The sequence below is a fragment of the Pituophis catenifer genome, unplaced genomic scaffold, assembly GCF_029215685.1.
Source record: "Pituophis catenifer annectens isolate HBS135680 unplaced genomic scaffold, rPitCat1.0.hap2 SCAF_1, whole genome shotgun sequence".
Lineage (NCBI taxonomy): Eukaryota > Metazoa > Chordata > Lepidosauria > Squamata > Colubridae > Pituophis > Pituophis catenifer.
In genome coordinates, this window is record NW_027256881.1 from 261,329,428 (window position 1) to 261,392,060 (window position 62,633).

A 62,633-nucleotide genomic window follows, 5' to 3' on the forward strand; every position below is an offset into this window, starting at 1 on the left:
CTGTAAAACTGCTTCTTTTTAAAGGCACATTAGTGGCACTAAATCTTCCCTACCTCTGCCATGCTGCTGGTCCACATAGCATGCTCTCTTACACTTCTCCTATCTAAGCCCCCCCCCCTTTTAGAGAAAAATTTGGGTTCCAAGAGTAGAACTTTAATAGGCCAGATGTTTGATTGGCTATTCTTTGTGGTTATTACCCAACTCAAATCTCAACAATCTGAAGAGAATTGAACATACTATTAGCTATATTGAGGGTGGAAAAATTTCCGGATAATGTTTGTCTGATCTTAAAATAAAAGTTCGTTTTTCATGTAAGAGAACAATATGAACTGTGTTTTGCTCTTACCTTTGCCAACACATATTTAATTGAGATGAGGAAGGGGAAAATATTTTTAGTTTCTATTTTAAAATAGATGAACAAAATATATATGAACAAAATTAATATTCCTAAATGATACCATGTTTAACTGAGCCATGAATAGTATACATATAACTTGCAATCTTGTGCTGGATAATATTGTTGACAATGAGCAGATAGCTTCACAGCATATAAGTAAGGGCATTAATGCCCCCCAGTGGTGAAAAATATTCCTCTCATATTGCCCAGTGTGGATGTGTAGATGTTTAAAGGAGGATATCCTTAGGCTTTGACCAACCTAAGCAAGTAGTCATTAATAGAATAAAAGACATGGAGTTCCATTCAGAAATAAATAGGTTGCCTCTCCAAAGTAGGAACAGAATTAAACAGGGTGTGTGGGAACCAGGAAGATTTTTAAAGGACCTGATCTTCCTGAAACATAGAATAGTATTCTTCAGAGCTAGATTTAACATCCTCCCTTAAGCACTCCTCCAAGGCAGGTATAACAAGACCCCAATAGCAGAGCAAGTATGTATATGTGGTAAAGGAGAAGTCAAAGATATCACACGTTTTATTGCACACAGAGTTTTTAGGTCAGTGCATATTCTCCCCTTATTAGAGAGATTACCAGGGAGGGCAGACAATTTTTATGAAGACTATCTCCTCCGCTACTCAAATCCAGCTACCACACGTGCGGTAGCAAAATTCTGTGCAGCTGCAATGACCACAAGGAAAATTCAATTTCAGAATTAAAGATGTTTACTGCAACCATTTCTTGTAGATATCTCTAACAATTTTTAGAGAATCTATATTTACACACATATTTACCTGCTCTCCCATCATGTAACCAAGGGCAAGAGTCATACTGTTTGATACCATGTACCCTGTTTTCCCCAAAATAAGACATCCCCTGATAATAAGCCCAATCGGGCTTTTGAACACATGGCCATAAGGCCAAGCGCTTATTTCAGGTTTCAAAAAAAATCTAAGATAGGGTCTTATTTTGGAGGAAACATGGTATTTTATTATTATGGATGTTATTACTTACTATTATTATTAGTAATATCTTTTAACACTATTGCAAACAGTGATAATTCTTGTCTATTGCTGGTCTGTGACCACAATAAAGTTGTTTTTTATTATTATTATTATTATTATTATTATTATTATTATTATTATTATTATTATTATTATAGGACTAATTTTGCCCACCATGCAATCCAGGGGCATTTGTGTTTTGTGCAACTGAAGTGTCCATAGACTGAAGACAGTTTGGCTTGGTATAAGGAGAAATGCTAATGAGAAGTCAGGAAATGCAATTTTTTAAAAATTGAGAGCAAATTAATCTGGAAATAACAAAGAAACAGGAGCCATGGTGGCTCAGTGGTTAGAATGCAATATTGCAGGCTAACTCTGCTCACAGCCAGGAGTTCGATCCTGACTGGGCTGAAGGTGGACTCAGGCTTCCATCCTTTTGAAGTCAGTAAAATGAAGACTCAAATTATTGGTGGCAATATGCCAACTCTGTAAACTGCTCAGAGAATGCTGTAAAGCACTGTGAAGTGGTATACAAATCTAAGTGCTCTTGCTGTGTTTCAGTCTCAGAATTTATAGATACATTTTTTGTGGCTATTAAGTGACGTTTTATTGGCAGGTTATTACTCAGGATGATTAGCTGATGAAAGCTTTTTATTACTTTGGTGTACTAGAAAATGGTTCTGTACAAATAAAGTTCTATGCAGGTTATGCAAGATGCATCCAAGATACATGGGCATAGGATTGTAGTCTAAAATAGGCAGGCTACCTGGCCCACCAACAAATGTTTTTGACTGCAACTATCATTAATCCATGGCAGATGGTGACGGATGTTGAAAATTGTTGAATACAGAAATGGTACCGGACTTCTTTACTAATGGAATATGTGTTTGAAGGCAAAAAGGTCTGGCTCATAATAAAGATGAGTATCAGAACTTTCAGCCGTTGCTATAATGAAGCAATTATTTTTGAGTCTTACCAGTAATACTATTAGGAAAATTAAATTGCAGGCATGGTACATTTGAATTCTAGTTATAGTTGCCACTTACATTTTCAACACTCAAGGACCCTATCAGAGCTAACTGATTTTCAACCTCATACCAGACGAACAGGCAAAACTAAGCCTTAGTCAATTCCATGGTATTAGCACAGTCCAATTCCCAGTGGACTTAAATTACAGATTCTTAGGATAATTCTAATAACGATCTTGTTAAGAGTCCTCCGGCCGCTCCTTACATGGGAGGGATCAAGTCACCTGAAACAGGGTCACTGTTTCAGGTTTCTTATTGCATGGACAGGTGTTTATCTATCTGTGCATGCAATAAGAGTGGGGAAATAAGTAATTTGGCACAGCCTATATTGCGACAGTGATTGTTCTTGTTCTCAGATTCTTCATCTTCCTATTGCAGGCCTTGAGGCATCTCTTGTGCCACTTCATCTCCCAGAGTTCCTCTGAAAATCAGGGAGTTCTCCAGAATTCGCATGCACAGAGTCTTCCCTGGGACAATCCAATCCAGGGTTATCATCAGCTGCTCATTCACAGCAGTAATATAGGCCTTGAGACATGTCCTAAAATCCCTCTGGAAGTCCATCAGGTCTATCAGGCACCAAGAATGGACCACTCAAGCAGAGCCCTTATTTCTGTGGTCTCATCACTTAATTGGAGACAAATATCATACTACTCTGTTGCAAATAGCCCCTTTGTTCCCTGCAGTGTTGTGTTTTTGGGCTGGAACATCATAATACTGTAGCATAAGCTCATTCTTGTCTCAAAGAGTAGGAAGAGCCTGTAGTACAGTGGACTAAAGCACTGTTATCAATATCTGCTGCTTGCAATTACTGCAAGTTCAAATCTCACCAGGCTCAAGGTTGACTCAGCCTTCCATCCTTTCAAAGGTAGGTAAAATGAGGACCCAGATTGTGGGGGCAATAAGCTGACTTTGTATAAAATATACAAAAGAATGAAGGCTATTGCTTAACGCATTGTAAGCCGCCCTGAGTCTCCGGAGAAGGGCGGCATATAAATTAAAGCAAAAAAAAAAAAAGTACATAATGAATAGCTCTTGATTTAATTAGAATTGAAAACATGGACTCTGGATATAAACAAGCTGCTTTTTTTTCCTAGTTATACATGCAATCAGCAAGTAAACAAACTTGCAGATGAATGGCTTACTCTGATTATTTTCATGCTGTCTTAACAGCAAATCATCTGGAGTTGGAGCCCCGGTCAATATATTCTGGCTTGGTAGAAAGCAGCGTTGAGATGAGTCCTTCCCTATTCATTTTTATTCCATGATAGACCCATATCATTCACATTTTGCACAGGAAGTCCACAAAGAAAGCCCAGTAGCACTTTTTAAGAAAAATTATGGAACATGCTCCTCATAGTAGTAAATTTTTGTCAGCTGGGTGTGATCATTTGTTCATATAAAAGATCTCTGGATGTAGAGCTTTCCTGGAAATCCCTGCTAGTTCATTTTTAACTCAGATGATAGCTTATTTACTCTATCTTGTCATGGCTGAGCTCACGAACAGGGCAAAGATTGCTGGAACACATAAACATGCTTTTCCAGTTGATACACACTTTGAAATTAAATACATTTCTTCAGTCAAGCAAATACAATCTGTGGGTGGAAGGAGATATTCTACCCAGAAATCCTCTTTCTAGATCGGATTCTGTCCTATGGCTGTAAATGTTGATATAGGGGAAACATCTAGCATAATCAGACCTGCACAATCTCTACACCTATGTGATGCATTTATGGCATCAACAAACTCTTTGGTGAAATACTAATGAACAACAGTTGTGGATTGAGCAAAAAGACCTCTGGGGTTCTACATACATTTCAGATTCCTTCACCCCAACTTAATTTATATTCTGCCATTCATATTGTTTCATATTCTTCAGAAAGGATTTTTATCATGGAATTTTGGACTCTTCTGTTGCTATATTTTCAGGATCAGACTCAATAAATCATTTAAGAATTAAGAGTTCAAATATATCTCTCTTTATTTACATGAGGCATTCTATATTCACTGAATATTCACAGATAGAAGCAAGGAATGGATGTGTGCAGCTCCTTATATATGTACAATGGGTGGAGCTGAATATGGGAGTGGTGAAGTATGAATACATTAAGAAGTGAAGGATAAATTAACCCCTGATATCCCGTTCATGTACTATTTACATAATGGAGAATAAGGCATTTACTTGTGACAAATCCCCCTCTAAATGCCGATTCGATATGCTACACCAATTACATTCAGATTCAGAACAATACAAAACATATAACTTAGAAGTCAGGTATTTATGTTGTTTAGATGGCAAAGGTTTTGTTAATATGTCAGCCAATTGTTCGGATGTTTCACAATGCACCGCTTTAATAAATCCGTCCTGAGATAACTGTCTCACATGTTTAAATTTTATATCTATATGCCTGGATCTTTGTCCAATGGCGTCAGATCTAGATATTTCGATAGCTGCTTTGTTGTCTTCATGCATGATGAAAGGCAAGGTGGTTTTTTTCCAAATATCAGAAATTAAGTCATTAAACCATACAAGGTTATTTGCTGCTTTGGATAGACGAACATATTCTGCTTCTGTTGTAGAAGTAGCCACTAAATCTTGTTTGCCAGTGTACCAGTAAACTGGACAACCGTTAAGAAGAAATACATAGCCAGATGTACTTTTTCTGCATGAAGTGTCTCCAGCCCAATCCGCATCTGCGTAGCATGTGAGGTTTGGCTCCTTGACATTATTAGGCTCTAATATCAAACAAAAATCTAAGGTATTCTTTAAATATCTTAAAATTCTTTTGACTGCTTCCCAATGGTACATTGTTGGTTTGCTGACATGTCTGGACAATAAATTGAGGGGCAAAGCGATATCAGGTCTGGTCCAATTGGAAATGTAAAGAAGGGAACCTATGACTGATCTATAGAATGTGTTATCTTTGAACTCAGGGGATGATTCATCTGCATTCCTTAAAAAATCAGTCTGCATAGGAGTGTCACAGGGTTTAGCATCGCTTAGATTACATTTGTTCAAGAGTTCTATGATCTTATCTCTCTGAGAAAGCTTGAATCCTCTTCTAGTTTTACTAATTTGAACGCCAAGATACTTGTTTACTTTGCCTAAAGATTTCAGTGAAAAATGTTCATTTAGCTTTGTTACAAATGTTTCTCTTTTTTCTTTATGTTTACCTATGTACAAAATGTCATCCACATAGATCAATACAAACTCTATGGAATCATCACCCTTTTTAACAAAGAAACAGTTATCAGCAGTAGTGGCACTGAAATCCATAGTTTTAAGTACTTTTACTAAACAATCATACCATCGTTTACCAGATTGTTTTAACCCGTATAAACTTTTGTTTAATAACCAAGTCTCATTTTTGTTTGTATATTGACTGTGAGGTGCTCTTACATATATTTCCTTGTCTAATTTTGCGTGTAAATACGCAGTCTGTATGTCGTATTGGAATACATCGAGATTGAGTGCTGATGCTACCACTAGAGCTGTTTTGACACTCTCAGTTCTCACAGTGGGAGAGTATGTGTCAGTGTAATCTTCGGGATATTTCTGTGCATAACCTTGTGCAACTAATCTGGCCTTATATAGAGTATTGCCTCCCTCTAGATTTTTTATTTTATATATCCACCTAGTGCCAATAATAGTTTTGTCTTTTGGCGCAATTGCAGGTGTAAATACATTTAGTCCTCGTAAACTATCCATCTCTTTAGTCATTGCTGATTCCCATTTTTCCTTTTCTTTAGGAGGAAGTTTTAACACTTCCTCATATGTATTAGGTGTTGTTGATTCTCCATTCATATGCATTATATAATCCTTGTACTTATTTGGCATTTGATTTCTGGTATTTCTAATTGTTTTTTCAGGTTGACTATTATTGTCATGCAAATATCTTGCTTCCTTTTTTGTTAATGTGTCTGTCTTTATTTTGTGTTGACTGTTTGTCCATGTTTTGGTTTTGTTTCTATGTTTGTTGTCATTTTGCTTTTCTATAGTCCTTTTCTCTTGGGTTTTTGTATCTGTGTTGTTGTTTGGGAATATTTCATTAAGATGTATTTTAGACCAGTTGGCCTGTTCATGGAACACAGCTGTTCTGGAAACTATAAATTTGTTATTATTATCAATGAATCTGTATCCTTTTGTACCTGTCTCATATCCCATAAATCTAAGTCTTCTAGACACATTTTCTCCTTTTCTTCTTAATTGTTTAGGTATGTGTACGTCTGCAGTGACTCCAAATATGTGCATGTGTGCTAATTTTGGTTTCCTATTATACATCACTTCATACGGTGTCTTATTTACAATGCTGGACCAAGTTCTATTTTGTGTGTAATTAGAATATTGTAGTGCTTCTGACCAGAATTGTTTGCCTAAGCCAGCATCTTCTAATGTGCATCTAATCATGGTTTGTAATGTTGAGTTCTTTCTCTCTGCCACTCCGTTCTGAAACGCGGAAAAAGGGCTAGATGTGTAATGTAACATTCCTCTGTCCTTTAGCCATTGGGAGAATTCTTTAGACATGAATTCACATCCCCTATCTGTCATGATTTGCTTTATTTTAATGTTGTGCTGTGTTTCTACACGTTTGTAGAACTCTTTGAATTTCTGAAATGTTTCATCTTTATGTTTTAATGTGTAAACAAATCCATAACGACTATAATCATCAACAATGGTTAGAAAGTAACGTTTTTTGTAGGTAATTGATGGTGTAAGCGGACCAACTAGGTCCATGTGTACCAAATCAAAAATTTTGTTGGTTGATCTTGTTGATTTTCTAGGTCTGGGACTAGTTTTTAGTTTTGTAGACTTACACACTGAGCATTCCAAATAGTTTTCACAATTTTTTATTTTTACACCTTCTGCGTGTTCAGTCATCTTTTGTACTACAGGGAAACTGGCATGTCCTAACTTCCTATGTAAAACATGAGCACACTCATCGTGAATTGGCTTACCTATTTTAGGTTTTTTTTCATTGTGTGTATCTTTGTGATTATGAGTTACTTCACACTCATCATTGTCACTGTTACTATTGTTTCCATTATCTATCTCAATGCTATCTTCCATATTTGAATCAATGTTGTGTAACCATTTTTCTTTTGTCATTAAATAAGGTAGGCCTCCTTTGATTATTACTGTACCTATATCTATTCCATTCTTTTTTAATGTTGCGTTCCCCTTTGAGAACACAATGTTAGTGTCTGAATCTCTGCTAAGTTTTATGGCACTCAGTATGTTATGAGGTATTTCAGGTATTAGTAATACCCCCTCTATTTTTCCTAAACCAGGTAGGGTTACATTCCCTCTACCTATCACTTGGACCTTCTCTTGATTAGCTACTTTGATTACAAACTTATCCTCTACAAAAGAAGACAATATATTTCTATTATTTGTGGTGTGATTGGTTGCTCCAGAATCAATAAGCCAATTATTGTTCTTTGTTTGTTGTATGTTAGTGTTGTCTTGTTTGTTTAGTCCGTTTAGTGAACCAGATTTCCTATCTTTCGAATTGTCTCTGCCCCCTCTATGTTCTTTATAATTTGGTGGGCTTCTATATCTATATCTATTGATGGAAGACTGTCTATAGTTGTATTTGTTTCTGTGTTCTGACCTATGTCTTTCTTTTGAAAATTTGGGGCAATCTCTCCCATTGTGTTCCTTGGATCCACAGTTGTGGCATCTAAATGTTTCATGATATCTTTCTTGGAAAGCTACCTTCCTATATGGTTTGTGTTCTACGTGACTGTTAGAGCGACTCCTCCTTGAATTGTCTTCAGCTATTAACTTATTGGATAGACTTTCTATGGATAAGTACCCTAGATTGATTGTGTCTAAATGTGACGTATAATTATCCCATGATGGGTCAAGTGAGTTGATGATAACACTTTTCATTGTTTGATCTGAAATCACCTCCCCCCTTAAATGCAGTTCAGCTCTAATTTTGTTTAAAGATATTAAATGTTCACTTATGGAAACCCCTGGTTTTATCCTAGAAGAAAAGAAATCTTTAGACATTCTTGTGGTAGTAGCTACACTATCACTGTGAAATAGGTTGAACATGCATTGAATAATTTCTGAGACAGTCATATTTTGCTTAATGCTGTGATACATTGCAGGAGATACACTAGAGATTAATAAGAAAAATGCTCTATGGTGTAAGCAGTCTAGCTTTAGAGTCCAAGGTCTTTTTGGGGGATTAGTGATAAAAAACAGTAAGTTTTCTTTCATAAAGACAACCTGGAGCTGCTGATACCACTCTTGTAAATTAATGCCATCTATTCTCAGCTTTGGGAAGTCACTGGGCAAGTTTCCGACATTATTGGGTCCATTACTTACAACCGGAGGTAGTCCGTGGTCTCGTAAATGCTGGAAATTACAAAATGGCGTGGGGATGCTCGCAACGAGTCTGCACGATCCTTTCAGCAACTCATGTCTTCCTGGGTCGTCTGCGTGGTCTTGCGCATGCGCGTTGCTCATTTCATTTCTGAAGTCGTCGTGAGAGGTTCTCGTCGCGGCTCGCTCGCTCTGCTCCTCCTCAGATGAATCGGTCTCCGGCTCGATCTTGGGAGTCCTGACGATGGCGGTAGTTCTTTTACTTCTCTTGAGAGCGTTGGTGCTTGCATCGATCTGCGGTGTGGGACGGTATCTGCAGGGCTCTCTGGGTTCAGGCGTCGGTGCCCTCGTCGCCAGGATGGGAGTGGGTAGATTTTGAGGCGTTGACTTGCTCGCTTGCTTTCTATTTGATTTTTTGTTAATCTTTAGTTTCGGTCCAAATGCAGCAAAAAGCGTTTTCATTGCTGACTCTATTTGTCTGTTTGTTGAATCATCTTCACTTTCCGATTCTGATTCTTCTGAGGCGTTTGGTTTTTCTTTTTCATTTTCATCATCAAGCAATGCCTTTCGCGCCAGAAATTTTGAATTAAGTCTTCTGATTGGCTCTGCTTCGCTTACCCTGGAGGTCTGTTGAAACCAAGATGGCTGCCATTCGAAAATTTGCGCGGGATCACCGTTTTTCTTCTTTACAGCGTTTTTGTTTGTGGCCGTATCACTCACTATTTTTAATTCTTCTGTCTTTTCAGTAGCGATGTGCTTCTCTCTCGCTGCTCCGCTGTTTTTCAGCATATCTTGGAGGTTCGCGATGAGGCTTTCATCATCCTTCTGGCTTTTTAGCAGTTTTAATATTTCTGACCTGAGTTCATTATTTTCTATTTTGTTTTCCTCTCGGTCATCATTCTCTTTTATTATTTCTTCTTCTTCAGTGGTGTATTCTTCAGATTCTCTCGAAATTGCATTTGTGGACTCATCGATTATTTCTTGATCCGTTTCTATTTCTTTGCTGTATGCCCTGGTGTTGGGCCTATTTCTCTTAGACATATTTAAGTTTTTATTGAGTCAATTTAACCATCCTCTGCTACCAGCTTGTTGCTATATTTTCAGGATCAGACTCAATAAATCATTTAAGAATTAAGAGTTCAAATATATCTCTCTTTATTTACATGAGGCATTCTATATTCACTGAATATTCACAGATAGAAGCAAGGAATGGATGTGTGCAGCTCCTTATATATGTACAATGGGTGGAGCTGAATATGGGAGTGGTGAAGTATGAATACATTAAGAAGTGAAGAATAAATTAACCCCTGATATCCCGTTCATGTACTATTTACATAATGGAGAATAAGGCATTTACTTGTGACATCTTCCTTATTGACATACTCTGCATTATCTTTGCAACATCCACTATTGCTATTTTTTAAAAAACTCTCTCTTCCTATTGTGTTCTTGTTTTGTAGTCTCCTTCAATGTATTTGACAATATCCTATAAAGTAGTTGGAGGCATAGACATCAGTTTGTAGAAAAAGTAATCAAGGCTATCAAATATAGTAATAATAATAATAACAACAGCAGCAATAATAATAATATATAATGAATATATTTCCATTAAAGAGATGTATTAAATCTAAAAAATGTGAGATTATAAGAAACAGATTAGTCTTTAATTTGGTCATTTATGGCACTCTTCCATATGAGAAGGAAAATGAGTTTTAAAACAGCCAAGAGATGGGGGATTTAATCCTTTTTATAGATTTCTTAATACAAAATTACCTTAATTATTTGGCAGAATGGTGAAAAAATGGCTAGCAATGCTCATTTGCTCATTACGGCTTGTGAAGATTAACTCCCGTCCGAAAGACCTCTTGATCTTCAGAAGGGGATGGTGACACTCCACCCTAGAAAGCAAAGCACCTGAATTCCTAACCTTAGGTCCTGTTAATTTGATAACATATTAATTTTGCAAGCCCATTCTGTAAACTAGATTGCATCATATCCCTTGATAGAAATAGAATCTCAGATCCCCAAGAGATTAAATTACTGATTCCCAGTCATGTGTCATATAAGAAGTCACATTCAGGATACAAAAGCAAGTTCATGCACAAGATCTCTTTCCTGAACATTTGTGGTAAGAATGATAGCATTGGTGCTAAAGATTAAACTCTTCTTAACCTGTTATTGCTGAACTGGGGAATCCCTGGGCTTTCTGTTACTGCTTACCTAACAATAATGGATGGTTCTAGTTATAGTTCAATGATATTTGGAGGGCCATAGTTTCCCTGTCTCTGAGTTAATGTGATGTTTAGCTGGAATTCTACCCCCAGAGTGAACAGTGTGGGAGTGATAACATCTGTCAATTGTACTATTGTTAAAGATGAGCTCTAAAAGCACAAAAAATTAGAAATATTTGACTCCAAGGCTTGTACAAATGCAGAAGTTTGGTATTTTACAAAAATGGTGAATTGTTTTGATTCATACTGAAAAATGCTACCTTGGCAATGGCAGCAAACAGGGTATCCTCCTTTCTGATACATCACATTTGGAGGCCACAGCAGCATTTAAATATTGACTTTTTAGACTTCAGTTTAACATCTTGTTCTTCTCACAAAGCTCAAATATTGTTAGCTAGGGTAAAAGGGTCATTTCTGTTGACCGTTTAGCTGAATACCCGTGTTTTTAAAGAGCAATGGTCAACACTTCTTCTGTGTGTGCAAACAATGTTGTTTGTTGACACAGTGTTAGCATTGGTATGAGAGGAGAGACTGGTGGCCAGTATTGACTTAGTTCCATTGGCAAAAAAAATACCAACTTGTAGATAACATTTCACAAGAAAATACCATTAACAGGAGGTCTATTTAGGACAATCACATATGTGACAATATTCACAACTCCCTGTAAAAGAATGTCATCAAATTATGTGCACAATGATTAAGATAAAAGCAGTGGGAGGGATGAAGCCCAATATTTGTTACTTTTCCAAAACAAAAAAACAAAAACAAAACAAAAACAAAACCAGGATTAATATTCTTGGACCGTAGTTCCCCTTCCTCCACTTTTTAAAAAATTGGGATAGGTCATTATGGGTTTTTTTTTTTTTTTTTTTTTTTTTTTGCTTTAAGACCGATCTGTATCAAATGGATAGGCTCTCCATCTGATACACATCACAACTTCTTTGTGAGGCTCAACTGGGAGATTGGGTTGGCAGTTCTTCAGAGTCTTCTTTCTTTCATCTGATATTCAAGGAGGGAAGGAAAGGGAGGGGAGTCCATGGGAACCTTTATCCTATGGAATCAATTTTTACAATGGTAAATATCAGAATTTACAAATAAATTAGAACCTAAATTGAATGGGACATTGTGCTTCTTTTACAAATGGATGCTAGTTGATTCCAGCTCCTGTTTATTTGTAAGCGATCTCAAGATCATATTACCCAATGATCAAGTATTGTGAAATCACTGTGGTCTCACCAGGGATCAAAGTCTTCTGTAGGAACAAAATAATGGAACTAACAGAAATAGGAAAAAAATAAAACAATCCTTCGGCAACCTGAGTGCCGTCTATATATTTAGGCCTTGACTCCTAGAATTTTCAGCAGTAACTTTCACACATCTGGGAGACATATAAGCTGAGAAAGACTGGAATAAACCAATGCAATTACCTGCTCCTTGTTTTGCAGAAGGAAGGGAATTAGAAAGAGAAAGAGAACCAAATAGTTTCATCAACTAAAATCTATTTTATCGCCCTGGTATCTACTTTTTTTAATCATATGACGTGCTAACAAGTTGCCATGATATCTAAACTACTACGTTTGGGTGGCAAAAAAAATCTACATTCACTGATGACATCAGATTGCCCAAATCTGGTAGTTATAGAATATTATTTTGACCAATTAAAGTTACTCAAATATTTGCTGTTTGTAGACTGTGCATGATTTCCATAATAAGCCACTAGATGGAAACCCTTATTCACTACTTTATTATTACAGAGCCAGAACAGCAACCATGAATGTAGGGGTTTCATTGATGACAAATTATTTGAAGTACAAATTAAGACTTTCGCTTTCTTGGGTCAGTCTCCAGTGGATAAATTATGCAAAGAAATACTTCTGAATGCCATTGTCATTGAAATAAATAAGGGAATGTTAGAATAAGCGGTTGCTTAAACACTTAAGTATCTATTTATTTATTGAATTTATTTGCAGCCCATCTCATAACAAAATGAATCTGGATTGCAAATAAATCACTTGATCACAAATAAATTGATCAAGTCTGCTAGCCTGCTTGTCCTGTAGTTTTGAAAGCACTTGTTTTCGGTATAAGGGTAGAAAGATAAAGGAACTGAAGGTAGGTATATTGGTTTCAGCCCTCAACCTTGCTATTGTTTATGAATAGTAGGATCCTGAAAATTGGCTATGAAGATGGTATGTTTGGGAAACGTTTGGATTCCTGGTTCATAGTTCATATCACTTCTAGAAAGGATTCCTAGGCAGGAGCAGGAGGTATCTCAAAAGGGCAGGGAAAATGTGCTTAGCAAAAGCCTTGTTAACCTCAACATGAGGGTTTTAAACTAAACCAGAAGGCAGAAGACAGAAACACAGACTCAGATAAAGAAGTAGTGGCACAGAATGTTGACAGACTTTGTTTTGGAAACCATATCTGAATCAGTGTTTTCAGATGTACACAATTCGTATCTTTCAGAACAGAAAGATATGAATGACCATCTAGGTGCTCTTCCAGATACTTCAAAGGAATGTACTTATATTTGACTTTTGGAAGGACTAAACACAATAATCTTTGTACGGCCAATACATGCTTTGGGATTTCCATTTACTCTCTGGATATGGTGTGCCTGTGCTTTATTGTAGACTTTTCCAAGATGAAGGATTATCATTATTATTTGCAGAATTCAAAACAATTTATATTTGTATGATACTACCAAGTATGATTGTTCACAAGTTAAGTACGAAGTAGTGCCATGAAATGCTTACGATGGCAGTCTTCTTGAGAGAGACACTGAAAATATAGGCCAGTGTTGGCAAATCTTTTCAGCACCGAGTGCCGAAATGGAAGCATGCGTGCACATGCCGGAAACCGGAAGAGCAGCTGCCTAGTGTGCATGCATGCGCCAGGAAGATAATCTTCCAATTTCTGGCATGTGCATGTGCACCGGCCACCTGGTCTTCTGGTTTCTCATGCATGCGTGCACGAAGACCAGCTGGCACATGTGCATGCTGGAAGCTCATTTTCCTGGCGTGCACATGCGCACCAGGCAGCTGCTCTTTCGGTTTCCGGCACCCCCGCATGCGTGAACACCAACTGGCCGGCACGCCAGAAACCAGAAGAGCAAATGGCAATGGCTTGCATGCCTGGAGAGATGGCTCTGTGTGCCACTTCCGGCACGCATGCCATAGGCTCCCCATCACTGATATAGGCAATAAAACCCAGCACTAAGCAGAGTAAGAGTACAAATTATAGAGTTTATATGTAGCTGAAAAAAAGGCAGAAACCGAAGAGGGTAGTCAGACTTCTAGTGACAAATTAGCCAGTTCAGTGTGGATCAGTTAATTTGTATTAAGTATATGCAAACCTTCCAGTTGATTGTGATGGAGGCAGATGACTGCAGATGTCAACATGGGAATAAATATACTATGTTGTATAATTTTAGTAACTTTTAAGGAAATCTTGGCAGTTGCCTGAACATTCCATACTGATATGTTCCACATTAGAATACATAAACTATTTACAGGTCCCTGACTTAATAGCAATTTATTGTGTACAATCATCTTTCAGTTTCGTTTATAAATTGTTAAGAGCATTTAATTACTGGGCTAGTCTCTTCTCCTTACCTGATCCCCGATTTGTCAAGCGGTGCCTCCTGGAGCCAATAAATTACTCCACTTCTTCTTGCAGCAACTGGATTACATTTTTATCCAATTGTATGCTTACCTTTGCTTTTTCTCTGGAATTTTTTTTTCAAATTCAAATGATGCAAACAATAATTTATTATTTGAAAACAGGGTAGCAAATGTCTGAAATTTGTTTCAATTATCACCATATAAAAATGCCCCTTGGTACGCAGGTCATAAAACCAGAAATTAATGTGAACATTATCTGAGGTGGACGCAGCTAGAGATGGCCGATTTCTCAATATTCCATATATGTGCTTCTGCCCTTGCTTCAAAGAGATTATAGAAGTTTTTATCGATTATTTATTGTATTGCTCTATTTCTCCTTCAGCACTGGAAAACTTCAGGATGCCTTCTTGATAAGAAAATTATTTAGGCCTGATACATATAAAATTGCATTCCTAATGAATTTAGATTTAAATAGAGTGCTACAGAAATTACTAAGGTTTGCATGAGCTGCTGCTAAACAGAGATAATATTTTATCAAAAGTTCCTAAGGCTAATATTGTATTTGCCACAATAATACTGCTTTGATTTTTTTTTACTGATTTTTGCACATTTTAATGTTTTTATTAATATTTTGTGCAGGTTTTATCTTATTTGTTACAACCAATGGTCAAAACAATACATTTAACTGAATTGGGGGAATAAATGACAGTTCAATAAAAAGTTAAGACATTCCCACTTGCAACTTCTTTGCTGCAAGTCAAAAGAAAAAAAAAAAGCACCATAAAAATTAATCACAGCAACAGTATGCACTGGAGACTCTTTACTATTATCTAAGATCTACTCTTGTGTAAAAGAAATTCATCTTAGTTCTTTTAAGTCACTTTTGAAAAATAGTTAAGGCAGTATTCCATTTCATACGATAAATATCATTAGAAAGAACCAGAATTAAAATAATTCATACATTGTGCTAAACTCAGTATGTTGTGCACAGTGGTTTGATTCTTCCAAGAATTTGTTACCATGTTATAAAATTTCAGGAGTTGTAAAAAGCATACACTTAATTTCATTATAATTTCCATGATATGTATTTTTGTGTGAATATATTCATTTAGCAAGACATCGTTATGTTTAATGTTTCCCTAGCTTGTTTCACATGAGTTTTAACTTCTCATTTGCAAAAGAAAATGTGTTGGTGTACATAACAATAAAAGAGGCAAAGGTGTCCCCATCGATTTTACTCTGTAGTTGTGACCAACTTTAGGGAGGGAAGTACTCATCTCCTTTTCTTAAGCCAAAGAGCCAGCACTGTGGTCATGTGGCCAGCATGCCATCACACCGCAGCACAGAATGTACAGTGAAACATGGAACACTGCTATCTTCCTGCAGGCTTATATGGGTTACCTATTCATCTACTTGCATGTGCATGCGTTCAACCTGCTAGGTTGGCAGGATCTGAGACAAGTGATGGGAGTTCACTCTGTCTTGCAGCACTTGGGTCTCGAACTGCTGAGCTGTAGATTTTTAACCATCTAAGATGCAGTGTCCTAATCATTGAGCCAGAGGTGGGTGTCACATACTATAACAACCGGTTCACCCAGAACTGAAAATGTGAGCATGCGCATGTGAGCGGCATCGAAAAACCAGTTATTATGTAGGACATAGCGCCAAGGTGGTTTGGCGGGCCCAGCCACTGATCGGAACTACTGGTTTGCCTGAACTGGCAGCAGCCCACCACTGCATTATTATTATGGGATACAACACTGCATCCCATGTTGGTGCATCCCCTGTTGGTGTTCATAAGGCACACAAATATAAGGACAACATATTGCTATTTAAAAACAAATATCCTTGTTTTTGTTAATTATTGTTTTGGTTTGTGCCTATGAGTCAGTTTATATTCATTTGTGAAAAACCACAAAAATGCCCAGGAGAAAGTATCAGACAGACTATTAACTTTTAAGGCTATGAAAAGAAAATAACCTGATTTTCAGAAGATTAATAGCAATGGACTTCTCAGTTCATAAAGAGAACTTCCCATTCCACCTCTGATTTCTTTGCTGTCTTCAATACTAATACATATGCCTCCAAAATGGACAAGATCTTGTTAAAGATTTTCAATATTCCATGCTATTCTTGTTTTTTAGTTAGTCTCTTCTTCAATATTCTTTGGAAAACTTGGAAGTTGCCCAGACTAATTGCAAGAAAGGGTAAACCATGTGTTCTCATAGTACAAATAGTCCTCAATCTATGATTGTAATTAAGCCCTGAACTATGGTCATAAGTCATGCCAGTTGTTAAGCAGGTCATCACATTTTTACATTTTATACAATGGTCATTAAGCAAATCACCATAATTAAGTGAACCCATCACAGTCGTTAAGCAAATGCCAAGGTTGTTAAGTGAACCAACTATCTGCAAAGAATGCTTTTTGCTACAATCTGGAGATAAGCACCAGTTCCTGGCAAAAAATATTGTAAATTGTGATCACATGACTGCAGAATGCTTCAAATAGTTGCAAATGTGGGCAGGTTGCTGAGCATCCAAAATATAATCACATGTGGAGGGGGGGGCAGCCAGGTTATCAGTACTTTTTGTGTGTGTGACATAACTGAATGATTACTAAGCAATCAGACATAAGTTGAGGACTACCTCTAAGAACCCTTTGTTATTCCTTGTTTAAGAGATCATCTACAGTTGCAAGAAAAATTATGTGAACCTCTTGGGATTACGTGGAGTTTTGCATGAATTGGTCATAAAATGTGCTCTGAACTTCATCTAAGTCACAACAATAGAAAAACACAGTCTGCTTAAAATTTTACTACACAAACATTAGATGTTGCCATGGTTTAATTGAACATAACATGTAAACATTCACAGTGCAGGGAGGAAAAAGTGAACCTTTGGACTTAATAACTCAACCAAACGTTTCCTGTAGTTGCAGATCAGTCCTGCACAACGATCTGGAGTAATTTTGGACCACTCCTCTTCACAAAACTATTTCAGTGTAGCAATATTCTTGGGATGTCTGGTGTGAATCACTCTCTTAAGGTCATGCCACAACATTTCAATTGGGTTGAGGTCAGGACTCTGACTGGGCCACTCCAAAAGGCATATTCTGTGCTGTTGAAGCCCTTTTTTGTTGAATTACTTGTATGCTTTGGGTCATTGTCCTGTTGCATCACCCATCCTCTGCGGAGCTTCAGTTGGCGGACAGATGGTCGTACATTTTCCTCCAAAATGACTTGATAAACTCTGGAATTCATTTTCCCATCAATGACAACAATCCGTCCAGGCCCTGAGGCAGCAAAGCAGCCCCAAACCATGATGCTCCCTCTGCCATGTTTTACAGTGGGGATGAGGTTTTGATGTTGGTGTGCTGTGCCTTTTTTTCTCCACACATAGTGTTGTGTGTTCTTCCCAAACAACTCAATTTTGGTTTCATCTGTCCACAGTATATTTTGCCAGTAGTGCTGTGGAACATCCAGGTGCTCTTTTGCAAACTTCAAACGTGCTGCAATATTTTTTTTGGGACAGCAATGGCTTCCTCTGTGGTATCCTCCCATGTACTCCATTCTTGTTTAATGTTTTCCTTATTGTAGATGTGTCAACAAAAATGTTAGCATGTGCCAGAGATTTTTGTAGGTCTTTAGCTGACACTCTAGGATTCTTCTTTACCTCATGAAGCATTCTGCGCTGTGCTCTTGCAGTCATTTTTACAGGACGACCATGCCTAGGGAGAGTAGCAACAGTGCTAAACTTTCTCCATTTGTAGACAGTCTGTCTTACCGTGGACACATGAACGTCAAGGCTTTTGGAGATATTTTTGTAACCCTTTCCAGCTTCATGCACGTCAACAATTCTTGATCATAGGTCTTCTGAGAGCTCTTTTCTGCGAGGCATGGTTCACATCAGACAGTGCTTCTTGAAACCAGTAAACCCAAAACAGGTGTGTGTTTTTAAAGGGCAGGACAGTTGTCAGCAACACATCCAATATCATCACACTGATTGTAATCAAGGTTGGCTCACTCCTGGCTCCAATTAGTTCTTGGAGAAGTCATTAGGCTAGGGGCTCACATACTTTTTCCTCCCTGCACTGAGAATGTTTACATGTTATGTTCAATTAAACCATGGCAACATCTAACGTTTGTGTAGTATTATTTTAAGCAGACTGTGTTTTTCTATTGTTGTGACTTAGATGAAGTTCAGAGCACATTTTATGACCAATTCATGCAAAACTCTACGTAATCCCAAGGGGTTCACATACTTTTTCTTGCAACTGTACATATTCAACAGGATAGGCAACACCTAGCTTATTCCGGAACGCCCTGAATAAACTGGAAATATATCAAGTTCACTTTCCTTTATGGAAAAAACATCCAATCCCAGAAAAGTTTAAGAGTTCTCCTTAGTCCAAGCTTCAAAGGCATTGTCTCCCCAGAACATTCTTTTGTAAGATTCGGAGCCTTGACATTACTACATCCCAGTCTGCGTAGGCTCCTTCAAGATGACGGGATATTTCTGCTCCTGCCTGGTAACTCTGTCGACCATGAAGTAAACGCCAATTATCAAATACCACTACGTCACCTAGAAAGAAGGCAAAGAATTATTTTAACATAAAATCTGTGGTAAATACATCTATACTAATTAGGGACATGATGGAACAGAAAGGCTTACTGATACAATATTTAGAACTACTGAAGCCAGTAATTCCCTAAGTACAGCTTAACATCTGATGATTGCACTGGTATGCAGTTTTCTTGGCGATTTTTTCAAAATAAATAAAAGCAGTTTGTCACTGCTTTCTTCTGAGATTTTTTTCTAACTTCTCAGTGTAGCCTATAGCAGGGATCCCCAATCCCCGGTCTATGGGCCAGCACCGGTCCATGCATGCCAGAAACCGGGTCACGCAAACAACACGGGATGCAGAAAAAACGCCCCCTCTGGTCTGCAGAAAAACCTCTCCACGGAACTGGTCCTTGATGCCCAAAACGTTGGGGGCTGCTGGCCTATAGCATTCAAGTTCTCTCATGAGCATTTACTGAAGTATTAGGAGCATAGTGGCTTGAACGGTTGGGCTGCTGGGGAGGAGGTTAGCAAGCTCACGTTTGAGACCTGAGAGTTGCCATGGGGCGGGGTTGAGCTCCTGTCCTTCACTCCAGCTCCTCCTGGGGATATGAAAGGAGCCCCCGGCTGGCATTCTCAGGGCAACAGTGATGTCACCGGTTAATTCTTTCAAGCAGGAAGCGCCTTGGTGCTTCTGACACAGGTGCAAAATACTGAAGTACTAATAATTTTCAACCAAAGTAGCAGCTTGGCACTGCCAAATGCACTTAATAGGCAAATATTAGGAGAAATCTGCTTCAGGTGCATTTGTATATAAGTGTGTCCATCTATCTCCACTATCACTTCAGAATGCATTTTAAGAAAAATGAGCACTGCATGTGATACATAGGTAAAAAGAAGAGATTTATATAACAAAATAACAGAGAATTGGAAGGGACTTTGTAGGTCATCTAGTCCAACCCCCCGCACAAATAGGAGACCCTACATCATTTCTGACAGACGGCAGTCCAGTCTCTTCTTGAAAGCTTCCAGCGGTGAAGCTCCAATAACTTCTGAAGGCAGACTACTTCATCTGCGCATTCCCTTCCCTGGCTCTCCCCCAAAAGCTGGGGAGAATTGGCAACAAAGTAAAAAAGAAGTCCCAAAGCTGCTTTTTCCAGAAAGCACCTGGATTTTCTTTTTCTTTTTTTTTCTTTGAAAGCATTTGGCTTCTCATCCAAGAAACTTCTTTAGTTCTTTGGGACAACCATGACCAGAATGATTGAGAATCTCAGTAGATAAGCAAAAAAGGAATTTTATTATTCTGGCTAATAAAAAATTAATTAATTAATGAAAGAGTGACATGGGATACAAATTTATACAACAGAACATGTTTTGCCTGGAGCCCTCCTTGTAATTGAAAAACCTACCCTCAACAGTTGGAGAATTTTCTGAAGGAGTTTTTGAATATTTCTTCCTATTTCAACTGAAAGAGACTTTTAAATCAACTGGGAAAAAAGTGATTACCATTTCATCCAGGCCTACCTGGCTTCATTTTGTATGAATATTTATAATCCGTGCTATTTAGGAGACCAACATAGTCCTTGAGAGCAGCATAAAATGGCTTTACTTTTTCAGCAGGTATGTCAAATATTGTATCTCTGGTTGCATTGTTAAAATTGATACGAACCACTTGGCCCTTTTCATCTACACTGTTGAGAAATGAGAGAACAATTCAGGTTATCCTCAAATTTTTCAACAGTTTTATGTTACACCATTCTTCATTCACTGGTATTTTAAATAGGTTAGAGTTATAAACCTTATAATGAATAAACTATGAAACTTACAATGAATTAACTACCATATGATAAATAATTGAGAACCTGACTGGTTTGTTTTAATAAAGCTATTAAGTTTCCCAAAATTTCTTTATAAATTTGAAATTAGAGAAAAGTTAAACACGAAAGCAAAACTAGACAGATTTAGTTCATCCTGTCAGAGACAAGTGTTTTGCTTTTAAATTTTGAGGCTTCATCATGGTTTATACAACTATCTGTGGCATTGGATTGCTATCACCTCTTTTAATACGGAAAGTGTCTTAACTGTAAAAAACATCCTATAAAATGAATGTAGGAGAAATTAAACCAACCATTTGCCCATTATAAAGCTTCCTCCAGCCAGCAGTACTTAATGCTTTTATTACATGCAGATAAATTTCAAAAATGCAATGATGTAATATAATGTCAAACTCGCGTCATCACATTGTTGTCACGTGACATACCGCAACTTTCCCCTTCGCTAAAACAGGGGTGAGCGTGGCCAGTGTGTAATGCATCCGGCCTGTGGCCCACGAGTTTCACACCCCTGATAATATAACAATGTAATGTAATGTAAATGTAATATCATATCTTATCACATAATTCTATATATATATATATAATATATAGATACATACATATGTACGTATGTACATACGTACGTACGTACATATGTATATATTATATGGATGTGGATATATATATCCATCATCTCTCTCTCTCAATATGATAATATGAACAGTACACACATTTTTAAAAAGTTGATTTGTATTCCTGTCCACAAGGTGGCAGGCATAGCCTTAACACTTTTTATTTTGTTCAATAAAACTGACTGCTCAGGGTTTCACCAGTGAGATAGATGGCCATATAAATGTGCTAAATAAATAAAGCAAAAGGATACTTTTGCTTGCAATTCAGGAATAAGACAGCATCAGATAAAAATATACCATATAATTCAATGTTACCTACTCTATAATTCTTTGTTTGGCTTGCATGGCAAAATCGCAGTAATCAACTCCAGTGTCTGTGAAATCTACAAATGTAGAGGTCAAGATTTTGAAGGCATAAGGATTTTGCTCCTTAAATTTATTGGCTACATGAAATCCATCCACAACTTCACTCTCCCCTCCAGTAGAAGTTTGTTTTATACAATGCAGAAACTGAATCTGTAACAAATCAATAACAGGTTATTATTATAAGTTCAACATTATGCTCTACACTTATGTTTTATATAATCAATGTCTTTAGAAGTTTCCTTACTATATAACATGATATGGTTTAATTCTTTAAAAATCCCAAACCTAGAAACATACAGGGACTGTAAAGATTGCTCGCAAAACTTTTTGTTTAAAACTATGTTTTAAAAAATTCTTACAAGCATTTGAAAGTAATATCTTGATGTGATTCTTGGCATAAATTAGAATATGAACTTTCTTTTCTTTCCCATTTGAAAACTTCCTCTTGATTGCCATACCATATGTACTTGTACAACCTCTAAATGAATTTTCAAGGTAACTCCCAAATCTGGGGGGTGGGGGGGAATGGCATCTATTTAGTAGCACACGATCTGCTTAATTCATCAAAAGTATGATACCACAGATTGTTTGAAGGCCTTGAGTAAAAATATCCTATAGCAACACACAGACCACATTAATCTCCTCATCTTTGCAAATACAGCAAGAATGGCAGAAATATGGGCAGTGTTAGAAGTTCAGTAGGTTATTAAAATACTAAACCGAAATACGTATACATTTTCTCCACTGAAACATCATGGGTTTTCTCCCATGAATCCATCTGAGAAATTCTAAGCATTTCTCTGCAATACACTGTATAGTTATTACAGCAACAGATGAAGCTGTGGCCTGAACATAATTTAGTACATGGTTGATTTAAAAGTGATTATGTAGAAAATAACTTGGAATCAGTGTAAACCTCACCAGAATTGATATTCACAAAGGCCAATTTGCACCATTTGGAACTTCTTATAAATTTAAATAGAATGATTATACTGAATAAGGGCTTTGACTGCTGTATGTGGTAGGTAGAAGTTCTACTGTAGAACTCTTTTCAGATTTCCCTGTTTTCGATTAGGAGACTTAAATGATGTTAACTTTGCATTGCTTTAGAATCTCCTTAATGAAATGTTACAGAACTCTATTTATTTTCCACTCTTATACAATACATGAATAAGTTTGTCAGCTAAAAATTCATGATATCTGACATAAATAACACAATAAATAGCACAATATTACAAACTCTGTGCATCTGTGACTACACCTGAGCTGATTAAAATGGAATTGAGAAATACTAACCTTAAACAATACAGTATTGTGTTCTCCAGATGTTTTGGCCTCATCAGCCCTATGACTATGGTGAACTGCAAAATATTGCAGCTGTTTTATTGTAAAATGTCTGAATGAGTACAAGGTTGCTTATCTCAGGAGTAGCAAATAATACATTTTATGAAAGGGCAGAATCAAAAGTACATCTGGAAGTAAGATCTGTACGGGGCACCGTTCTGCGGTGGTTCTCCTCCTACCTCTCTGACCGGTCGCAATCTGTGTTGACGGGGGGGCAGCGGTCGACCCCGAGGCACCTTGCTTGTGGGGTGCCACAAGGGTCGGTCCTCTCGCCCCTTCTGTTCAACATTTATGTAAAGCCGCTGGGTGAGATCATCCGTGGCTTCGGGGTGGAGTTCCATCAGTACGCTGATGACACCCAGCTGTACATCTCCACCCCAGGCCACCCCAACGATGCCCTTGAAGTGATGTCCCAGTGCCTGGAGGCCGTGCGGGCCTGGATGGGGAGAAACAGGCTCCGACTCAACCCCTCCAAGACCGAGTGGCTGTGGCTTCCAGCGTCCCGATATAGCCAGCTGACGCCATCGCTGGCTATTGGGGGCGAATCACTCGCCCCCCCGGAGAGGGCTCGCAACTTGGGCGTCCTCCTGGACGCACGGCTGTCTTTAGAAGACCATTTGACGGCCGTGGCCAGGGGGGCTTTTTATCAGGTTCGCCTGATACGCCAGTTGTGCCCCTTTCTAGATCGGGACTCTCTACGCACAGTCACTCAGGCACTAGTCATTTCCCGCCTGGACTACTGCAACGCTCTCTACATGGGGCTCCCCCTGGGGTGCACCCGGAGGCTCCAGCTGGTCCAGAATGCGGCCGCGCGGGGGATTATGGGGGCGACGAGGCGCTCCCATGTGACACCTCTCCTGCGCGAGCTGCACTGGCTCCCGGTGGTCTTCCGGGTGCGCTTCAAGGTGTTGGTGACCACCTTTAAAGCGCTCCATGGCTTAGGGCCGGGTTACTTACGAGACCGCCTACTGCCACCAATAGCCTCCCACCGGCCAGTACGCTCGCACAGAGTGGGCCTCCTCAGGGTGCCGTCCGCCAGACAATGTCGGCTGGCGACCCCCAGGGGGAGAGCCTTCTCTGTGACGGCGCCCACCCTCTGGAATAACCTTCCCCCGGAGTTACGTATAATAACAGACCTCCGGATTTTTCGGCGGGCCCTGAAAACTTATTTATTTCAACTAGCTGGGCTGGCTTGAGCTAAATTTTAAATTGGTTTTAAATTGGGTTGTTTTAATTTACGGCCAGAATATCTAATTATTTTAATACTGTTTTTTAAATTTTGTATGCTTTGTTTTTACTTAGGCTGTGCACCGCCCTGAGTCCTATTTGGAGAAGGGCGGTATAGAAATTTAAAGAAAACAAAACAAAACAAAAACAAACTAAATGTTATTGTATCACCAGTGCTATTTAAAATTTTAACTGAAGCTATTTGTACCGAAATTAGGGAGCTAAGAGCAAGATATCATTTAAATCAGAAGAGGTTATCTACTATCAAGAGAAGCATTTGAGCCCAGGAGTGAACTGGATGATGACCAATAACTTGTAGTGAAATCCTGTGAACCAATGGCTCCCAAATCAAGAACTATTTGTTTTCAATGGGTTGTACTTTTCAGAATTTACATAATTTACAAAATAAGAACGAGTTGGAAGGGACCTTGGAAGTCTTCTAGTCCAATTCCCTGGTATAGGAAACCCTATACCATTTCAGACAAATGGTTGTCCAATGTCTTCTTAAAAACTTCCAGTGTTGGAGCATTCACAACTTCTGGAGGCAAGTTGTTCTACAAATTAATTATTCTGTCAAAATTTCTCCTTAGTTCTAGGTTGCTTCTCTCCTTGATTAGTTTCCATCCATTGCTTCTTGGCCTGCCTTTAGGTGCTTTGGAGAATAGGCTGACTCCCTCTTCTTTGTGGTAACCACTGAGATATTGGAACACTGCTATCATGTCACTCTTAGTCCCTTTTTTCATTAAACTAGACATATCCAATTCCAGCAACTGTTCTTTATATCTTTCAATCCCCTAATCATCTATGCTGCTCTTCTCTGCACTCTTTCTAGAGTCTCAACATCTTTTTTACATTGTGGTGACCAAAGCTGGATGCAGTATTCCAAGTGTGGTATTACCAAGGCATCATAAAGTGGTATTAACACTTCACGTGATCTTGATTCTATCCCTCTGTTAATGCAGCCTGAATCTGTCCGCTTCACTATAAGCACAGTTACCTATTACTATCTGCATTTCATAAATCAGTTGTCTGTTTTTGAACTTGGAGAGCTTGACTATTAGATTTCCTTCAATAAGCGTTTCAAAATTGGATTATTATGATGTGCTTTGTGAACTTGGGAATAGTTCAGCGCTGCAATTAGTTCAGAAAACACTAGCAAGATGATTAAGCATGTCTGAGTTCTACTGTGTTAATGAGCCAGCTTCAAGATATTAGTGTTTATTCACAAATCTCTAAACCATTTGGAATCCGATTAACTCAAATAATACCATTATATATATAAACATTCAAGAGTTTCAGGAGAGGCTCTACTGTTCATGACACAGTTGTAAACTGGGTCCTATGGGAAGTTCTGCCAATGATGGTGTGTTTTAAATATTCTTTAAAAAAACACTTTTTTTATGTTGATCTTCCCTGAATAAAACTCATGGGCTCCCAGTTTCTACTCCGGTGTCTTTAACCATTATACCAAACTGGCTCTCGTACAACATAAAACACGGCTAATCAAAACATTTCTATTACTATGCTATTGGCACCCATTTTACTGCCTTTTTTAAAAAAAATTCTCTTACCCCTGGTGGAAATTGTAGAACAGGGTAATCGGTATGAAAACTTAGCTTCTCAGTTGTGTAGGCCACGTTGTTGGCATCCAATTTGTCTTGCACTTGCCAAGTAGGCCTTTATAATGAACAAGAAATGAAAAACAAAACTATAATAATCTGCCTGTAAATATCTAGATGCAAATTATACAGATCCAAAAACAGAATAATCCCAAAATTAACATCCACATTAAATTATCAATATCTCACCATTGTTATCATTTTATTAATAACATTTATTAAACTTTAAAAATGCAGCTAATAATTGTTTGAGATGGGGAGAATAATGATCGCAATCACAGGTGACAGAGAACAGAGAAAAGTGGGCTTTGAATTTTCCTCCTCCTCCTCTTCCTCCTCCTTCTTCCTGCAAAACTGCTCTTTCCTTTAGGGGGAAAAGCAACTAGAAATACATCTGGAAAGGAATGTTGAGATCTGAAATTCCCTTTCCTGAAAAATAATACCCCTTGAGTTCTTATTTGTATTCATCCATGTAAACAATTAACTGGCAATGCCTTGCATTGCTAATGACTATAACAGTCTATTTGTTTTTCTTTTCTGAACGCTGAAGGAGATTCCAACCTCGAATTGGCATGCTAAAGGATGCCAATGGACAGATAATAACCAATTCCAAGCAAATCCAAAAAGATGAAAGAAATATACTGAAATACTGTACAGTATATTTGTCAATATCCAGCATACTTTAGAAAATATTCCCTCTTTACAAGAAATTCTAATACTAGAAGATGAAGTCAGATCGACACATTACCAAATCAGAAGGCTACAGGCCACAAAAATATGACAAGCACCAAAAAAATAAAAATAAAAAACTAATAAATATTTTTATGAGGATATGCCAAATAAATTTGGAGAATGGTACAGATGGGATGATGTCAATCTATATACTGGAATATAGTAACGTGATGTGATAGAGTGTGCAAACTACTATGCAATATCCTTAATGTCACATGCTAGCAAAATAATGCTTAGGATCGTCCAATACAGATTTCAGCTCTGTGCAGAAATATTGTGCTGAATTAGATACAGAAAAGATTTTGTACATGTTGATAAGTACTTGTCTTTTTTTCCTTAAAACTAGCCATCTTCTTCACAAAGCAAAATTTCTGAAATTTCAAATAAGGTGAATATGAAACTTTTCGAGTCTGAAATGTTGTAATCTCAAAGTATCGCTGTGTAATGAGTACTACTGTAGTCATATACATCAGTGTGTTTTCCACAGTCATCCTTGATGGAACGATTCCACTAAAAGTCCAATCAAGGGAAAGAATGAGAACATGATTGCTTGCATCTTGACTCATGCACACAGATACAAAATCACACCAAAGGTAGAATGCTTGCAAGACACTTTTAAAAGCAATAAAATTGCACATTGCAGTCATGAAGCTTCTTCTCAATAGCAACGCCTGCCAACAGACATGTGTTCAGAAATCATGAATAAAGGACACTGGCCATGTTGCATAGGGAGATTTATGTTACAACAGAATTACAGAATGGGTGTTAGGGAGCTAGCACATTTACAATTAGGCTGATGGCTCAAATCTCAGTGATCTGAGACAGGTAAAATTAAATGCGGTGTGAGTGAGCTCCAAATTCTTCGAAGGACGCAGGAGCAAAAACAACATAATAAAGCCACTGTATTAACATGACGGTGATCAACTTATTTTCCAAAGCACCTGAAAGCCAGATAAGGAATAATGGATGGAAATTGAACAAGGGAGAGATTCAACCTAGAAATAAAGTGAAATTTTCTGACACTGTGAATAATCAACCAATGGAACAGCTTGCCTTCAGAAGTTGTGGGAGCTTCATCACAGGAAACTTTCAAGAGGAGACTGGACTGCCATCTGTCAGAAATGATCTCATGCTTGGGTGGTGGAGGGGTTGGGCTAGATGACCTACAAGGTCCCTTCCAACTCTGTTATTCTGTTAAATTTCTCAGTAAGCAAATAAGAGGAGAGAAGGGAAATGATATGAGAGGAGCTTCTTTTGCTTCCTTCATCCACTTTTCTCAGACTGCAAGAAAGCTGTAATTAAGTCAGAAAAGTTCTCCCTCAGTCTGTTGGAGTGATCACCTGTGTGTTAGATACATGTTAAAGTTTTCAAGGTGGAATCATGAGTAAGTTCCAGGTGGTAGTAAATGCATCCTTGAGAGAAAGGGAGATTCAAGAGGTAATGGTCCATTCTCTCCTCATGAAGTCACCCTGTCTTCACCCAAACTGGACACGTTCCATCCAGTTTCCAACCACACCTTTTTTTAAGAAAAGTCATTGAGAAGAGGGCTGACCTGTAACTCCAAAGAGCTTTGGAGAAAGCAGATTATCTAAACCCCTTTTAATCTGATTTCAGGCTGGGTCAGGATTAGTCATACTTGATGACATACTGAATGGAGACAATGCAATCTCCTGGCTGTCCTTTATCTTTCAGTGTCTTTCGATACAATGACTATGGTAATAGCAGGAATTGATGGAGAAAAAAAAAAGATATGAACTCTAACAGCAGGAAAGTTTGGAACCCAATTAGAAAATCAGACAATGAGCCAGGCAAAATGGAAGGGACACTACAATGCAGCAGCCCATCAAGTAGCACACAAAGCACTCCTAAATGGAAAACTTCCAAGCAAATTTAAAAAGAGAAAGAGGAAAATAAAACCCAGAAGGAACATCAAGAGAGGGAGCATTTTAAAGATGTTTTTATACTGATGCAGTTAGAAAACAAAATTAAAATATGAAATCTGGTGAAGCAATTGGCCTTGATGTTCGAACTGTTTGAACTGAACAAATACAAACTTTTTGGACTGGGCATCAGACAGATCAAACACCTAATGTACCTTATGCAGTTAGTCATGTATTATAACATAACTAAAACCAGATCTTTTAGATCTAAAGTCAGTATGCCACAGTTAAAAACTATACAAGCATGCAATCTTCAACTACGCTTTATCCATAATAGAAGAATGACTCAAGGTTGGACAGGATTTAGTAGGGAAAGTCGTCCATGGTCCAAATACTGAGCCTCATCATACTGAAGATGGTATGAGAGATACTAAATTACAGCATGGTGTTTATATGCAATCTTTAGAGGCTTGCGACATTGCCATGGTACACAAATATCTCAGTAACTTCCTCTTCCTAAAGAAAATGAACTTGTGTAATTATTATACAACTGAAACTTCAATTCTATCTAAGGACGAGATGTGCAGTGTGATATAGTTTTCTGGGGTGTTTAAAAAAAACTTCACCATCCCCCTTCCTGAAACTTTAATTTTAGCCCTTTTCACGTCGTTTTATTTTATGCTGCTGCACACAGACTTCATTCAGTGCATTTTGCTCCTCTTGTCTTCCCCACCCCGAGTTAATCCTCTGCCAAACATTGCCTGCTTAATTCATCACATATTCACTATCCATTACAGTCAACTGGCAGAGATGATTTTTCCAAACCACTGCTTTGCTATTTTTAACTCGTAACAAACTCTTCTATTTAGCAAATATTAACTTGCTCTTTTGTGGGAACTTCAGTACAGCTTAACTTGGTTGGTCATAGTCAATTAACTCAAACTCAAGTAGTTAAACCATTCCATAATTGTTTTTCTCTCTCCCTCTATCTCAGTGGTGGGTTCCTCCCGGTTCCGCTGAGCCGGTAGCGGTGATGATATGACGTTACCGAATCAGTTCTGCCCCCCTGCCCCCCCGTGTTATTCTTACCTTTAATTTGGCCCCACCCCCAATCTATTGCTGCCTCCTGAGTCCCAGATGATGGGCTATAAGGAAAAAAACTGTTTAAACTCTTGCCGTGGGGCTTCAAAGGGCCGCCCTACAGCTGATCAGTGGTAAAAAGCAGTTTGGTAGTAGACCGGTGCCTCCTAAAACAAATGAATAGACCGGTGCCTGCAAAAATAAATGGGTAGACCAGTGCCTACAAAAATACATAAGTAGACCAGTGCCTGCAAAAATAAATGGGTAGACCAGTGCCTGCAAAAATAAATGGGTAGACCGGTACAGCTCTGCAAACAGTTAAAAACCTGGTAGACCAGTACCTCTGCTAAATCCTAAAGAATTGTCACATGACCATCAAGCCACGCCCACATAAGCCATGCCCACAGAACCGGTAGTAAAAAATTTTAGAGCCCATCCCTGGTCTATCTGTGTGTGTGTTGGGGGGGGTGGGGGTTGCATGAATGAGACAGACAGACAGACAGGATTGAATTATATAATAAACAGTATATTTTTCTCTAAATGCAAGGGAAAATACAGTAAAAACTTTTCCTTCCTCCCTTCCTTCCTTCCTTCCTTCCTTCCTTCCTTCCTTCCTTCCTTCCCTCCCTCCCTCCCTCCCTCCCTCCCTCCCTCCCTCCCTCGGTTTATTTGTCTCGCTTAATATGTTTTTTTAAGTTAGTAGACTTGAGATTATTCTGAAATCATCAGGAAAAAAACGAGAGTCGATTTCAAAATGGCCTTTAACTTCATGGTGAAAATGCAACATGAGATGGCACATCCAGGGCCCATGATCTTCTGCTGGAACATATTAACTTATTCTCTACTTTTGAGAGTGTTTTTCTGCGTAGATTCCAGAAATGCTCTGACTTCCAATTTTTATTGTTCCAATAAAATAAAATATCTGTAGCTCAGGGTTTAATTGTGGAGTTCTTGTTGCTCAGACATCATCAAGAACTCCACAATTTTATTATTTATAACAAACCATTTATGCCTAAGGGATGAAGATGTAGTCATTTTTCTTCAATTATTCACAACTACTTTTCCTCTCCATTAGTAACTACATGACAACTGAGAGATAAAACTCTACGTTATTAGTTCTCAGCATTAGAGTGAATTTGGATGTACATATTCTTCCAGACCTCAACATACAAACAATCCTCTTATGAACAGTTATTGTTTGTAAGTCCATTTGGTTCATAAATTCAACCAAGCCTATATTTTAAAAATGCATGGTACAGTTCTTACCTTACATAACTTAAGTCACATTTCTTCTTGTCCACCTGATCAATTGCGGACTAACCCTAACCCTTATGCCCTCTAAGCACCAATGCCTTGACTTCTTCTCACCCCTTGCTTATAGGGGATGGCCAAGAGTACATCCTCCCAGCCAGTGGAGGGAGACCAGCTCTGGGTCCAGAAGTCCTTTCCTGCATTGATCCACAGCAGCTTTGGCCACCAGCTCTAGAGGCTGGTCTAGAGTTGTTCCATGGGGACTGTCATTGGGGAAAAGCCATCGGCAAGATAACCAGGTGCTGCCATCCTTTGTGACCCATAGGCAGAGGACTAAGGTACACTGGTTGGACTTGACTGTATGAACAGCAATGGGCCACCCTTTGCTTTGCCATTTTCCACAAGAATAAGGTGGTGCATTTGGTGGGCGTTCCCAGTGGCGAGAGATCCTTGGCCCCAGGTCCCTTAACAGTATTAAGTATCTGGGAGTGCAGATAACTAACAATCTGAATTGGTCTCTCCACACATCATCCTTAGTGAAATGTGCAAACCAGCGTCTGCATTTCCTGTGTCGGATGAGAAGAGCACATCTTTCTCCTTCCGTCCCGGCCACTTTTTACAGAGGCATGATTGAGAGCATTTTAACAAACTGCATCACTATTTGGTTTGGTGGTAGCAGTGCCTCAGATAGAAAGTTCATACAGAGAGTGGTAAGGATAGCCAAGAAGATTATAGGAAGCTTGCTTCCTGTTATTCATATACTGTTTATAAGTACTAAGTGCTTAGAGCTCAAAGCATTGTTAGAGATCCTACACATTCACTTTATGGTCTGTTTCTGTTGCTCCCCACTGGGAGGAGGTTTCGAAGTATTCTGATTCAGATTCTGTAACAACTTTGTTTCTTATGCCATCCATCTGGTAAACTTGCAAGATTCATTTTTCTCGCCATGTACATGTATACACCCAAACTAGACTGTATTGTTTCTCTGTGTCATATAACATATGTGGGTACGTGGATATAATCTTTTATCTATCTATCTATCTATCTATCTATCTATCTATCTATCTATCTATCTATCTACCTACCTACCTACCTACCTACCTACCTACCTACCTACCTACCTACTGTCATGTTTATGTAGTGTATATTGGAGATGGTGACCCTTTGAGAGCTGTAATGCAACAAACTTTCATTTAAATGTATGCTGATCGGTATACATTCAAAGTGATAGTAAAGTTATTCTAAGTCTAAGTCATTCTTGTGCAGTCACAAGCCTCTTTGTCTGCCTGGTGGCTTGACTTTTCCTCCCTCTTCTCCTTGCTATCGAGCCTCTTCCTGGGGCAGCACTCAAGCGGAGCAAACACCTCCCCAACCTGGTGACTTTTTCCCATCCCGCAAAGAGGGGCTTTGGACCTCTTTCAGACTCTGCTCAGTCGATGGGCCTGCACCCTGGTAATGGGTCATTTCCAGCTTTCTTGACTATAGACTTCCAGTGTGCCATAAATGAAGCCTTTGCTGCCTTTTTCTACCTTCCAGGACTTTCTAGGTTGGATTACAAATATTTGTAACTTGGAAGTTCATAAGTAGGAGACTGTCATTTCCAACCTTGGATTATTAATATCTGTATTGTCTGGGAATTGCCTGTGCAGAGTGCCAATCTGGGTAAGACTGGCTAAGCCAATGCTGAGTACGCAAATGGAGCTTCCATATCACCTTGCATAAAAACATGGCTGGGGTGTATGTGAATAATTGTTGCTTTTGTGTTCTAATCTGAAAGGAATGTAAATCTTCTAGTCAAGGTTTGGAATGTGTATATGTAATCGCTTTCTCCTGTTTGTTTTTTATAGCTTCAGACAGAGGAAAAAGAAGTGGAGAATTTTTGGATTCTAACAAGACCAACCGATATTATCTAAAACAAAAAAGGGGTGGGGGAATATTAATAGTTCTTATTGGCTGGAAGCCTTTCAATATACTGGGTTTTGTGGCTTTTCAGCAGATCGTTAAATGCATTGTTACAATAGTATTCAAGTAAGGCATTGGAAATACTGGGGATCTGCTAGCCTGTATAGATATTCCCTAAATAATTTTCATGTTGTCCTTTTCTTATAATGTGAGAGTCTACTCTAGACATGCAGATTTTGGAGACATTACTAAAATGAGAAACAGACACAGCTAATGTGTATTTTTAAATAAACAGATAAAACTACTATTATTTGGATAACAAATATTCAGATGACCACTTGGTTTCACTAAATAGAATTTTCTCTTTGTTGCCATCTCCTAGTAATATAAAAGTGGCTAAGTGCTGGTTTAGTAATCTAAAAGTGGCTAAATTGTTGTCTTATAAACTAGGAGGCAGTGAATTCTAGGCCTCCCTTTGGCATGAAAACTAGCTGGGTAACTTTGAGTCAGTCACTCACTCTTAGCCCAATCTACTACACAGGATTGTTGTAGGCATATTAAGAGGCAGGAGGTCTGTTTGCCACCTTAAATTATGTAGAAGAAAAGGTAGACTAAAAATATAATAATAATAATCTGGATTTTGGCAGTCAGATATGATAATTGTATCACAAAAGCCAACGTTTCAAGATTGCTTAACTCAGAAGACACCCCAGAAGTTGTAGAAACTGAAAAAAATATAATCATTTTAATGTTGTAAGCCTCCCAGAGTTTACCATGTGGTAAGATGGGTGGCTCATAAATTTAATAAATAAATAAAAATTTAAATGACAATAAAAGTCACACAAAATATTCTCGGCATTTCTACAAGACTCTTTCTGCTGAGAGAGTTAAACATGCTCATGACTGTGACTGTGATAAAAAGTGTTCCTGCATAAACCTATTTCTCAACAAACTGGAAAATATATTTTTACTGCACATTTGAATTAAACAGTCACATTTCTGAAGGATATTATCAGCATTTAAAATGAAGCTTTCTGTAACCCATATTAACCATAGCAACAAATTCTGAACAGATGTCTACAGGCTGCTTTAAGACTAACAAAAGAAAAAAGTTGAAACATAGGATGGGCAAAATAAGACACCAGGCTGGGAAATCGATGGCCCTGAACAGAGGTATATAATCAGTTTTACACAGAGTTAGACTTCTGAAGTCTAATACCATTATTGCAGGTGGAGAGCTTAAATGATGGATTTAATTTCTTCAATGGAGATACAAATTTTATTAATAATCCACAGGGTCTCTTATCACCACTAGCTAGTGTGCCAATATGCACATACTGGGAGAAAGCAGACCTTACTATAATTAAAGTACATTTGTTTTTAATTGTAGACAAGATACAAAATGGGAAAATGAAAATGTCAGTGTGTTAATCTATGGTACTTAATGACCTCAAAATGTTTTCAATTATAACTCTCATTAGCTGAGTCTTGCAGGGCAAATGATCAAAGATTCTGGGATTTAAGGGAAGCTGGTTCTAAAACTTTTTACTGTTAATTATAGCACTGCGGGTTAAAATTTTTACATTTATTCTATGCTAAGAACTGGTTCATCTGAAATGTTAACACCATGATTTACTTTACATCATGTGCAGCAGTCTGCAAATTTTATGTGACTTACAAAATCCTTTTTTGTATGGTTCCTGGATCTCCCAAAATTATTTTGCTAAATTTCAAGGGCAAAGTGCCAAGAAACAGAGGTACAATTTCCTGCTGTTTCATATCTAAAACAAGACAAAAATACACTATAAGCCTGTTTGTAGGCTTAAAACACCAAAATCCAATTAATAAATGAAAATAAACATAGTTTTGCTATCATCTACTAGTTATCTGGATTACTACAGCTCAGATATGTTAGTCATAGTTCAGATAAGGAAGGTCTGTTCTCTGCTTTTTTCCCTGGGTTGGCTGTGAGGATATTAAAAATGTCTAATAAAGATTAATCAGTTTATCATGTCATCTCAAAATTCTGCTGGTGGCAATGGTAGGATAAATCATGATATGAAGTTGCCTTGTTTCCAAAAAAATCAAATTTATCATCCCCCCCAAATCAAAAGTGTTAAATTGCCATTAATTAAAACGGACTTCCTAATTTCCAAATTTTTCTTAATAGTTGTCCTGGAAAAGGCAGAGCAATATAGGATTCTTATCTGTCTGGCTGTTGTAAGGTTAAACCATGGTTTGTGTTATACCTGAATATTGAATATTGAAGCTGTCTCTGGACCGACTGAAATGCCTTTAACACTACTAGGATCTTTCCTGGTACTAGTAATACCAAAAATGTGAAGAAAATGCTTAGCCATGGCAGACAAAGCCACATGGTTTTGAAAATGTAACAACTTACCCATAAAATGTGAGGCGAAGGAATCCAATGCGCCGCCCGAGCTTCAGAATTTCTCCCTGTTTGATAGCAGCTCCTGTTAGAAGCACAATTCCCACCTTTTTAAGGGCAACCAACCACTTGTATGCACTTTCATCACTGTGCAATACCTCTTCAAAGTCCATAGTAGGGAGCTCAAGATCAGAACCCCAATACTGGCGCTCTGCATAAGAAATATATAAGTCAATTATTAGGAATTATTTTATTATAGAGAATTCCATTTTATTCTATATTGATCAGACTGCAACTTGGGTTTTGTGTTCAGTTTTAAGTATCGTACTTTAAATTCAGACAAACTGGTTCCAAGAAGATAAAGGTGGAAGAATCAGTGAGCTAGTCATATGAAGGGAAACTGAAGCAATTGTTAATATGTACACTTGACCACAGGAGAATGAGTGAAGGACTTCTAAATCCTAAAATGCTGTTAGAAATATTTAAAACATCTTTTCCATCTTTTCATAGAACAGGAGGCAAAATAATAGATTCCAGTTATAGAAAGGCAGATTATAGGTCAATATTTTAAAAAAAATCTAGCAGAAACAATTTGGTAATGGAAGAATTACTCAGAGAACCAGGTTGATATGTAGCAAGACTTTCCACTTTGGATGAATAGCCACCAAGCTGATGTGCATCACTGAGACATAGAAACATAGAAAACTGACAGTAGAAAAAGACATTGTGGTCCATCAAGCCTGCCCTTTTGAGTTTTTGGTTTTCTTCTTAATTTATGTATTTATTTTTAATTATTTTTTTTATTTTTTATTCATTTTTATTTTTTTTAAAGTTTGTCGGTTGAGACCTGGTAAGCTTGGAGGGAGATTGCCCTACTCGCAGTTATGTCCATCTGGATTTTGAGTCTAATACTAGCTGTGCTTCCAGGGAAAGAGGATGCAATGTCAGTTGTTATTAAGGCAGTTGCATGGACTTTTAGAGGTGTTGTTTTGCAGGTAACCGAACGTGAGATGCTCTGGTTGAAGCTCAGCTGTAGAGAGCACTTGGAATTGTTGCTATTATACTAGCTTCCCTGCTGTGTGGTAACATCCCTGCTTGACCGGGTACATTTCATCCCCAGTTTCAGTGGTGGGTTGCCCCCGGTTTGGACAGGTTCTATAGAACTGGTAGTAAAACCGGAGGGAGATTCCTCCCACCCACCCTGATGTCATCAAAATGCTTCTGCGCGTGCGCAGAAGACAGCGCACATGCACAAGAAAAGCGAGCAAAGCGCGGCCCCGTTGCGAACCGGTAGTAAAGGTAACTAGAACCCACCCCTGCCCAGTTTGGTATGGAAACCCCAAGCCTTGTTGTTCTTGGGGACTTCAATCTCCCCCTAGATGAGGTTGAGGCTGGGTCAGCTCAAGAATTGACATCTACCATGGTAACCATGGAGCCAACCCCATAATTGAGAGCTTGACATATGCCAGACATCATACACAAAAACTGGTTATTATTTCAGGGCAGTGTGCATTTGGCTCTTGAGGATGTTACAATTAATCTTTTGCCACTGTCAGGTAACTCCTTAATTTGTTTTTTAATTTGTTTTTGGTGCAGCCTCCTCCAGAAAGAAAATAGGACCTATTAGATTAATCTACCACAGACAATAAACCCTGCTGGCTTCCAGAAGACGCTTGGATATTTTTTTCCCTAAGGATCTGATGAGCATTTTAGTTGAGTTTTTGATCATTCTCTATAATGGGGGCCTTTGGCTTAATTGCTACCCTACGGCCTCTTATTGTTTGCTGATCCTGGAGATGTGCCTAGAACTCTGTTGGAGGAAGATGAAGAACAAATCAGAGCACCAATAGGATCCCATATGAGCAATCACATTGTGGTAATAAGAATAGCAAAACATTATTTTTCTACTCTTATCATGGCCACAAAGAGTCATCCAGATTCCCCTTTTTAAAATGAGCCTGCTGGGAAGGAATGAATTACAGGACCATCTGCAGAGTCACTGTGAAGAATAGCGCCAAATAAAGTTATAAGGATTCACTTGAAGCTGAACTATGACTTTGTGAGTCCCGATGAATGATTGAAGCAAGGTCTTATGTGAGTAGCTGAGATGAATTTGAGCCTGTAACTCCTGAGGTAAACAGGATCCTTGGATTGGCTAATGTGACTACAAGTTTATTATATCCATGTCCCTCCTGATTGTTTAAGGCTGTCCAGAAGGTGACATGAGGAAGGGTTGTTGAGTCCACTCAAGAGGCTTTGCTGAAACAAAGTTGTACTGGATAATTTTCATCCCATTTCCAACTTTCCTTTTAGGGAAAGTTGAAAAGGTGATTAGGTTGTGATTAAAGAAGACACTGGTAGAAACTGATTTATGTGAACCCCTTCCAGTCAGATTTCAGGCTTGGATATAGTAGTGAGCAGCTCAGGTTGCTTGTTAATAACTACTTTTGATGGAGTCAGAACAGAAAGATTGCAACAATAATTTATCTGATGTTTTCAACAACATTGGACATGGTATCCTCCTGGTCTACCCACACAATTTAGGAATGGAGACACGTCACAGTCTTTCACTTACTATCTCTATGGTTGGGTTCAGTTGGTTTGATAGGAGGCAAGAAATCAAGTCCAAAGCCTCAAGTGTGTGGCATAATTCTCTCCTCTTCTGTTTAACATTTAGCATCGGGTGAGGACATTCATTGGTTTGTGGTCATATATAATCAACATGTAGATGATACTTAAATGTACATCTTGATTCCAGACTATTTGGGAAATGCTGGAGATTGTTGGAAGGAACAGGTTCAAGCACATCCTTGACAAAAGCTAGTACTAATTGGGTTTTGGACCCCTCAGAGATGGGGATTATTCATCTTTAATGAATGAAGACAGGGCTGCACTGCCGCCTTCAGAACTGGTGCATAATTTGGGGGTCTACATGGACTCATAGTTACTGCTCAAGGTGGCAGTTTGGCTATGGAGGTTTTCACTTAAGTCCATCTTGTATGCTAATTATGCCCCTACCTGGACTAGGCGGCCTTTCAGATCAGCACTCACACATTGTATTATAGCAAATGTGTTGGGGGTACCCTTGAAAACTACAAGGAAGCTGCAACTAATACAGAATGCAGTGGCGTAGAATTAGGGGCATGCCATGTCGTGCTCATCTAACGCCTTTGCTTCATGAACTGCACTGGCTTTTAGTAGACTCTGTGTGCAATTCAAGTATTGCTTATTACCTGTCAAGTTCTTCACAGCATTTATGTAGTTTCTGCTCAGATGATATAATCAGAAATAGTAGACATGCTCCTGTCTTCTCCAAGAAATAGTAATCTAATGGGACATAAGAACTGTGCTTCTCTGTCATAACACCAGCCCTCTTCAGTACCTTCCCCCATTTGAGTTTTATCTAGTGTGCACTCCGTGTTTAAAATAGCCTTAAAAATTTGGGTTCCCCCCAAGCCTTGGATTAGAGTGTTTGGCGGGTCCTGTATATTTTTTCCATTTGGAATGGTTGTTTTTTTTGCAGGCATTTGGAAATAGTCATTATAGAATTGGACTGCTTTAAAAATGTAATGGAAGATTAATAAAATAAATACAATAAGAATAGGAATCCTTTAATAGCACTCAATTACAAATAATAAAGACTATTAAGGCAGGCTGAAAGCAGCTGAGTAACATTGCATGATTATTATGGAACAAGTCCCGTTCTGAATGTTAGCGGTGGACAGACATAAAAAGAACTAGCATTACTGAACAAAATAGGTCTATATTAACTCTTTATGTAGAACTAGCTGATTTCAAAAGAGCAGCACCTCAACAGTGATAAATTATTCTAATGTGCGAAGAATCTAGTCCACATGAAAGATACCATATGAATTGTGGTGGAACAGCCTTCCCACTAAAATTTAGAGGGCCCCTACACTTTTGGCCTCTCAGAAAGCCATGAAGGCCTGATTCTTCACTCAGAGAGTAGGCCAGGATGTGAATTGAGGCCAGCATATATGCAGCCAATTTGAGGTTGATATGGTGCCTTGGATAGTGTGATGGGATTTAATTTGGGGGTGTTTATGCTTGTATTGTTTAGTTTAGTTTAGTTTGGTTGTTGTTAGCTGCTCAGGATGGGTGGCCATATAATGCTTTTGAAATAAATAAATGACTCTTTTAAAAAAATGACTATGGTTCTATTTCCCAAATACCTAGAAAAGGTGCAAAGTTCCTCATCAAGATGTACAAAGTTAAAAGAACTGAATTCCAAAAAGAGAATCTCTCACAATGGAGTTGTAGCCTTTTGCTACCTCTCATGAAATGACACAGCTGGGGGAATTCTATCTGCCAAAAGGAAAAGCTTTTCTCATTGCTAAAAATACAGAAAAAGGCTAAATTTCAAAAGTAACATTTGGGAAATCTCTCAGGAAAGCAGTTGCTCTTTTAAACTGTGTGCATCATGTTGCAAACTGTAAATAATTACAAACTTTAAAACAAAATCTGAAAGACTCTTTACATTTTACCAAACAACCTGAAGTATTCCCTAACTCAACTAATTATTGCAATTGAAGAAGATGCCTTTTGTTCTTCATTACACAGAGAATATCAAATCATTCCCATCTCAGAAATTTCTTTGTTCTGGCATGAATGTTAGAAGTATCCTTTCAGAAACTTCTAGGTTTAGAAACACTCTTCCTGGAATATCACTTTGGGGCAGGGAGGGTTAAAAAAATGTGGGTCTGTTATTTACCTTCCTCAGGCTGTTGGATAAACCAGATTATTTATCTGATGGAATAGTTGTGTGCTTTCCCAGGAACAATAAAATACCCAAGATTTACTTTTAGCAATGGCTGTGATAGTACTTTACTATTGAAAAAGTAACTACTGCTGGATCATGAAAGACAAGAAACTACTGCAGCTATCTGTAATAAAACGGCAGTTGCATAAAGCATGTCAAGATTAAGAGCCAGAAGAAACATATGCTACATCTGTGTGCTCGTGCAGTATGTGTACACACAGATCTTTAAAAAGGTGACGTGATTTCCTTGGAATTTTTCTCTTTTCCATTTTAGAAAATACTCTATAATAATGGACAGCCAAGGGATTTAGCTAGGTACTCTTTGCCAGTTCCTTTTATTGCTAAGCTGTCAGTTAGATTTTGACAAGAGAACATCTTTTGTGGGAATCCTTTGGGGGAAAGATGGATGCCAAAACAGACATGGTGGAGGAAAGCATATTTGTGGTTCCCATGTTTGCTTGGCTTTTGAAGAGTGAGATACTGTATATCGACCAATTTTTATAGTTAAGACCATAAGTGAGTTAATTGAGATGAAAACTGTCTTTTTCTCTTTGTTGTTTCTTCAACCTCTTCCACTCTGTGTTTAATGAGAGGGAAATGGGATACCTCAAATGATAGGAGGATGATTTAGTTCCTTTGCATGGAAATTCCCCTTCTCCATTTTATGTGTGAAGTAGACAAACAGATAAATAAACTAGCACAACAATCATCAAAGTCAGTGGTGAAATTCAGCTGATTCTATCCAGCTTGGGCGAACCGGTAGCTCTGCCCACCCGCCCGGACGTCATCACGTCCCATTTTTGACCCTCTGTGCATGCGCAGAGGCTCTACACATGTGTAGAGGCGCACAAGTTCACATTTGTGAACCGGTAGCAAAGGTAAGTGAATTTCACCCCTGATCAAAGTGTTTAGTTTCAGGAAAAAGAAAAGCAACTGAAATTAGAAATAAAAACCTGATTACAGTGGGCTGAAGGAGGTGGTAGAAAAAGAACTATGTATGAAGTGTATGTAATGAAATACAGCCATCTTCCCCAACTCCTTGCCCTCTTATTTTAACTGTATTCCAAAATTCACAGTTAGCAAGATTGTTGTTTATTCTGGCTGAGAATTCTGCAGCAGTACTAATAGCACATCTGGAGGAAACATGGTGGGGAAAAGATGCAATAGAGAGTTAGAAAGCTTGACAGGTAGTATTTTTGCTCCAGGTATACCAATTCATAAATCAAAGAAAAATGTGGAAGTTTTTAATGAAAGCACCTAATTAAATTACAATTCAAAGTTCCAGCTAGATTCCCCTTTCTGTTCTGTGAGAGATTACAGAACAATGCAATGTACAGTAGCAATGTACATGTTTTCATACAGGTCACTGGCATCTGGCATTTAAAGGTAGAGCTTTTACATCCCTCTCTAGGCTGTATAAAAGCTAATCTGAACTGTGCTAATAGACATATACAGTAAAATTACTTTTTTTAAAATGCAAATAATATAAGCTTTAAAACCAATAGGTATTTTAACAGAAATTAATAACTATTGTGGGGGGAAAGGGAGAATTTCCAGCAATTATGGCTCAACTACAACAAAGTGGAATCAAACATTTCCATTTATTATGTCAAATGATTTACACACATTTCAGTACTGCTGAAAAGGAACAGTAGGGCATGAATCTGTCCCTCTTTTCAGATGCTCTTTTATTTCCCGTATCTCTGTTTCTCTTTCAGTTTCTAAAAAATGTTTTCCATATCTTTGTAGGTTTTAATCCTTATTAGAGAGTCCTTTATTGACATGGACTGAAAGCTATTTATAAATATACCAAACACACCTCTATTTTTTAGGATTAAGTAGCTAACGTCAACTGGCCACAGGGATTTTAAAGAGATAAAAGATTTGTTTTGCCATTTTTTATACTTGGTCTAAATTTTCATGTTGTACACAATTACAGATATTTGACAATACTGTCATTTTGGCATCAATGTCTAGCTTGGAAACTATATTTCTAATCTTGAAAATGAGAAAGCAGCATTTTTTATTCTATTGTTTGCTGTATTCTATGTTTGCTCTACCTACATAGCTTTTCTATACAGGTAGTGCCTTGTTTACCGACAAACAATTAGAACTGGCAACTCTGCCATTAAGCTAAATGGCTGTTAAGAGAAACTGCGATTGTGCTTGTGATCTACATCAGCTTTTCTTTGTTTTACAAACCCGTGATGGTCATAAATAGTTGCAAAGTTACTTAGTCATCACCATTGTAACTGCAAACAGTTGCTAAACGAGGTAGTCACTAAACAAGGACTACCTGAATTTGTAGGGAAAAAACAGTTCTTCAGGATCTGGGAACTGGAAATGTTACAAACTGAAAAGGTGTTAAATGAATTATAGAATCTATAGAAAGGCTGTGGCTTGCAACTTCAAAATGAGCTGTTCAGAGTAGTCTGTATACCATTTGACAAAAATAGCTGAAACAAAAGGCCATTCTCCACTAGGAATTTATCTCAATATTATAATATCCATCCAATAGTTCAGAGCTATCATTGTGGAACAGCAGGAGAAAGATACCTGAACTACATCTAAAATAGATCACTATTTCACTTATCTGCTGAATAAGTATGAATGTAACAAAACAATTTTACCATCCTGATCAAGTTGATGAATCTAGCCTACAATATATATATATATATATATTACTTTCATACATAGCAACTACCTACAATAGCTCGAAACTGCATCTCTCTACATATTGAAGTACATAATACCTTGTTTGGGAGAGAGAAAAAAAGTGAGAAACCAATGGTCTCTGGATACACTCCACACCTAACAGAATGCTCTCTGACTCTCGTGATTGCAAATTAGAAGCAACATATGATTCTATGGATGTGGCAATGGATACTGATGATGTCATACTTTGACACTAACTACTTTGACACTTTGGCTAACTAAGAATACAGTGTAGGATGTTGGGCTTCAGCTCTTCCTTAATCCTTTTCAGAGTTGTTCAACTTAATGATACCCTGGACAGTATAATGGCCTCTTTCCCAGACTAGGCAGACTATGATTCTTACATAAAATTATTTAATAGCTTACAAAATTTATATTTTCATTGTGTAAACTTTTGGACTTCTGAGTTAAGAGTTTGTTGTGCCAATCCATTGTGATGTTTATTACACTGCAATGTATCATTGTGATGTTTATTACACTGCAACGTACCAATAGAAATTAGTTCAAATTAGATTATTTATCTGGAAATGCATAACTTATTTTTCAGTTTACAAAGTTTCTCAAAGCAAAGAATAGGAATAAAAAGACACGATTTAAAATTTCAATAATAAAGCATTAATTAAAGCATCCCGGTGCCTGGAGGCCGTACGGATCTGGATGGGGAGGAACAGGCTCAGGCTCAACCCATCCAAGACTGAGTGGCTGTGGTTTCCGACGTCCCGATATAGTCAGTTGACGCCATCACTGACTATTGGGGGCGAATCATTGGCCCCCACGGAGAGGGCTCGCAACTTGGGCGTCCTCCTGGATTCACGGCTGTCTTTAGAAGAGCACTTGACGGCCGTGACCGGGAGGATTTTTCATCAGGTTCGCCTGATTCGCCAGTTGCGTCCCTTTCTGGATCGGGACTCTTTACGCACGGTCACTCATGCCCTTGTCACCTCCCGCCTGGACTATTGCAACGCTCTCTACATGGGGCTCCCCTTGAGGAGCACCCGGAGGCTCCAACTGGCGCAGAGTGCGGCCGCGCGGGTGGTAATGGGAGCGACATGGCGTTCCCATGTAACACCTCTCCTGCGCGAGCTGCACTGGCTCCCGGTGGTCTTCCGGGTGCGCTTCAAGGTTTTGGTTACCACCTTTAAAGCGCTCCATGGCTTAGGACCCGGGTACTTGCGGGACCGCCTACTACCACCAATAGCCTCCCACCGGCCGGTACGCTCCCATAGAGAGGGGCTCCTCCGGGTGCCGTCAGCCAAACAATGCCGACTGGCGGCCCCCAGGGGGAGAGCCTTCTCTGTGGGGGCACCTACTATCTGGAACGAGCTCCCCCCAGAGATACGGAGGATCCCGGATCTGCGCACCTTCCGCCGCGCCTTAAAGACCTTACTATTTCACCAGGCCGGCCTGGCCTAATTTTCTTTTATAAAAGATTTTTAAAATTTTAAATATCTTTTAGTATTTATATATTCAATTTTAAATTGGTTTTAAAAGTTTGGGGTTTTAAATTTGTCGGGGCCAAAATTATTTAATTTGATTTTATTCCATTTTTTAAATTTTGTATTGTATGTGTTTTTATTGTCTGGCTGTGCACCGCCCTGAGTCCTTCGGGAGTAGGGCGGTATAGAAATCTAATAAATAATAATAATAATAATAATAATAATAATAATAATAATAATAATAATAATAATAATAATAATAATAATAATTAGAATTGGTACAGTATCTCTTTTCTAACAGCAGAGAAGAATCACACCTGAAAGATAGCTCAAATAAGCATCCATTAGACTTTAAATAAAAATGTTTTAGCAACATATTTAAATGGGTCAAGTTCCTCAACTGCTAAATCTCAATTCTTAATAAATTCCATAGATCCAACCTAAACCTGAAACTGTTCTGTTAATTGTTTTTGATCATTTGATCATTGGTATTGGAGATACCAGAGTTGGTATATGGAACACACAATTGATTTAAAATGCTCATAGGAACACAGAAAGCTATGTTATCAGCAGTTAGATCATTGGATCACATAATTCATTATTTTTCAAATGAGTAACACAAATATCCAGAATATTAGGTATGTTTTCCAAGCCATATATGGAGATGCTATGGGATTCGTTTGAAAATAGGAAATCCCTTGAAAGATCTACCGTATTTTTCAGAGTGTAAGACGCACCTTTTTCTCCCCTAAAAGGGGGTGAAAATTTAGGTGCATCTTATACACCGAATGTAGCCCTGCCCTCCCACTGGCCCCCACCCTTTGGCCTCTGCCTCACAGCAGTTACCTCCTTGCAAGCAAACAGCAAGAAAAAATAACTCCTTTCAGCTTCAGTACAGGTCAATTAGCACAAGTTGATTGGATCGGCCTCCCGACTCTCAGCTGATTTGCTCTCAGCTGTTTTGTGCAGGGCTCTGCTGCTTGCTGCAAAGAGGTAAATTGCTGGAGCAAATTTTTTTTCCCCTTGTGCTAATCAAGCTATGCTGAAAACAAAAATGAAAGCAGGCTGTTTACTGTTTGCTGCAATGAGACAAAATTGCTCAGAGGCAGAGGGAGATTTCTTTTTCTTCTTTTTCTCACCAAAAAAGGTAGGTGCATCTTATACTCCGGTGGGTCTTATACTCCGAAAAATACGGTATATTTCAATTGTTAACACCTAACATTAATCACAGAAAAATAATTACGGTAACCAATGAGAAACATATTAGCAAACAGTTGGTAGTGGTACATTCCTTTTGATGTGTATTCTCCATGGTGTGTGTGCTAACTCTGTTGTAATTCCTTCCTTTCCAGTATCTCTACTTCTGAGGGGGAGGAGGCACAGGACAAGCTGTACTAATTGATTGTAGTGGCAAACAAATGACAGAGAGAGGGGGGGAAGGAGGGAGGGGAGAGAGCGAGAGAGAGAGCGATAAAGAGAGAGAGAGAACGAAAGAGATTGTACAGATCTTAAATATGCAGTTTGGTCTCAAAAGTTATTTTTTCATTACCATCATCACTTCAAATGATCACTGCACAAAGCAGCCAGTAAGCAAGGATTTACCTGTACATATCTAAAAATCGTTAATGTTATCGGATAAGAATTAAACTTTCTGATTAACTCTGACTCAAGACAAACATAGAGCATTTACAAAGTTCTATACATTAATTTTGCTTCTTGATATATAGAGATATATAGAGATATATAGAGAAAAGTGTATCAGTCTTCAGGAAAGGTTAATGCACTTGTATATTTGTCTATTTAATGTAGGAAAGAAAGCAGAGGAATTCATGGGTAAGTACATGATGGGGAAGTTCCCAGGCTGAATTTCTGACACTGGGATAATCCTACTCATATATCAGTGGGGAGATATAAATAAAGCCACCGTGTAGAATTGGCTTGATATCTGCATTGAGCAATAAACTTGAAATCAGGGTGAACTCAGAAGATGGAAAACATATCAAACATTTATATTGCTTAAGATTGATTACTGTGATTCCATTATTATTTTTTCCCATAGTGACTGCCTTGTTTTGTTCAAATCACATGTTCACTACGTTCTTCTTTCAGGATCCACATGGTTTCCACTTCTTAACCACACTCACTATAATTTCCACTTTGCTACTGAAAGCATATTTGCTAAGAAATGTTAAAAAGGCAGACAGCTCTGCACTGAAAAATGGGTTTATTTGTCAAACAATTTGGAGGCAATTTTAGTAGCTTAGATTTCAGAAGGAAGTCCAATAGAACTCTTTCATGACTTTCAAACTAATTTTGTCATTACTAATTAAAAACAGATCTACAATAGGGGGAACAGACTTTTTAGAAAAGTGGCTATTGTGATTTAAAATGAGAGACAGAGGGAGAGAGGGAGGGAGAGGGAGAGAGACTTTGTCTTCCAACAGTTCATTTAGTGACTGTTCAGTTACAATGGCACTGAAAAATGTGACTTATGACCGTTTTTCAGAGTTACGACCTTTGCCACATCCATGATCATGTGATCAAAATTTGAACACATGGCAGCTGGTTCATATTTATGATCTTTGCTGTGTCCCAGGGTCATGTGATCACCTTTTGTGACCTTGTGACAAGCGAAGTCAACAGGGAAGCCAGATTTCACGTAACCACCAGATCACTCACTAACTTAACAACTGCAGTGATTCACTTAACAACTGTGCCAAGGAAAGTCATTAAATTCACTTCACAAATGTCTCGCTTAACAACAGAAATTTTGGGCTCAATTGTGGTCAAAAAGGGCTACCTGTATATTGGTTTGTAAACTGTATTATCTAAAGTGGTGTATAGCACTTAGTTGCCCAATTTCATAATATATGATATAAAATTAAAGCAAGTGAAAATGTGTGTTCCTTTCATGTTTCTGTTGCTCAGTGAAAATAAATGTGGTGGGATAGAAGGGAAAGACCCATTGCTCCCTAGTGACCTAGAGAGGATAACTCTCTCCATCATGTGACGAACTAAATAATTCAAGCCTCTGTTAGACAAAAAAAATCTAAGGAAAATTCCATAAATCAATTCACTGTAAGAAGCCATTTCCTTTCCTGGAATTTGGTGTAAAAACATTATGTTAATGGCCAGGTTAACAGAGACCATTTATATTATTCAATTAAGGCATTTATGATTTTTTTTTACTGCTCTCAAGGGATGAGCTGGCTTCTGCATTGCAAAAACCTCTAGCTAAGGAACAAAATAGCTCCTGTATTTCATATTCTCTTTCATTTCTCTCCTTCTCTTCTTTTGCATGCTCAGCAAAAGAAGAATGCAGAACTATCCTCAAGTAACAACATACTTGTTTATTAACTGGAGGATAATGCTTTATAACTGTACATATTTACATAGAGATGAACACCCACAATATATGTACACAAATCTCTGCAACACATCTTTCTGAGAAGAAAGAAGCTATATAAATAAAGGCTATACTCCTGTACTTCGAACTCAAGCAGTATCAAGTTTTTACCAGAAATTTGAATTATATCCGAGAACAAATTGTTCAGAAAGCAGCTATTCGTGGGGTGATTTTATTGATTTTGTTGCAATCGAGAAAGTGTATGATTGGATGTATTATTGGGAGAAATAGCTGATTCCGTTGAAAATACCCCCAAACGGTTTGCTTCCTATTCATTATCCACATCCGCAGGAGAACATAGAAAAAGTCTACATGTACAGTAAAACTGAACTTTAGATGTTTGCTGCAAAACCATAGTTAACCGCTAGCTGCAAATAGCATATTTTTCTCATTTCTGCTAAATACACCCTGCCCAGAAATGGTCAACAAGAAAATGTAGTAGGAAGTGATAGAATGGGTCTATCTAGTCCAGCTAGCAAAATTATTTGCAGCATTTTTGGCTGCAAAAACAGCTGCTAGATGATTTGCCAACAGCTTCCAAACCAGTCCAGGTGTTGGTAGCTCTTAACATTTCATTCATTCATTACGCAGCATTGTTGGTAATATTGAGCTACTACTTTGCTGAACTATATTGAATAGGCACATCATTAATAGGTGATGAAACTAAAATATGTAAAAATAATAAAATAAGCATCTGTAACCTGGATTGCTTGCCTGCCTACCTATTTCTATATCATTATAGCTATTCATCTGATGCAAGAATGTCAGCTCACGAAAGCTTATGCCTTTTAATTAAGCTTTAATTTAATTTAATTTAATTTAATTTAATTTAATTTAATTTAATTGCTAGTTGGAAAAGGTGCTGCCAGATTCCTTCTGAGTTTTAGTCAATCAGTGATTCTTCCTCTTCCTGATCTTTTCAAGCAGCTTTGTACAGTAGAGATATTCACTTGGTTCTTAAAAGGCAAGAGTTAGTGCCAGTTTTAACAAAAAGACATATAAATATGTCTTTAGTAAATTAGTAATGGCATACTGGCATACCAATAGTTCTGCACTATAATACAGAGCTTTCAAATGCAAATAATCATGAGTGCCATTATTATAATTATAATATATTATAAGCCTTTTTATATACTGATGCAAAAGTTCATAGTGTGTCAAAAATGAATATAATGAGTAGAATCACGGATGCTATAAATATAAATGCATTTAATTAAAAAAAATACCATAAATCAGAACTATTTGAGAAATAGAGCATTGCACTTCGACCATTTAGATAGCCATTTGATTTCATTGACCATAAAATCAAAAATGGTTTTTATTACTCAGTTTACAAGTAATATATTTATGACTTTAAGATTCTATCTAAAATGATATAATCTAGGAATTCTATTCCACTAAGAACTGCCAAAATACTGTTTTCATTCTCTTTCCTTCCTGAGTGGAAAGATACTTTGTTCTTTTTGCCTGCTTCTCATTTTCTTTCCTTTCCTGGCCCAGCAGAATCCTTCTTTCCTTTGCATAATAGCAAAATCTTGCTTACTTGATGTCTTTCTGCTCCTCATATGGCAGAGAAATCCCTACAGTGTGGCAGTGAGATCCAGTCCTTCTCAGTTGTCTCCTCTTTCTTCACTCCTGGCCCATCTTCCCTAATGAAGCCTCATTTCACACTGTCTCCTTACAGCTGCCTCAGCAGCAGTGCCTTTCCATGGTAAAGGATTCTCATAGGCAGCACTGCCAGGCCCGATAGAATTTGAGGTGCCAACTGCACAATCCAGTGGACACAACCTTGTTGAGTTAAGACTGGGAGAATTATAAGAACAGATATCATGACCTAGACGGTGCATCTATGTAGTGTCTGGCATCGGGGCCTTCCTAGAAAGGAACCCTAGTGCCTTCTATGTAGGTCATAGAAAATGACTTGGAGATCTGCATGTGGCCTATGGATCATGTTTAAGAGTCTTGCTTTAATACTTTAGCACAACAACATAAATTCTTACCTGATAAAAATAATTCTTCTTGTGCTTTTGTTCTAGCTTGGTCAGAAAAGCATCTTTTTTTCAACCATTCGGCCTCAAATTCACTGGCGTGGTCATCTGGCCATACAATATTTACCTTCTTCCATGAAATAGAAACAAACATTGAAAGGCATGCATTTGTATTGTCTGTAGCACAGTCTGAATAGCACGTTATTCAAAATAGTTTCATGGAATTCACTTGGCCTTGCAAAGAATGTGAAGCCAAGTGAATTCCACGCAAGTGAACATCTTGTACCTTTGCAAAGAACAAAAGTTAACTGACACCACAGCAAGGTTACAAGATGAGAAATAACTGGCTTGGTAAAAAAACACTTGTTAAAAAGACTTTGGAACAGCAGTAGACTGCAGAAAATACTGGCCAGCAGAATGATGTGATTGCAGAAAGGTAGATTTTACGGTGCATTAACAGAAATCTAATATCTAAATCAGAGGAAGTGTTGTCTCTTTGGCCAAAACAGCTTGAGTCAAATGATTTTGTTTTATGGATTTATTACATGGTTTTATTTTGTTGCATTCATTTTTATTACAACTGCACGTACACATAAACTCTTTTACCTTTTTCTGTTCTGTCAAAATGACATCCTTCACTTCAATATTGATATCTAGATTTTCCAGGAGCAGTTTGCGTGCTTTAGCAGAGTGTAGGAAACAGTCTGGGCACTGGCAATTGTCTCGTAGCCACACTGAAGGGTAAAGGCTCTCACTGCCATCTTCCCAATGAACACAGATAAACTGTTTTTTCTCTAGAGTTTCCACTTTCTGGATAGTTGTGCCAATATTGAAGGTCTGAACTGCCTGCGCTATCCTTGCTGAATGTAGCCAAGGTTTACTGCTCAATGAAAAATACTTTTGATACCTCGGCTTGCCCTTTGGTGTTCGCAGCAAAATTCGAGAGCAGTCTTCATAAAGTTTTATCCTTAGCAAGTTTTTAGCAAGTAACATCCACATTTTACTTTCACTCGCTTGGTCTTCCCTTCATCAATGCCTTTTCTTATGAAAGTTGTCTTCCATCAGTTCTGAAAGAAAAAAACACCATTTGAATAGTTAGGGGGGGGGAAGATTGTATTTGAAGGAGTATTTCTTTCTGCTTTCAGTGATTTCCTACCCCCTATTACCTACCCCCATCTAATAAAGTCTCACTGACTGTATTTCAGAAAGTTAATTGCATCTTATTAAAATAAGGAATTATTTTTGAATACTGAGTATGAAGGTATTTGCCCCTAAATAACAATTTTCGGTATTTTCATTAATACTACGGATAAAACAGTGGAATATAAATTCAAATGATAAAAACACTGGAAGCTAGGCATCAAGCATCTGTAACAAAATTAAATAAGTCTGGTAAAGCTGTACATTGATTCTTTTCCTTGTCACTTCCCTACATAGCAATAGCAATAGCAATAGCAATAGCACTTAAGACTTATATACCCCTTCACAGTGCTTTACAGCCCTCTCTAAGTGGTTAACAGAGTCAACATATTGCCCCCAACAATCTGGGTCCTCATTTTACCGACCTCAGGGGGATGGAAGGCTGAGTCAACCTTGAGTCGGTGAGGATCGAACTGCAGAACTGAGGTCAGCTGGTGATCAGCAGAAGTAGCCTGCAGTACTGCATTCTAACCACTGTGCCACTGTGGCTCATATGTTAATCTTATACGTTAACAATTGAATAAACTGAATCTTCTCTCTTCTCCATCCATACTCTCCTGTATCTGTGAATGCTGCATAGGCATCTCAGTAAACAAAGCTTTTCTGAGAATGTGACATTAATGATACCAGAGACCACTGAATAGCTTCCTTGACCTGTTTTTTTCCAAATGTGATGGGTTTCCATAATTAATACCTTTTGCTGGGGATTTCCTCCCCCACAAAACCACAATTGAGTGAATGTTTCTGAGCCTACACACAGAAGTTTGATTTTGAAGACAAACAATACTAATTTATGAAAAATTATCCATATGCTTGTGGGGTGGGAAACTCAATAAATTATTGTGGCAGAACATGAAGATATGTAGAAAGACTACTCACAATATATATTTTAATAATAATATACACTACAAAAATGAGATCAAACATCTTAAAATTATTAAATTACCATTGATTTTTCTGTATGTGCGTGCAAGAAGACAATTCTTATATCTTTCTACACTTATAGATGTACCCTTTCTTACTATACACAGGCAAGTAAAAACATGCACACAATTGAACTCACATCTCCACAATGGCCTGACAGTCAAAACATGCTGAAGGGAATGGCATTGTGTAATTAAATGAAACAACCAGATGAACTACTACATATGTTCTTTCCTTATTGTTCATTATTCAATAGGTCTGCTGAGTGCCAGAGAACATTTGGGGGGGGGGCAAGTAAACTTCTGTTCAGTGCTATTTGTAACAGGGAGAAACCCAACTGAAACCAGAGCAACACAGCATATGGAACAGTGATAATAAAGGATAATTGTAGCTAAACATAGTCCATTTATTTATTATTGGTTCGATTTATATGCCGCCCTTTTCCGGAGACTCAGAGCAGCTTACAATCCGTTAAGCAATTTATGGGAATCCCTCAAGAAAAGTAATGTATTATAAGAGCCGTGGTGGGACAGTGGTTAGAATACAGTATTGCAGGCTAATTCTGCCGAATGCCAGCAGTTCGATTCTCACCAGGTCAAGGTTGACTCAGCTGAACAAAACATGGATATGTATTAGTATCAATCAAAAAAAAAAAAAGAATTTGGATTGCCCTCATTTTTATTGGTCTCTGGTTTATTGGTTTATATTATATCCTTAATATAAACCAACAAAACCATTTGCACACAGACTTAATCCACAATTTTATATTATATAGCCTGTAACTTATTCAGATCACTGACCTACTGAGGGATGAGTCATATCTGCTTTTCAGGGTTGCTAAGAACTTACCTTCTCTCAAATAAGTATTAACTACAGCCTCGATCCAGCTTCCAGTCCTCTCCCTAGCAGCTTTCACAAGCCAAGTGAGGCAGGCCGTCCAATCCACAGAACTGAAATCACAGAGAACGCTATCCACTTTCTTGAGATTCACAGATTCAAAACTCCAGACTGGTCTAGTGATTAAGACAGGCTAGAAATCAGGAGACTAGCCCCGCCTTTGGGCCAGTCATGCTCTCAGCCCAACTCATCTCATAGGGTTGTTATAGGACGAGGAAGGACTATTAGTAGGTTCGATGCTTTGAATTATTTAGAAAAGTAGTAAGGGGAGGAGAAAAATAACTAAGTAAATAAATAAATAAATAAATAAATAAATAAATAACAACCCCCCCCAAAGGTGACAAAATGTGGCCTATATCATGCCATCCATCCATCCATCTATCCATCCATAAATCTGTACTATCAATTTCTAAGTATTTATGGGCTATAATTTATTTTAAAGGTTCAGAATGTTCAGTGGTCTATCATTACGTTAATTTCTTAGAGTTAAATGAACTTTATGGTTTTAGTCATCTGCAACATACCAAGGGGATTGATCAGAACTCACATGGTGTAAAAAGATTGTGTCTCACCTCCAAGTTTGTTATCCTTTAAATTAAAATATTTATCACTTGAATATTACTCTGAGATACATTCATTTTACAAAAACAGAAATAACTCTATGGTGATATACTTTTTTTAGGTTGTGTCATATGAAACTTGTTTCCAGTTCTGCCTGATTATACCAAAGTTCCATTTAATGTACAACCGAGTCATTTTTTAAAAAAAACATATTACTATTATTTTTAAGTGGTGACTTTTTTTTGGCACAGAATTCAACCTTTCAGGCATGTGCTTTTCCCCACTATTACTCTACTGTGAAGGCCAACAGGAGCAAAAATTAATCAACTGCTACCAGTGAATTCATCACCCTGAATTTAACTGCAAAATTTGAAGAGGCATTTGAAACATTCAAATGTTATTTACGTTTTGATTTTGTGTTGGATTTCCAAATACAGTAGGCATTTCCTGCATTCATTGCATGGCTGGCATATTCACATGGGGGATCGCCCCATTTTTCCATGTGGGTGTTTACTGATTGAAATAAAATCAATTGCATTTCACACAATCGTTATATAAATTTGTTTTACACAAACTTTTGCTTTGGATGCAGATTGTAAGCCTATTATGTCTCAAGAATGCATACTTACTTAGACTAATTTAATAAACTAAACAGGTACTTGTGAAATCCTACCTTACAGGTGACTCATGGGCTTCTTTACACTCATCTATTTCCAGTCTCATACAGTGGGCAATACTTCTCCTGGCCAGGCCGAAAAAGGTGGTCACTCTCGGTCCCGATTGCCCGGTGGACAAACCGCAGCTACAGTTTAGAGACAACTAACTCGTTTCTACAAGTTGTAAGAGCTGGGCGGTGCAGCTTCTTTACTTTCGAGACATTAGAAACGGGACAACCAACAAAGTGCCGTGGCCTGTTCCTGCTTTGACAGGGCAGAGAGAAAGCGGTGCCAGCGGACTCAGCCAACAAGGATTGGAAAGTAGGACTAAGGTCAGCTCTCGGGCTCGGCCGCCGGTAAAAAATATAAGTAGCAACTTTGAAGGTCGCTATAAAGGAAGAGAGACTTGCGCGCACGCTCAACTCAGCCTTTGGGGGACAGCGTAAATCTACGCACGCATTGCACCCTGGGAGATGCAGCAGGGTTGCGGGCCTTTGGCCACCGGTTAGTTATAATAATGTATGCGGAGCGGAGGCTGAAAGATGCCTCATCAATGTCAATGGAGCGAATGTTCCCTGCTCAGAAGACCCTGGGGCAAGCGAGGCACAAGGCTGCGTCCCCGGGGATCACGTGCTGAATTGATTACTTAAGGAGATTCCCACCCGCTGGAGCTTGTTCGACCTGCTCCTGTGCGTGCAGGAATAAGCCTTCTAATAGGAGTATTGTTAACACTATCTCTTCCGCCTTGGAGGACAGGTGGCATGAGGGCTGCAGCTTGTTTGGGAAACCGGGGGAAGGAATAAAGGGAACGGGGAGTGCTAGTTCTCTCCAGCTTCCTTATTACTATCCGCGAAAGCTGGTTCTGCTGCACAGGGTCTCAAGGCAGCATTTGAAGCCGGTTCTGCTTTATAGTATTGGGGGTGGGATGGGATGGGGTGAGCAAGAGAGAAGATGAAGAGCAGCGGCTGTTTTCTCTGGCCTGCCTCTTTGCTTTTTGAGAATTAGCCAGAAATGACAGCCTGCAGCAAAAAAGTATGTGGGGGAGGACCTACCGCTCTTGATCAGTAGTCCCCCTACTACTTCCAAGGGGTAGCAGGAAAGATAAGCAGCAGTTCTTTCTCAACCACAATTCTGTCCTTTCCAATGGGCTGCTTTTTATTTAAAAATAAACATAGTTGAAACTTTTTACCACACATTTAATATATCTATCATCTGGTAAGTTCTGAATTACTCTTCCCCAGACTGGTGTCTTGAAAAATGGATTGAATTTTAATTCTCTTTAATTTTCATCATCTTCATCTACTACTGGAAGCAGCGTGAAGATTGTAAGAGTGGTCCAACTCATTTGGAAAGCATCAAGTTGAACAAAACTGTCAAGTTTTTCCAAGTATTGAAAATGATTGATGATGTGATATCAAGTTGTTGTCAGTTCTTAGTCACCACAGATATACATTCTAAAATCTTTGTTCTGAGACAAAGATTTCTTAATTAAACCGTATACTTAAACTGTGCTTTAATTTGATACCATTAAAACAGGCAATGATCTCTTGAGGTAAAATCTTGAGATTGGATTCAGAAAGCTGATGTCATGACTCCATTTCATTTCCAGGTATAGTTCTGTTTGTAATACTTCTGCTGAACAGAAAGAGAAAAAAGCAGTATCAGCAGATTTCTTTCTTTAGCCTTTGGCACCAATTGCTTCACAGTTCAGAAAATGTGATTTGTGTTATCTAGTTTATTGTGGGTGCAAATGAAAATAGGAATACTTAAGCTACTGTTAGTTAGACATTTGTTCCAAAGAATAGTAAAAATGAACAAGCAGATACTATTTTTGACTGGAATTGTATAATATTCTGAAGGATTGTGGTAGAGGAAGAAGAATTCTGTTAAGTGGCATGAAAGAGAATGGTGAGAAGGAGGTGAAGAAAGAAAAAGTGATTGGGCCTTTTAGAAGCCCAATGAATTCTGAAGAATGAATTAGAAGGGTGACTGTTGAATACAGTATCCACTGTAATTTAAAAAAGATCTGTTTGTTTCAAATGTGTGGCTTAAGCATGTCTATTGTTCATACAAGACAACAAAATGAATACAAGAAGTCCCCGGGTTAATAATGCCCCAGTTTAAGGACAAGGACAAAACATAATTAAGAATAGAGGCAATTGTAGCAAAATTCAAGTTAAATACACAATGATTCAAGTTAAATACACGATTCAAGTTCATCACACAATACTACTTATTCAGTATTATACAATAATATTGTTCTGGCTTACATACAAATTCGGCTTAAGGATAGATTTGAGAATGAAACATGTTCTTAAACTCTGGACTACCTGTACAATTCTAAAAGCATGATTGTGTTGATTGTTTATGGTGAAAAATTGAGAGAATTAGTGAAGGATATTAATGCAATAAAAGTTTATAAAAGCATTATTTTATAATAGCAAAAATGGATTCTGGGAGGAATGGCCATGGAAGAAGTGGAAAGAATAAAAGAAGTTAAAATAATAGCACAACCACTCCAAGAAAGAGAATGTACAAGTATGGATACATATTACAGATTCTGATCTTGAATCTCTAGAAGAGTACAGTATGGCAGTAGGTATAAATGATGTAACTAGATATTTGGATGTGTTTTATTGTGCAGGATCTGTAGATACAGACTATACTGTATCTATGACTCATGATAGAAGAAATGATGTTATTGTTAGTGTTATTTGTGAAGTGTGCCTGTATTGAGCAGAATACTGATTGAAAGGTGATAACAAAAGTTTTGGGAAGCATAGATTCATTTTATGTCTGGCAGGGTAGTGCAGACTAAATTCTGCTCTTTATCAGGTCACTGAGAAATAAATAAATGTGAGAAAGGAAGTTTACTGCATGTTTGTTGAGTTAGAGAAAGTGTAGGATAAAATGGATTTTATCATGTTTTAATTATTGAATATTTTGTGCAAATATGGAATTGAATGCAATAGGAGTAGCTGAACTGCTGAATGTAATAAGAATAATATATGATAGAAGTAAAGTATACATGAAAATAAATAGAATGCTTAACAATGGTTAAATATTGAACAGGAATTAAGCCAAAAATGTAAGATATTCCCTTGATAATTTAATGTACTTATTGATAATTTTTTAATTTGTAAAATGACATTAGAAGTGGGTTGGTTGGAAATGTGGATGTGTAATTACTTTTGTGAGTAAAAGATTCTGTATTGTTGGCTAGAATCTGAAGGCTTCGCAGTGATATTTTGGTGATTTTATGATATAACAAACAGTGTAGATCTGAAACTTGCCATATAAAAAAATAAATCACAAAACAAATACCTAGACATGTGTATGGTTCTAAAAGAGAAGAAGACCAAGAAAATTTGGTTGGATGAGAGGTTGATGAACTCCAGAAACAGATAGGAGCAATAAATGCAAAGAACAAAAGCAATGTATGAAGCACTGTTTGAATATAGTGGAATCAAGATTGGTTTGTAAAAATAGAAATTGATGGACAGATGTAGCAAATGATGTTAGTTTAGACCATGATGGCTAACCTTTTTGCCATTGCGTGCCAGGAGCGGGGGGGTGTCACATGTGTGCATGCCCACACCCATAATTCTATGTGCCTTGCCCCCGCGCATGTGCGCGCGATCCCCCTGCTCCTGGCACGTGATGGCCCAGTGGGCCCCTTTTTCTCTCTCCTCAGGCTCCAGAGCCTTTCTAGGAGTCTCGGGAGGGCGAAAATGGCCTCCCCCCCAGAGGCCCTCTGGAGGCCAAAACTACCTGTTTGCCAACTTCCAGTGGGACCGGAAGGCCCGTTTTTTGCTCTCCCCAGGTTCCAGAGCCTTTCTAAGAGTCTGGGGAGGGTGAAAACGGCCTTCCCATCTCCCCGGAGGTCCTCTGGAGGCTGAAAATGGCCCATTTGCCAGATACGGCCTTTGGACGGCCTCCAGGGGGGTCCTCCCCAGACTCTTAGAAAGGCTCTGGAGCCTGGAGAGAGAGAAAAATGGGCCTTCCCCACCACGCCCCGAAACCCTCCAGAGGCAGGAAACAGCCTGTTTCCTTACTTCTGGTGGGCCCAGAAGGCCTGAAAATCAGCTGGCCGGCGCACACATGTGCACCGGAGATCACGTGCCCACCGATATGACTACATGTGCCACCATGCCATAGGTTTGCCATCACGGGTTTAGATACATTTCTGTTTTCTTACTGCATCCTTATGATTTCTTTCCCCTTTTCTACTATTATGCATAATTTTACAAAATGCAATAAAATGAAAGATGGTGTGACCATAGCATCTTGAGAGTTAAAAATATTTCTGCAGCTTTTTGCACACAAGCTGGGCAAGCAATATAGTCTGAAATGTTTGCTTGACTGGTACATCGGATGAAAATTATAAAGGGTATTTAAGATCTAAGTGGAAAAGAACATTATCCAACTGAAATTAAGCCTGCTCTCTTTTAGATTACATAATTGTTCAGCAGAAGTATGACTCATTATGATTGCCCTTCTATTTTCAAAACGGTTATAAAATGAGTATTTTAACTAAAAATATCTAGAGTAATACATAATACAAATCTGGAATTCATTTCCTTTATAGTGTGTTACACATTTTTGTTGCTGTTACAATATCATTTTACTGAAACATTTAATATTAAGCTAATTTACTGATTTCATCAAGCCCCGAGGTTAGCCATCATTAACAAGTAATTAAACTGAAGTATATCAAGTTATTATTATTTTATCCTGCATTTTATCTTGGGCAGTAATCCAATACATCTTTAGTTGTGTGTCTTTGTGAAGTAATTTACTATGCTTTTTCTACTGCCTTTCCCAAAGGTTAAGATGACATAGTTTCTTCTTGCAATTCCTTGTATGTTTGTAATATAGAGAATAGTTAGGCTGTACAGGTTTCTGAAACCTGATTATCTACTACTGTGTTTTCCCGAAAATAAGATCCTGTCTTATATTTTTTTTGAACCCCGAAATAAGTGCTTGGCCTTATTTTGGGGGAGGTCTTATTATTTTGGGGTGCATGGAGCAAGACGGGGCTCCTCTTGCCATCTTACCTGATTTCCAGCTCTGTCTCCCTAACTTTACCAGAGGAAATGGTGGGGACCGGCTGCGCATGCGTTTAAATATTTTTGGGGAGGGCTTATTTCCGGGGGGAGGGCTTATTTTAGCATATGCGCTCAAAAGCCTGATTGGGCTTATTATCAGGGGATGTCTTATTTTCGGGGAAACAGGGTATAATATCTCCTTATATTCTAATATCACTGACTCTTAAAAGGCATCCACAGTTATAGCTACTTCTCGGCATCTAGTTTTCATTTACTGTGAAATATTTTACACTATTTTTTAAAAAGCATCTAGAGTATCTAGAAACCTTAGCTGTATCCATAGTCACAGTGAATTACTATATTACAGATAATCCTTGCTTTATGGCCACAATTGAGACCAAAACTTCTGATATTAACCAATGCTATTTATTAAGCGAGTCATGACCTATTTTATGACTACTTTTGCCATGGCCATTAACTGAACTATGCCATTATCAATCAAATCCAATTTCCCTATTGAATTTGCTTATTAGAAGCTGATTGGGAAGGTTGCAAAAGATAATCATGTAACATTCCCCAATATGCTGCAATTGTGGTAAATACAAGTGCCTGAATTGCAAATTGTAGGGGCACTGTGACTATTGTAGGTGTCAGAATCATTCACCACTTTTCAGCACCCTCATAACTTTGAACGGTACTAATCAAATGGTCGTAAATTGTGCACTACCTATAGTTCCATGATTAAAGAATTGTCTTCTGCGTGATTATTTGTCTGGTGTTAATCCCTGCTTATTTGGGTGTTTGGCTTCTGAACAGGATGTGTTGTTTTTTTCATTTCCTTCTTACCTTTTATTGTCTCCTGAATGGTATATAAATGTGGTTTATCCATGTGTTTATTCATGACTGATTTGTCTGAATGCCAAGTTTATAAAATTTTCTAGCATGCTTTAGATTTAGCTTTGTCTAGGATTCCCCACTGAAACTATGATGGAGTCTGTCTCTGTGTTGTAGGATTAAGGAGTTTTCATCATTTTGATGTTTCTCTTTTTATGTGTGTATATACAAACAATTATGTGCACACTTGGGCATCCTTGAAAAGGCTAATTTTTTAAAAATATAGTAATGGAGTGTTCAAAACAGACATTTCAAAGCATAAAATACTTTATTAACTTAATAATAACAAGATGTAGAACAGTAAAGAATATGTACTTATGGCATCCTATATAGAGAAATTTACTGAATACTGATAAGCAGGATAATTCAGAATCAATCATGGAAACAAATTAGAAGAGATTGCTGTTCTTTTCCATTTTAACAATTTCTCAAGTGTGTAATTGGTAAAAATGGGATGCTTTTTGATGCTCATAGCTCAGTATTACTTGTTTAATCATGTCCATTTATATGCTAAATAAGCAGAGAAACAATAATGACTTATTAAAAATTTAAAACTTGTAAGGAAACATTCTTTAACATAACATCATAATATCCAAATAAACTAGCAAGATTATGATATTAGTGTTTTGCTTCCACAATCAATTTCATGTATACTAATTGGGTCAACCTTCGGGACAGGGCTCAGTATTCAATCTCTTTTTTCATTAAGTTCTGATTGGAGCTCCACCCCTTTGGAAAATATTAGGTTTTTTTTCCCTGCTAACTTCTTCATGTAATATTTAAGAACAAATGTAATCAAGTTATTCAACAAAAGCATAACAATATGATTCCACAGAAAGATCCAGTATTGCTCCAATCAAAGCCCATGTCCGGTATTATTGAAAATTCAAAGAAAAGGTATCATTTACCTTTTGAAGAGCAATATAATTGTGACCGAATTCCATCTATGAAGTGGCTACACAAACATTTTCTGTCATTGCCATGCCAAGCCAAGAAGAATTGCCAAACCAAACTGAATGATATCTATGAAATGTAGAGAGACGGTTGTTAATTCTGAGCTATTTCCAACTATTTATGGCCTAATGGATTTCGTTTTCTCCTTTGAGCTCCTGTAGGGCTGGGTTTGAGTTAGTGGCAATATCTGCCTACCTGATTTTCTGTTGATTTGTTTTTCGATTGCCTTTGATTTTTCCAAGCAGATGTAACCGTAGGTCATTAAAATTACACACATTGTATTTAAGCTACAAACATCTTAGATTACAAGCATCTGGATAACCACTAGATGGCAGCAGAAAATTTTAGTCTTTACTGCTATCTAATTGTCCTCTGAATTTCTGCAGCCCAGACATAGTATGCTTACTTTTCTAATATTCCAAGGATTTATAGACAATATAAGAGGATCTTCTTCATGTAGTCCAAAATTTAGGCACAATATTCACTGGGAGAATGAATTTACAAAGAGAATGAGAATTTAGGAAACATTTGAGCCCTTGTATATCTTTAGAGATACATTTAGTTTAAGAATCCTCGTGCAAAATGTCACCTACTACAGTACTCTTAGGAAATTGAAAAGGAAATTGAACTGAAAGTTCTTCTTTTACACAGCAGTTAAATCTGTAGCTGCCTTAATCGGTTTTGTATCACTTTTATCCTTGTTCATTGTAAACTGGACTTAATAAACCAAGTTTTAACAAACTGCACAAAATCTACAAAAAATCCTTGGTATTCTAAAAGAAAAATCTGTCCAAAGCCTTTGATAAATATTAACATCTCTCTGAATTGCAGGACTTAAAACATGTTTTAAGTATTTCTTAAATATATATTAAAACTAAGTAAATGCAAAATTGCTTTTTTGCCATGTTGAAAGTTAACATTAGTTAACAATTTAGAACAATATTTTTTTTTTAAAAAAAAAAACCTCTCCATGCAGTTTTGCTGTTGTCCAAGAAGATGATTTCAAGAAACAAAAGCTAGCAAAAAGCATGGAAAGGACAAAATTATTGATGATGTATGTTAAAAAAACTACAACTTAGCTTTAGGAGCCAAACACATTTACAAAGTAGCAACTAGTCTTTCAAGGAAATATGTTTAGAAATGAGTATGTTTAGAATCTTGAGGGGAAAAAGCAGCTGCTTCTCATAAATATGAATTCATACTGTGAATGAATAATAAAGGAAAAAAATGATAATGCAAAGGAAGGGAGAGAATAATGATACAAAAGGGGACAGGAATCCTTTCAGTTTAATATAAAATGGAAATAGGCAAGCACACTAACATAAGTTAGTTATATTATTAAAATTATAGGAGTCTGCCTCAATCGAGACCCCTAAAATGAAGTTTTATAATGAAATAAAGGTATTATTTATTTTTAAAAAGGAAACATAGCTTTAAATGTTTGACAGAGCAGCCCAGAGTATTTACAAACCCTAAATTTCTTTTTCTATATCAAAAAAATCTTGAGACTGGGTATAAATTGCAACCCATGCCCATTTTAGCATGTTGGCTGAAGCAACTGGAGCTTCAATTCTGCTCAAAGATTGTAACCGGGAAAGTAATAAAATCAAATGAAAGAAAATAAAAATGAAGAGAGTTTGGTTAAGAGAGGGAAAGAATCATAGACCCCAAGATATGAATCCAATTTTTTTTTTGGCTCATTGTTAATATTTAAGCATTTGTTTTAGAGAAAATAAAAAAAAAAGTACATCTGCCATTGGAGAGT

At 37.8% G+C, this 62,633-nt stretch overlaps 1 protein-coding gene across 1 annotated transcript; it reads right to left on the reverse strand.

Moving 5' to 3' along the window:
* Positions 1-19,000: 19,000 nt before the first annotated feature.
* BBOX1 (gamma-butyrobetaine hydroxylase 1) lies at positions 19,001-54,139 on the reverse strand. Its single transcript, XM_070957540.1, has 9 exons — positions 53,990-54,139; positions 52,708-52,808; positions 50,341-50,801; positions 49,747-49,864; positions 35,422-35,620; positions 26,128-26,233; positions 21,939-22,135; positions 20,698-20,864; positions 19,001-19,194 (listed from the first exon to the last, which is right to left on the reverse strand). Exons 3-9 carry the CDS (start codon positions 50,731-50,733, stop codon positions 19,028-19,030), a joined length of 1,347 nt encoding a protein of 448 aa, XP_070813641.1. The 5' UTR covers positions 50,734-50,801; positions 52,708-52,808; positions 53,990-54,139; the 3' UTR covers positions 19,001-19,027.
* Positions 54,140-62,633: the final 8,494 nt, after the last annotated feature.

What these genes read in the sequence shown, in the direction of transcription:
- BBOX1 (XM_070957540.1), bottom strand. Translation starts at nt 50,733, where the DNA reads ATGTGGATGTTACTTGCTAAAAACTTGCTAAGGATAAAACTTTATGAA. An exon ending in TTTTGACAGAACAGAAAAAG is followed by an intron (nt 49,865 to 50,340) that starts GTAAAAGAGTTT and finishes ATTTCATGGAAG; the next exon opens with AAGGTAAATATTGTATGGCC. An exon ending in GCCAAACAAAGAATTATAGA is followed by an intron (nt 20,865 to 21,938) that starts GTAGGTAACATT and finishes ATTTCTCAACAG; the next exon opens with TGTAGATGAAAAGGGCCAAG.